The sequence below is a fragment of the Lactuca virosa genome, chromosome 7, assembly GCF_052849685.1.
Source record: "Lactuca virosa cultivar CGN04683 chromosome 7, Lactuca_virosa_CGN04683_v6, whole genome shotgun sequence".
In the NCBI taxonomy this organism is placed as follows: Eukaryota; Viridiplantae; Streptophyta; class Magnoliopsida; order Asterales; family Asteraceae; genus Lactuca; species Lactuca virosa.
The window spans coordinates 269974834-270046922 of NC_136432.1; the positions used below are offsets into that span (position 1 = coordinate 269974834).

Genomic DNA, 72089 nt, shown 5'->3' on the forward strand with positions numbered 1-72089 from the left:
TAAACAATGCTCATCAAAGCTTTGCTAAATTGCATAGAATACTTCTATTGTGGAACTTAAGAATTAAACAGTGCTTATCAACGCTTTGCTTAATTGCGTAGACTTCTATTATGGAACTCAATAATTAAACAGTGCTCATCAAAGTTTTGAGAAATTGCATAGACTTCAATTGAGGAACTCAAGAATTAAACAATGCTCATTAAAGCTTTGGTAAATTTCATAGATCACTTCTAGTGTGGAACTACAACTTCTTACAACTTACATTACATCACTAAAATCTTATGAACTCACCAGCTTAAATGCCGATCTACTCTTTCAAAATAACTTGTATTCTTAGGAGACCAGTAGATAGGTACGCGCACTGGGATTAAGAAGATGGAGCAGTATAGCTTCATGTCTTATTTTGTTATTTACTTTGTAGTCTATGCTATGTGAACCACATACTTTGTAAACACTTTCTTTCTAATGAAATGGTTGTTTATTACTTTGATTACTATGATGCATGTCTTGTGATACTAAACATGACGTCCTCCACCCCCGAACGTTTCCGCCGTTCCGGTTTTGGGGTGTGACAGACCTGCAGGTCTACGGATTTACCATTACATTCAAATTGTGATCTTCTCACATAAACGGTAATGTAAACTATATTTTTGGTAAATGATAGTCAGTCTTTGGGAAAAACACTCACTTTTACAAAAGAACAAACATACATAACACTCGTGTCTTGGTAGAAGACTACATTTCAGTTAAAGTAGAAAATATAGGATTTTCTAGGAGATACAAACACATACATCAAAAATCTACAAACATTTACAAACACTTTCATCAAACTTATACAAACATCGACACTAAATACTTATGAACTCACCAGCTTAAATGCTGATCTACTCTTTCAAAATAACTTGTATTCTCAAGTCACCAGTAGACAGGTACACCGGATCAGGTTTTGAGAAGACGGAGCGCATTCAAGACTCGTCTTATATTTGGATTCATATTTTGGTGTCTTTCAAACTATGCACAGAACACACTTGTATTAATTTTTTTTTGAAAGAGCCAAAGCTCAGCAAACTTTATTAAAAAGAATAAAAGAATACAAACAACCAACCCAACATCAAAATACAAATCCTATCAATCTCCAACCTATCCATAACCAACTACCTAACCATTTTTTAATCCCCAAAAAACCCCTAGAAAAACCCCTAAACACAAAACTAATCCTAGAGATAGTCCAAGAACTTATTATCTGTGGGAAAAAAGGTAACTTCAACCCCTTGCAACTCATAAACCCATCCAGACCACAAAACCAAGGGGCAAGGCCCTTAAAAAAACCCATTGTCCAAAGGACTACCTCTAAGAACCAATAAAACCACCAACAAGAAAAACCCGAACTGTTAAATAACCCAATATTCACACTATTACACATAAACAATCTAACAACCCAATGAATTAACATCCTGCAAAAACCTTCACTCCAACTTCTTTTCCTCTGTATCCAATCTCTATAACCCAAACAGTCTCTACTAAAACAAGTTAATTGAAACCTCCAGCAAGCACTCCAATTAGAATTCACCAGCATATACTTCAGACACCTCCATCTAACATTAAAGAGAATTCCGGACATGCATTACAAACAATTCCAGCCAAACCCAAACCAAATTGTGAACCATAAGAAATTAAAATTAAGTTGCATGCTGGACATGGCATCAATCACATGTCCAGGAATCCAACTATTCCAGCACACCAGAATCACAAACTCCCAACCCCTGTCCCAACCAAAACTCCATTTATTCCAAATATACCCTTTTATCGTCTTATTCATTTTCCTTCTGTTTACTTCCATTAATACCCCAGCAATTTTTAACTTCCTCCTTCATAGATTTGACTTCCTTCTTCATCCCTAACAATTTCAATTGTATCTCCTTCTCTATACAACTAATAACAGCAAACACAGATCTTGAAATAGCCCTAAACTGCCTCATATTTCTTTCATGCCAAATGTGACTAACACAACCAGCCAAAACCAACTTCTTAATAATATCCCCCACAGATCTACCCGAAACCTGAATCCCAAATTTCCTGATCAAATCCCACCAATCATCATACAAAATTCTAATATCAGCCTTAATACAGAAATGATCCCAAATTCGACAAGAGAAATCGCATTGGAAAAACAAATGATTATGGGAATCATTAACCTTAAGACACAAAGGGCACAACAAATTACCTTTAATTTCCTACTTTTGGATTATGTCCTGAGTTTTCAGTTTGCCATGAACCGCCAACCACAATATAAAAGCATTCCTTGGTATATTATTACTATACCACACAGTATTATACCAAGGAACTCTTGGCCCAAACCCATTCACATCATCCCATGTTTGCTTACACGAAAAGGCCTTGCATTTACCATCCTTATCCCTCCATAAAATTTTATCATTAATTCCTACCTCATTACAGAACATGGGCCCATCAATCAACCCAGGATATTTCTCTAACCACCTATCAGGCCAACAGACTTGATTATCACTAACTAAATCAGCCACCCTAGCCTTATCATCAAACCCAGCTCCTATCCATTCTCTTCTGGGAATAATCATACTTAAAATGCCTATGGGATGCCACCAATCATGCCATAAAGAAGTACTCTCACCATTGCCTATACAGGAAACAATGAAAGGTCTAAGAGTACCCCTAACATTCAAGAATCTTTTCCATGTCCAACAATAATTCTTTTTAACTTCAATATCCCAAAAATTTCTATTTTTGATATGGAAAAGATAAATCCATCTAATCCATAAAGAATTCTTCTTATTAACAATGTTCCACACATGTTTAGCTAATAACACCCCATTCCATTTCCTTAGATCTTTCAGGCCTAACCCCCCGACCTCCTTAGGAGTACAAACCACTTTCCATTTAATTTTAGCTTTAACTTTAACCACATCACCTCCACTCCAGAGATATCCCCTACAAATATTCTCGATTTCCAAAACAGTGGAGATAGGCAGCTTGAAAACCGAAGCCCAGTACACATTCATAGAAGCCAAAACAGAGGATATAAGCTGAAATCTTCCAGCAAAAGAAAGAAATCTACACTTCCGGCTTAAAATTCTCATCTTAATTCTGTCCACTAATCCTCTGCAGTCTCTTCCAAACAGCTTGGTAACAGAAAGGGGAACTCCCAAATATTTAAATTGAAAATTTCCAATTTCAAAAGGAAGGATCCCATTAATAAATGCCCTCACAGCAGGTTTAACACCACTAAAAAAATCATACTTTTATTCAGACTCACATTTAATCCAGATAAATCTTTAAATTGATCCAAGGATTCCTTAATAACTCTAGCTGAACTGCAATCTCCACGACAGAACATCAGCAAATCATCCGCAAAACAAAGATGAGTAATCTGCATCCTCTTGCATCTATTGTGATAATTAAAATTCCCACTTCTCTCTATATTATCCTTCAAAACCAGATTAAAAACCTCCATAACAAGGGTAAAAAGATAAGGAGATAATGGATCCCCCTGTCTAAGACACCTCTTCCCTTAAAAAAAAACCTTTATCCTCCCCATTTATGCACACAGTAAACCAAGGAGAAGAAACACACATCATAATCCAGTGCACCATAATAGGATGAAACCCAAACCCATATAAAGATTTTTCAAGAAACTTATACTATTAATGCAATGGATGATGTTGTTGCTTGTTTACTATTATGCATTGATATGATACTGAACATGACGTCCTCCGCCCCCGAACGTTTCCACCGTTCTGGTTTGGGGTGTGAAAGATTGGTATCAGAGCTTTGTTTATAGTGAATTGAGTATATCAACCCATAAAAGATATACAACTATAAATACATCGGGATTAAAATACTCTGACCAAGAGTTTATACTTTTAAATACTAAAATATTTAACTAAAGTATACATACATGCATTCATACTAAAATCAGTGTCATACTAGATCATAACAAAAGTATTGCGGTTGTTGGACAACACAAGTAGGCTTGGGGACATATAATCAGATCTGGGAGTGATATAGCCTGATCAAATATATCTTTCCGATAAGTGATTAGCATGTGCCTAGGAATGGTTGTGGTGTTGCAGCAAGTCTAAAAACTTACCAACACTACTACAATGAAAACTTTAGAACAGAATATAAAGTTAAAATACTATAGGAGTATTTTGTGTTACTATAATTACTTATTTGTGAACTGGAAGGTCTTTATTAGTAGGTCAATAGTTGCTGAGTGGATACCCTAAGGTTATATGTGACTAGGGTGTCATAGACTTAGAATCTGTGATCTTTGCTTTACTTCATGTTCCTTGTTTGGTTGTGGACTTAGAGTTAGGGTCACTTATTCGAAGGTCTATCTTGTTTTGGTTACATGTGAGTGGTATGCACTACGCAAGTGTTGAAGTAACTGGTAAGGACCATCCTATAATTATCCTAAGTAGTACGTCTATTAACTATCTCTTTTATCCCTACTCTCGCGTAGATAACATGGTTGGATTCAATCTCCCCGGCGACCTTTACTTTCCCAACCAAGGCAATGATGGATGGCTCGATGCAGAGCCTGAAGAGAATCTTGCAATCCCATTGAATGATGACTTCGCAGAGAACTTCCCGGAGGATTCTGACTCTGAGCCGAAAGTTAATGATATACCCTTACAGGCTCCAATCCCAAATCCTAACCCTCGTCCGGCTTTTCATGGCCTGACGCCTCAGTGGGCTGAGAACTTGGGTAGGTGGAGCCGTGAGCAGGGTCAACCCTTACCCTACAACGGAGACCGAAGCTTCTACAACATAAGCGAGGGAGGATCGGCAGACATAATTCTTCCCATCTTGGTTCGTCGTGTGGTTCGAAATGTTGAGCTTGGAACGACCGCCATTCAGCAAACCATCGAACTAGATGCTGACACAAACGCCAACACGGACAGTATCCGCAATCTGGAGGTTGCTCACAGGAGAGACAATGAGGCTTTGCAGCAAGAGCTAGTTGTAACCCGAGCTGAAGTCATAAAACTCCGAACACGCCAAACAGTGTATGAACGACACCTCCTTGAGGTAGAGTGTCAGCTTGCTGAACTAAGGGTCCATCGGAGGGGTGCCCGTCGCCAGTAGGAGATGCTCTGCTCATCCTTTCTTTTGGTTTAAGGAATAGCCTTCTTATCTATGCTCTAAGTAGCACTTTTCCCTGTAAATATTCTTGTACTTCAAGTACTGTTGCAAGGTCTCTATGCTGTCAAAATTTTCTTGTTATGGTTTGATGTAAGACCTACTTCTAGGTCATTTTCCCAAACTCGTTACATCATTAATGCCAATATTATTGATAGACATCTAGTATTGGGGGAAATCTTTATCCAAGTACTTTCATTCTTCTACTGTTATATCTCTATTTCAATCATACTCTCATCTGTTTTGTTGGACTATGGAGACTTAGTCCATGGATCACTCTCATCGTGCTCACAATTGATTCTTACTATCATCGTTATCTTTGTAAACTTTTAGTTGAAAGATGCCTCCACACCGAACACCAAGACGCAATCCTCCGATAACTCCTACTCAACCACCACCTCCTCCACAATACAACCCGACAGTTATCCAAGCTATAGTGGTTGCGGCTATTTCGGCAGCCTTAGCCTAATTTAGTGCTAGTGGTACTAGCGGAAGTGGAACGACTATTCATTCCACAAAAGGTGATGCTCCAGTGCGCTCTAGAGAGTACTCGTATAAGGACTTCACCAACTGCAAACCCAAGACCTTTAATGGGACTAGTGGAATCATTGCCCTCTCGCAATGGTTCGAGAAAACGAAATCGATCTTCGAGATATGTTCCTGTCCGGAAGGGAGCAAAGTTAAATTTGCTGCCTATACCTTCGCGGACCGAGCCCTGATGTGGTGGAATAGCCATGTCAAGTCACTAACACTTATAGTGGCTAATGTTATGGGCTGAGAAGCTCTAAAGGAGCTCATGATCGAAGAGTACTGCTCGAGGGGCGAAGTTCAGAAACTTGAACAGGAACTCTGGAGCCTAATCATGAAGGGCTCAGACATAGTGGCCTATACTGCCAGATTCAGCGATCTGGTGGCACTATGTCCAGGAATGGTCCCTACTGAGGGAAAGAAGATTAAGAGGTATATCTGGGAATGTCTTAGCTTCAAACCCCACTACCTTCGACAGTGCCAAGCGACTGGCACAGCGGCTCATTGATCATGGAGTCCGTACCCCGACCACAACAACAACCCTAGCCATCTCAGAACCATCCAAAGCCGCTGACAACAAGCGGAAGTTCTGGGATAACAATAAGAACAAGGCGGCGCGGAACTCTGCCAAAAAGCAGCAGGTTGTGGTTGTTCATGTTGCGATAACACCTACTACTACTACGCTGATGAAGCAGTATGCTAGGAGCTTGCCCAAGTGCAACAAGTGCAGCTTCCACCATACTGGACCCTGCCGGTAAATGTAGTGCGCTAACTGCAACAAGAAAGGGCACATTGCCTGTTTCTGCAAGTCTCCGGCAAGGCCAATCAACCAAGTCCCCGGCGTTGGTGTGGGCCAGGCTTGCTACGGATGTGGCGAGGTGGGTCACTACAAAAGGAACTGCCCGAAGGCAGGGAACACGGGCGGCGTAGGAAGAGTTTTGGCTATAGGCCACGAGGAAGCAGTAGCCGACCCTACTGTGGTCACTGGTACGTTTCTCCTCGATAACTCTTATGCATGCATACTGTTTGATAGTGGAGCAGAGAGGAGTTTCGTGAACCAGTAATTTGCTCACTTACTTAAAGAAAAACCACGAGCACTGAAAGAACCGTTCATTGTAGAAATGGCTAACGGAAAGACTTAGAGCACTAGCAATATATACATAGGATGAACTCTAACTCTAGATAGCCATTAATTTCCAATCGACCTCATGCCGGTCTCAATTAAAAGTTTCGAAGTCATAATCGGTATGGATTGGTTGAGTCTTCATCGTGCCGACATCATGTGTTATGAGAAGGCCGTTCGCCTTAATTTACCGTGTAATGAAACTCTAGTTATCTATGGCGACAAACCCGGCACGAACCTTCGTATCATCTCGAGTATACAAGCCCAGAAGTACTTACGAAAGACATAAAGAACATCCCAGAAGTACACGACTTTCCCGACATTTTTCCAAAAGAACTACCAGGATTACCACCACAGCGTCAAGTCGAGTTCAGAATCGACTTAGATCCAGAAGCTACCCCAGTAGCCAAATCGCCCTATCATCTAGCACCAGCTGAGATGCAGGAGCTATCAGGTCAACTTAACGAACTGCTCAGCAAGGGCTTTATTAGACCAAACTTCTCACCATGGGGAGCACCGGTCTTGTTCGTGAAGAAGAAAGACGGATCGTTCCGTATGTGCATCGACCACAGAGAACTGAACAAGCTTACCGTCAAGAATCGTTACCCTCTACCTCGCATAGACGACTTGTTCGACCAGCTGCATGGGGAGAATTACTTTTCTAAGATAGATCTGAGATCCTTGTATCACTAGTTACGAGTGTTAGAGGAGGAAGTTCCCTAGACAGCCTTCCGAACTCGTTATGGACACTACGAGTTTGTAGTGATGCCATTCGGATTGACTAATGTGCCCGCAGTATTCATGGACTTAATGACTAGGGTGTGCCGTCCTTACTTGGATCAGTTCGTCATTATGTTCATCGATGACATACTCATCTACTCTCGAAGTAAGGAGGAGCATAGTCAACATCTACGACAGGTCCTAGAAACATTACGATCAGAGAGGCTCTACGCGAAGTTCTCTAAATGCAAATTTTGGATCCGAAGAGTCGAATTCTTGGGTCACGTTGTTTGTGAAGAGGGAATTCATGTGGACCCTTCCAAAATAAAGTCCATTGAGAACTGGTCAGCACCGAAGACGCCTACAGAAATTCGTTAATTTCTAGGCCTCGCTGGCTACTACCGCATGTTCAATCAGAACTTCTCTAGGATCGCAAAACCGCTTACAACATTGACCCAGAAAGGCGTGGCCTTTGACTGGGAAGAGAAACAAGAAAAAGCGTTCCAAACGCTGAAGCGAGCCTTATGCAGCGCACCGATACTATTCCTCCCCGAAGGGATAGAAGACTTTTTGGTTTATTGCGATGCATCCAACCAAGGGCTTGGCTGTATTCTTATGCAACGAGGTAAGGTTATCGCCTATGCCTCAAGACAGCTGAAGACACACGAAGTCAACTACACCACACACGATCTTGAGTTAGGAGCAGTAGTATTTGCTCTGAAGATCTGGAGACAGTACCTGTATGGTACAAAGAGCACTATCTTTACAGACCACAAGAGCCTTCAACACATATTCAACCAGAAGGAGCTCAATATGAGGCAACGACGGTGGCTACTCAATGACTACGAATGCGAAATTCGTTATCATCCCGGTAAAGCCAACGTAGTAGCTGACGCCCTAAGTCGGAAAGAATACTCTGGTCGTAGAGTTAAATCATTGACTATGACTATCCATTCACACTTGTCCACACGAATTAAGGAGGCTCAACTTGAAGCCTTGAAACCTGAAAATGTGACGGGTGAATCCCTGAGAGGGATGGATAAAAACTTGGAAGTCAAAGGTGGCGGAGCCTTATATCTCATGGATCGGATCTGGATACCGAGGCACGATGGTTTCAGAGACTTGGTCATAACCGAGGCGTACAACACTCGATATTCCGTCCACCCAGGTTTAGATAAGATGTATCTAGATCTTAAAAAGTTATACTGGTGGACTAACATGAAAGCAGAGATTGCTACCCTCGTAAGTAGTGTCTTACTTGCGTAAAGGTTAAGGTCGAATACCAGAAACCCTCAGGTTTACTTCAGCAACCGGAGATACCGAAATGGAAGTGGGAGCGGATCACAATGGACTTTATAACCAAGTTACCCAAGACATCGGGTGGTCTCGATATCATTTGGGTGATCGTAGACAGGTTAATAAAGTCCGCACACTTCCTACCTATCAAAGAAACTGACAAGATGGAGAAACTAACAAGAACATACATTAGGGAGATCGTACGACTGCATGGTGTTCCCATATCCATTATCTCTGATAGAGATAGTAGATTCACTTCAAGGTTCTGGCAGTCGCTACAAGGTTCCCTAGGAACAGGGCTGGACATGAGTACAGCCTACCATCCGCAAACCAACGGGCAATAACAGTTATCACACGAGCTTTGGAAGATATGTTGTGAGCCTGTGTGATAGACTTTGGGAAGACATGGGATACTCATTTACCCCTTGTCGAGTTCTCCTACAATAACAGTTATCACACGAGCATAAAGGCTGCTTCATTTGAAGCCCTCTATGGCCGAAAGTACAGATCTCCTCTTGGGCTGAGGTGGGTGACACACAGTTAGCTAAAGGACGAGTTCCTGACAGCACTCTCACAGGTCCGGAGATCATACGGGGAAACGACAGAGAAGATCGTTTAGATTCGTGAACGATTGAAAGCCTCTAGAGACCGATAGAAAAGCTACGCAGACAAGAGAAGGAAACCTTTGGAATTCCAGGGTGGTGATCGTGTTTTATTGAAGGTCTCACCCTGGAAGGGCTTGATACGCTTCGGAAAGCGTGGAAAGATAAATCCAAGATACGTAGGGCCTTTCGAGATTTTCTCGCTAGAATCGGCCCTGTAGCTTACAAACTCAAACTACCTCACAAACTTCGTAACGTACACCCTACTTTCCACGTCTCGAACTTGAAAAAGTGTATGTCCAACGAGACTCTTGTAATCCCACTCGACGAGATCGAGATCAACAAGAGCCTCAACTTCGTGGAAGAACCAGTAGAGATCATGGACCGAGAGGTCAAGCAAACGAAACAAAGTCGTATCCCGATAGTGAAGGTTCGCTGGAATGCCAAGCGAGGACCTGAATTCACTTGGGAGCGCGAGGATCAAATGAAACTGAAATATCCTCATCTTTTTACTTAGTTAATTGTAATTGATTAATTGCTTAAACTCTAATTTCGGGACAAAATTCTCTCTAACGGGGGGATGATGTGGCAACCCGAAATTTCTATCTTGTAAAGCCATTCAATTCAATCACAATTCATACTTGTTTCTGCTATCTTTTAGCATTGTTAAGGGTCTGTTTGAGTGTTCCAAGCCTAGTACATTCAACGATTGAGTGTTAGGAAGTATCTACGAGAGTTCAGTGTGCAACATTCAAGCCGGAAAACTCCAACACATGGAGTTTACGGCCGTAAACTAGAGATTATGGCCATAATCTCTTGGCTGGCCGTGAACTCCTTCAATAAGTTAGATATTCTTTCATTTTTCTTCATTTCTTACACTTTCAACTCAAGAACTCTCAATTCTCTCTCAAGTATCATCAAGATCACTTCTATTTCCCGACAAATTGTAAGTGATTCTTCCTTTTATTAGTTGATACCTTTCATAATCTAGTAAAGTCCCTTGATTTCATCCGTGAAATCATCTCTTTTGGGTTAGATCTTCAAGAACACCAAGAACACACACTAGTTCTTGAGCCGTGAACACCCCCTTCAAGCTTCAAAACGTAAGTATCCTTTCCATATACTAGTTATCCGTTAGAAGCTCTTGAAATACACCCTTGAAATCAACCATTTTAGCTTGATCATCAAGAGTTTACGGCCATAGCATCTCCTTTGGCCGTAAACCCTTCTCAAGAACATCATAGGCCGTAAACTCAAAGCCATTTCATCAATGGCCATGAACATCTTTGGCCGTAAACTCCCATGGCCGTAAACACCATGGCCGTGAACACACTTGTGTGGCCGTAAACCCCCTTAGTGCAATCATATGTGATTGTAACACTTCAATTCAAGTGTTTCCTAGTCCCTAAGGTGGTTCCCTTTCATGATTAGTTGTTATATACTCTAATTATATACATATATGTGTTATTATATGCTTAATAAGATCCGTTTGTGCTCGAGGCTTCACTTGACACTTAGCATCCTTTATCGATCTTACATTCAAATCACTCACTACAGGTGAGTTCATACCCCTAACTTATCTTTTAAATGATTTTAAATGCTTTTAGGGGGGGGGGGATACAAGTAGAAACATTATAGTTATTATATCAATCACATGTGATTAATAACTATCAAACAAGTGGATTTCTTATACTTCAAAACTGTGTTATCAAACAAACTATTTCAAAACGTTTTATAAACTGACATCAAGTCATCTGTAACCATTCAAATGGTTAAAATTCCTTTATATGTTAAAACTCTTTTATATGCTAAACTCTTTATCAAACTCTTTTAAATCTATATATTGTCAAAATCATGTCTATATAGATATAGTTATATAAACATGGTTAAAAGGGCTTAGGACTGATAACTCGCTTTATTTCCTGTTCCTTGTTTGGTTATGGACTTAGGGCATCGGTTGTTTGTCCGAGTGTCGTTTGGATCTTAGTTATATATTATGTATATGTGTATAGATATAAAAGTTCGTACATCAGTACAGTACCTTTTGGTAGCAAAGGTGTACAAACATACTCAGTCATTCAAACAACATTACTAGTAAACTATAATAGGTATAGTTTATAGAATTACTACTCACTATTTCAAGTACAATGAAACATACAAGAGTCAATTCATACATGAGTCAGTTCAAACATACTATAATGAGAAACAGAAAGAACATACTATAATGAGGAACAGAAAGAACATACTATAATGAGAAACAAAGAGGAACATACTATACACTATACAAAGAGAACATACAATACACTAGAACAGAGAGAAAATACTATACAAATACAAGAACACTATAACATGAATGTGAGCCACTAGTTCATGGGATGCAATATACTGTTGTGTCACGTTTTGTAACCAGAGTCTTCTGGAGGGAGAGCGTGAATTTGTGTATAGATCTATACGGGATTGACCATCCTACACCTTGCTGCTAGCTACAGTGGGACCTGCAGGTCTATGGGTGACGAATGTCATACCATTTCGACGTCTTCGAACGTCGTGTTTTATTAGTCAATCAAGTATGGTTACAATCTTATCACATTTTACCTTAATTAAACAATTGGTTTAAGGTAGTTAGTACAAAGGTAGTTACTATATACAATACTACAGTACATCTTTATTTTCCTATTACATTCAAATTGTGATCTTCTCACATAAACGGTATTGTAAACTATATTTTGGTAATGATAGTCAAACTTGGGAAAAACAATCACTTTTACAAAAGAACAAACATACAGAACAGTCGTGTCTTGGTAGAAGACTACATTTCAGTTAAAGTAGAAAATATAGGATTTTCTAGGAGATAAAAACACTTACATCAAACATCTACAAACATTTACAGCAAACATTTACAAATACTTTCATCAAACTTATACAAACATCGACACTAAATACTTATGAACTCACCAGCTTAAATGCTGATCTACTCTTTCAAAATAACTTGTATTCTCAGGTCACCAGTAGACAGGTACACTGGACCAGGTTTTGAGAAGACGGAGCGCATTCAAGACTCGTCTTATATTTTGATTCATATTTTGGTGTCTTTCAAACTATGCACAGAACACACTTGTATTAAATTATACTATTAATGCAATGGATAATGTTATTGCTTGTTTACTATTATGCATTCATATGATACTGAACATGACGTCCTCTGCCCCCGAACGTTTCCGCCGTTCTGGTTTGGGGGTGTGACAGACTTCTATTGTCGAACTTATGAATTAAACAATGCTCATCAAACCCTTGCTTAAATTGCATAGACTTCGATTATGGAACTCATGAATTAAACAATGCTCATCAACCCTTTGCTTAAATTGCATAGACTTCTATTGTGGAACTCAAGAATTAAGCAATGCTCATCAAAGCTTTGCTAAATTGCATCGACTTCTATTGTGGAACTCAAGAATTAAAAAATACTCATCAAAGCTTTGCTAAATTGCATAGACTTCTATTGTAGAACTCAACAATTAAACAATGCTCATCAAAACTTTGCTAAATTGCATAGAATACTTCTATTATGGAACTCAAGAGTTAAACAACGCTCATCAAAGCTTTGCTAAATTGCATAGACTTCTATTGTGGAACTCAAGAATTATACAATGCTCATCAAAGCTTTGCTAAATTGCATAGAATTCTATTGTGGAACTCACGAACTAAACATTGCTCATCAAACCTTAGGTTTAATTGCATAGACTTCTATTGCGAAACTCAAGAATTAAACAATGCTCATCAAAGCTTTGCTAAATTGCAAAGAATAATTCTATTGTGGAACTCAAGAATTCTGTATGCTTATCAAAGCTTTGATAAATTGCATAGACTTCTATTGTGGAACTCAAGAATTAAACTATGCTCATAAAAGCTTTGCTAAATTGCATAGACTTCAATTGTGGAACTCAAGAATTAAACAATGCTCATCAAAGTTTTGGTAAATTTCATAGATTACTTCTATTGTGGAACTCAAGAATTAAGCAATGTTCATCAAAGCTTTGCTAAATTGCATCACTTCTATTGTGGAACTCAATAAATAAAACAATACTCATCAAAGCTTTGCCAAATTCCATAGACTTCTATTGTAGAACTCAAGAATTAGACAATACTCATTAAAGCTTTGCTAAACTGCATAGACAAATTCAATCATGGAACTTAAGAATTAAAAAATGCTCATCAATGCTTTGCTAAATTTCATAGACTTCTATTGTGGAAAGCAAGAATTAAACAATGCTCATCAAACCTTTGCCAAATTTCTAGACTTCTATTGTGGAAGTCAAGAATTAAACAATGCTCATCAAGGCTTTGCTAAATTGCGTAGACTTCTATTTTGGAAGACAAGAATTAAACAATGCTCATCAAAGTTTTGCTAAATTGCAAAGACTTCAATTGAAGAACTCAAGAATTAAACAATGCTCATTAAAGCTTTGGTAAATTTCATAGATTACTTTTATTGTGGAACTCATGAATTAAGCAATGCTCATCCAAGCTTTACTAAATTGCATCCACTTCTATTGTGGAAGTCAAGAATTAAACAATACTCGTCAAATCTTTGCTAAATTGAATAGACATCTACGATAGAACTCTAGAATTAAATAATGCTCATCAAAGCTTTGCTAAATTGCATAGACTACTTCTATTATGGAACTCATGAATTAAACAATGCTCATCAAAACTTTGCTAAATTGCATAGACTTCTATTGTGGAAATCAAGAATTAAACAACGATCATCAAAGCATTGCTAAATTACATAGACTTCTATTGTGGAACTCAATAATTAAACAACGCTCTAACAGCTTATTGAGAAGATTAAGATGAGAATTTTCAATTGGAAAAGCAAGGCTTTATCGTTTGCTGGAAGGCTGCAGCTCATTAATTCTGTTTTGACATCTATTCATGTGTATTGGGCTTCTATTTTTAAAATTCCCCTTGCTACTATTAAAGAGATTGAAAAGCTTTGTAGAAGTTTCTTGTGGGCGAATGGTGAGGTAGTCAAAGGGAAAGCTAAAGTCAAGTGGAATGATATTTGTAAGTCGAAAATTTATGGTGGTTTAGGAGTGAAGAATTTAAGGAAATGGAATGATGATTTGTTAGCTAAACATGTGTGGAATGTGATTAATAGAAAAAATTATCTGTGGGTTCAGTGGGTGAAATCCAATTACATTGGAAACATGAATTTTTGGGATATTTTGCAGAAGAAGAGTATGAGCTGGACTTGGAAGAGGTTCCTTGAGGTGAGAAAAATTGTTAGGCCCCATGTTGTTTCGTGTGTGGGAAACGGGATGAATACTTCTCTCTGGCATGATTGGTGGCACCCAATTGGTATATTATGTTCTATTATATCTAGAAGAGATTGGGTTAGCAATGGGTTTAGTGATTCTTCCTTGGTCAGTGATGTTCTAGTCTATGATTGCTATACTTGGCCGGTTGAGTGGGTTAATATATTCCCTGGATTGAAGGATGCTCCCATGTTTTGTATTGAGCCTAATATGAGGGATGTTGCAGGTTGGAGAGATAAGAAAGGAATATGTAAACAATTTTCATGCAAACAGGTGTGGTGTGATATAAATAATTTTAAAGACCAAGTTCCTTGGCATGATATTGTTTGGTATGGTAATTGTATTCCTCGAAATTCGTTTATTTTGTGGATGGCTATTTTGAATAGATTGAAGACTCAGGATCGTGTCAGAGGTTGGGAAGTTTCTGGTAACTTACTTTGTCCTTTTTGTGCTGTTACTCCTGATTCACATGTTCATCTCTTCTTTAAATGTGATTATTCTCAACTTATTTGGAGGTATTTTTGTAATAAGATGGGTCTTAATCTTTTTATGGATGATTGGAATGAATTGATTATGAAGCTGTGCAGTTTGTTTAAAAGAAATTCTGGTGAGAATCTGGTTAATAAATGTGTTTTAGCTAGTTGTGTTGCACATATTTGGAAGGAGAGAAATTCTAGACTATTTAGTAACAGGAGAAATTCGTATAAGGGGCTGATTGCTTGTATTGAAAGTGAAATACATTTAATGCTGTTGGGGTTGAGGAAAAAGGCTAAGATGGTCAATGATAAAGTTTTTAAGGCCTGGGGTATTTCTGGAATGGAAAAAGTTTAAGTAATGGATGCTATTTTTTGGTTTTTTAGTTTGTTGGTTGGTGGCTATTGGTTTTGGGGTTGGCATAGAAGGATGTTTAACTTTGGTGATCTTAATGCTGTGGATTGGTGGGGGCATTTTTGGAATAAGTTTCTTTACAAAGGAATTGACGGATTGTGTTACTGGTTTGAGAGTTTGCTCTCAAATCATTTGACTTGTACCTATGGGATTTTCTGTTTGGATATGATCTTTATTGAGATTATCCAAATGGAGAATCCTAGACATGTGATTGATGCCATGTCTAGTATGAAACTTGTTCTGATTTCTTGGAGTTTTGGTGTTAGTTTGTTGTGGTTTGGCTTGTGCTTGATATGCAGGAATTTTTTGCAAAGGTCGGGTTTGGATCATGTTTGCAAGCAGATGGAGTCTTTTCTGTTGAAGACTAAGTGGAGGATTGATGAGAGGAGAAGTGACAGAAGATGCGGGATTGATAAATTGATGGGGTTTTTTTATAGTTGCAATTATGAGTGTTATAATTGTGTTATCTTTTATTGGTTCTATGTTATGTATTGTGTAGGGAGTATTGTGGTTTTGTTGGGTTTTTTCTTAAAGTTTGGCCTTCGGACTGGTGGTTTTTTTAAGGGCCTTACCCCTTGCTTAGGTATTAATGATCTTTGGGGATTTTGGTGGTGCAAGGGGGTGAAGTTACCTTTTTTCCCACTTTCAATAAGTCTTTGGGCTAGCTTTAAGGATAATAAGGTTTTTTGGGTTTTTGGGTGGATAAGTCTGGTTATTAAAAAGTGGCTTGGTAGTTGGTTATGGATAGGTTGGTTAGATTTGTATTTTGTTTGACTATTTTATTTCCGTTTGTTTTTGTATTCTTTTATTATTTTTAATAAAGTTTGCTGAGCTTTGGCTCTTTCAAAAAAAAAAGAATTAAACAACGCTCATCAAAGCTTTGTTAAATTGCACAGACTTCTATTGTGGAACACAAGAATTAAACAATGTTCATCAAAGCTTTACTAAATTGCATAGACTTCTATTATGGAACTCATGAATTAAACAATACTCATCAAACCTGTGCTTAAATTTCATAGACTTCAATTGTGGAACTCAAGAATTAAACAATGCTCATTCAAGCTTTGGTAAGTTTCATAGATTACTTCTATTGTGGATCTCAAGAATTAAGCAATGCTCATCAAAGCTTTGCTAAATTGCATCGACTTCTATTATGGAACTCAATAATTAAACAATGCTCATCAAAGCTTTGCTAAATTGCATAGACTTCTATTGTGGAACTCAAGAATTAAACAATGCTCATCCAACCTTTGCTTAAATTGCATAGACTTCTATTGTGGAACTCAAGAATTAAACAATGCTCATCAAAGCTTTGGTAAATTGCATAGACTTCTATTGTGGAACTCACGAATTAAACATTGCTCATCAAACCTTTGCTCAAATTGCATAGACTTCTATTGTGGAACTCAAGAATTAAACGATGCTCATCGGAGCTTTGCTAAATTGCATAGAATATTGTGGAACTCAAGAATTAAACAATGCTTATCAAAGCTTTGCTAAATTGCATAGACTTCCATTGTGGAACTTAAGAATTAAACAATGTTCATCAAATCATTGCTAAATTGCATAGACTTCAAATGTAGATCTCAAGAATTTTCAATGCTCATCAAAAGCTTTGTTAAATTTCATAGATTACTTCTATTGTGGAACTCAAGAACTAAGCAACGCTCATGAAAGCTTTTCTAAATTGCGTCGACTTCTATTGCGGAACAAAAGAATTAAACAATACTCATCAACGTTTTGCTAAATTGCTTAGACATCTATTGTAGAACTCAATAATTAAAAAATGCTCATCAAATCTTTCCCAAACTGCATAGACTACTTCTATTATACAACTCAAGAATTGAACAATGCTCATCAAAGCTTTGCTAAATTGCATAGACTTCTATTGTTAAACTCAAGAATTAAACAATGCTCATCTAAGCTTTGCTAAATTGCATAGACTTCAATTGTGGAACTCACGAATTAAACAATGATCATCAAACCTTTGCTTAAATTGCATAGACTTCTATTGTGGAACTCAAGAATTAAACAATGCTCATCAAAGCTTCGCTTAATTTCATAGAATACTTCTATTGTGGAACTCAAGAATTAAACAATGCTTATCAAAGCTTTGCTAAATTACGTAGACTTCTATTGTGGAACTCAAGAATTAAACAGTGCTCATCAAAGTTTTGCTAAATTGCATAGACTTAAATTGTGGAACTTAAGAATTAAATAATGCTCATTAAAGCTTTGGTAAGTTTCATAGAGTACTTCTATTGTGGATCTCAAGAATTAAGCAATGCTCATCCAAGCTTTGCTAAATTGCATCGACTTCTATTGTGGAACTCAAGAAATAAACAATACTCATCAAAGCTTGGCTAAATTGCATAGACTTCTACTGTAGAACTCAAGAATTAAACAATGCTCATCAAGTCTTTGCTAAATTGCATAGACTACTTCTATTATGGAGCTCATCAATTAAACAATGCTCATCAAAACTTTGCTAAAGTGCATAGACTTCTATTATGGAAATCAAGAATTAAACAACGCTCATCAAAGCTTTGCTAAATTGCATAGACTTCCATTATGGAACTCAAGAATTAAACAATGCTCATCAAAGCTTTGTTATATTGCATAGACTTCTATTGTGGAACTCAAGAATTAAACAATACTCATGAAAGCTTTGTTAAATTGCATACTCTTCTATTGTGGATCTCAAGAATTAAACAATGTTGATCCAACTTTTGCTTAAATTGCATAGACTTCTATTGTGGCACACAAGAATTAAACAATGCTCATCAAAGCTTTGCGAAATTGCATTGACTTCTATTGTGGAACTCATGAATTAAACAATGCTCATCAAACCTTTGCTTAAATTGCATAGACTTCTATTGTGGAACTCATGAATTAAACAATGCTCATCAACCTTTTGCTTAAATTGCATAGACTTCTATTGTGGAACTCAAGAATTAAGCAATGCTCATCAAAGCTCTGCTAAATTGCATCGACTTCTATTGTGAAACTCAAGAATTAAACAATACTCATCAAAGCTTTGCTAAATTGCATAGACTTCTATTGTAGAACTCTAGAATCAAACAATGCTCATCAAAGCTTTGCTAAATTGCATAGAATACTTCTATTATGGAACTCAAGAGTTAAACAATGCTCATCAAAGCTTTGCTAAATTACATAGACTTCTATTCTGGAAATCAAGAACTAAACAATGCTCATAAAAGCTTTCCTAAATTGCATAGACTTCTATTAAGGAACTCATGAATTAAAGAATGCTCATCAAAGCTTTGCTAAATTGTATAAACTTCTTTCGTGGAACTCAACAATTAAACAATGCTCATCCAACCTTTGCTTCAATTGCATAGACTTCTATTGTGGAACTCAAGAATTAAACAATGCTCATCAAAGCTTTGCTAATTTGCATAGACTTCTATTGTGGAACTCACGAATTGAACATTGCTCATCAAACTTTTGCCTAAGTTACATAAACTTCTATTGTGGAACTCAGGAATTAAACCATGCTCATCAAAGCTTTGCAAAATTGCATAGAATACTTCTATTGTGGAACTCAAGAATTAAACAATGCTTATCAAAGCTTAGCTAAATTGCTTAGACTTCTATTATGGAACTCAAGAATTAAACAATGGTCATCAAAGCTTTGCTAAATTGCATAGACTTCAATTGTGGAACTCAAGAATTAAACAATGCTCATCAAAGCTTTGGTAAAGTTCATAGATTACTTCTATTGTGGAACTCAAGAATTAAGCAATGCTTGTCAAAGCTTTGCTAAATTGCATCGACTTCTATTGTGGAACTCAATGATTAAACAATACTCATCAAAGCTTTGGTAAATTGCTTAGACATCTACTGTAGAACTCAAGAATTAAACAATGCTCATCAAATCTTTTCTAAATTGCATAGACATTTTCTAATATGGAACTCAAGAATTAAACAATGCTCATCAAATCTTTGCTAAATTGCATAGACTTCTATTGTGGAACTCAAAAATTAAACAATGCTCATCCAACCTTTGCTTAAATGGCATAGACTTCTATTATGGAATTCAAGAATTAAACAATGCTCATCAAATCTTTGCTAAATTGCATTGACTTCTATTGTGGAACTCACGAATTAAACATTGCTCATAAAACCTTTGATTAAATTGCATAGACTTCTATTGTGGAGCTAAAGAATTAAACAATGCTCATCAAAGCCGTGACAACCCGAAATTTCTATCTTGTAAAGCCATTCATTTCAATCACAAGTCAGACTTGTTTCTACTATCTTTTAGCATTGTTAAGGGTTTGTTTGAGTGTTCTAAGCCTAGTACATTCAAGGATTGTGTGTTAGGATGTGTTAACTAAAGTTCATTGTGTTGCATTCAAGTCGGAAACTCCATCACAAGGAATTTACGGCCACAAACTAGAGTTTACGGCCGTAAACTCTTGGCAGCCGTGAACTCTTCCCTATATCATACACTTCCTTCATTATTTCTTCACTTCTCACATCTTCAAGTCAAGAACACTCATTTCTCTCTCAAGTATCATCATGAACACTTCCATTTCTCTTCAAAGTTGTAAGTGATTCTTTCATTATTAGTTGATATCCTTCTTGATCTAGTAAAACCCTTTGATTTCATCCATGAATTCATCTATTTCGGGTTTAGATCTTCAAATCATCAAGAACACCAAGAACACACACAAGTTTCTTGGGCCGTAAACACCCTAAGAGCTTCCAAAGTGTGAGTATCTCTTCTATCATCTTGTTATACATTAAGATCACTTGAATTCAACCTTGAAACAATCACATTTTGCATGATCTTCAAGAGTTCACGGCCGTAAACCCTTCATGTGGCCGTGAACCCTTCATAAGATCATGATATGGCCGTAAACCCTTCCTAAGACAAAGAATAGGACAGCAAACACTTCATAGATGCAAGTTAGGGCCGCAAACCCTTCTTAAGATCAAGTGCTTTGGCTGTAAACACACCTTTGGCCGTAAACACTTAAGGTGTGGCCGTGAACTCCCTTAAATTAATCATATGTGATTGATACACTCCATTTTGAGTGATTCCTAGTTTCTAGGGATGTTTCAAATACATGATTAGTTGTTATATACACTAATTATATACATATATGTGTCATTATATGCTTATTAGGATCTGTTTGTGCTCGGGATTTCACTTGGCATACTTAGCATCCTATATCGATCTTTCACTCGAATCACTCACTACTGGTGAGTTCATACCCCTGAACTTATCTTTTAAATGATTTTAAATGCTTTTTATGGGGGGGGGGGATGAATACAAGTAGAAAACATTATAGTTATAGTATCAATCACATGTGATTTATAACTATCAAAACAAGAGAGTTCTTATACTTCAAAACTGTGTTATCAAACAAACTATTTCAAAAACATTTTATAAACTGACATCAAGTCATCATTGACCATTCAAATGGTTAAAACTCTTTTATATGCTAAACTCTTTATCAAACTCTTTTAAACTTATATATTGTCAAAATCATGTCTATATTAATATAGTTATATAAATAAGGTTGAAAGGGCTTAGGACTGATAACTCGCTTTATTTCCTGTTCCTTGTTTGGTTGTTTAGGGTATCAGTTGTTTGTCTGAGTGTCGTTTGAATCTTAGTTATATATTATGTATGTGTATGTAGATATAAAAGTTCTTCCAATCAGTTCAATACCTTTAGGTAGCAAAGGTGTACAAACATGACCAGTCATTCAAACAACAGTACTAGTAAACTATAATGGGTATAGTTTAAAGGATTACTACTCACTATTTCTAGAACAATGAAACTTACAAGAGTCAGTTCATACATGGGTCAGTTCAAACATACTATAACGAGAAACAGAAAGAACATACTATAACGAGAAACAGAATGAACATACTACACACTAGAACAGAGAGAACATACTATACAAATACAAGAACAATATAACATTAATGTGAGCCACTACTTCATGGCATGACAATATACTGCTGTGTCACGTTTTGTAACCAGGGTCTCCTGGAGAGAGAGCGTGAATTTGGGTATAGATCTATACGAGATTAACCCTATAATGGTCACTGGTACACTGCCTGTTTCTGCAAATCACCGGCGAGGCCAATCAACCAAGTCCCCGGCATTGGTGTGGGCCAGGCTTGCTACGGATGTGGCGAGGTGGGTCACTACAAAAGAAACTGCCCGAAGGCAGGGAACACGGGTGGAGTGGGAAGAGTTTTGGCTATAAGCCACGAGGAAGCGGTAGCATATCCTATAGTGGTCACTGGTATGTTTCTCCTTGATAACTCTTATGCATGCATACTGTTTGATAGTGGAGCAGAAAGGAGTTTCGTGAACCAGAAATTTGCTCACTTACTTAAACAAAAATCACGTGCACTGAAAGAACCGTTCACTGTAGAAATGGCTAACGGAATAACTGAGAGCACTAGTAGTATATACATAGGATGTACTCTAACTGTAGATAGCCATTCATTTCCAATTTACCTCATGTCAGTCTCAATTAAAAGTTTCGACATCATTATCGGCATGGATTGGTTGAGACTTCATCGTGCTGACATCATGTGCTATGAAAAGGTTGTTCGTCTTAATCGACCGTGTAACGTAACTCTAGTTATCTAGGCGACAAACCCGGCAATAACCTTCGTATCATCTCGAGTATACAAGCCCAGAAGTACTTACGAAAGGAATGTCATGTATTCCTTGCTCATGTGGTTGATGTAAGCCAAGAGACGAAAGACATAAAGATCATCCAAGAAGTACGCGACTTTCCCGCCGCCATCTTTCCAGAAGAACTACCAGGATTACCACCACAACGTCAAGTCGAGTTCAGAATCGACTTAGTTCCAGGGGCTACCCCAGTAGCCAAATCGCCCTATCATCTAGCACCAGCTGAGATGCAGGAGCTATCCGGTCAACTTAACAAACTGCTCAGCAAGGGCTTTATTAGACCAAGCTTCTCACCCTGGGGAGCACCAGTCATGTTCGTGAAGAAGAAAGATGGATCTTTCCGTATGTGCATCGACTACAGAGAACTGAACAAGCTTACCGTCAAGAATCGTTACCCTCTACCTCGCATAGACGACTTGTTCGACCAACTGCAAGGGGAAAATTACTTTTTGAAGATTGATCTGAGATCCGGGTATCACCAGTTACAAGTGCTAGAGGAGGATGTTCCCAAGACAGCCTTCCGAACTCGTTATGGACACTACGAGTTTGTAGTGACGCCATTCGGATTGACCAATGCGCCCGCGGTATTCATGGACTTAATGAATAGGGTGTGCCATCCTTACTTGGATCAGTTCATCATTGTATTCATCGATGACATACTTATCTACTCTCGAAGTAAGGAGGAGCATAGTCAACATCTATGTCAGGTCTTAGAAAGACTGCGATCGGAGAAGCTCTACGCGAAGTTCCCTAAATGCGAATTTTGGATTCGAAGAGTCGAATTCTTGGGTCACGTGTTTAGCGAAGAGGGAATTCACTTGGAACTTTCCAAAATAAAGGCCATTGAGAACTGGTCAGCACCGAAGACGCCTACGAAAATTCGTCAATTTCTAGGCCTCGCTGGCTACTATCGCAGGAACATTCAGAACTTCTCTGGGATCGCGAAACCGCTTACAACATTGACCCAGAAAGTTGTGGCCTTTGACTGGGAAGAGAAACAAGAAAAAGCGTTCCAAACGTGTGACAACCTGAAACTTTCTCCGTTACTGTTAGCCAAATTTCGTTAATAAAATTTAAATTTTATTGAGTTCCGTCAAATTCCTTTGGTTTGGAAAATCATTTAGTTATATAATTAAATTCTATATATATATGAGTCAGAACCAAAATCACGCGAAAAACCCGTGTTTCTTTTGAAAAATCAAAGTTTTCGGCTGAGTGATGTTCACGGCCGTAAACTCGTTTACGGCTGTACGCTCGTTTACGGCCAATGACGGGTGGCCCCACCACTGACCATGAAAACCCCCTATAAATATGAGCCCCTACCCCTCATTTACACTTTTCTGGCCGAAAACTCTCTCCTTCTCTCTCTAAACTCTTGACCGTAAACACCAAAAACACCCTCCTTCTTCCAAAAATCATCAAGAAACACCTTTGGAGGATATTTTGGAGCATCTAAAACGTGTTTTTCGTCGAATCCAACATCAATGTTCTTGGATTTACGGTCGTACACACTTCAAATCTTCAAATCTTCAAAGACCGCAAACTGTTTACGGCCGTACACCCTTCAAATCTTCAAAGTTCCTTCAAGAACACCCGTTTACGGCCGTAAACCCTTCAAGGGGCTGTTCACGGCCGAGAACAGTTCACGGCCGGAAACTCTTCACGGCCGCAAACTCCTTCACACCGTGAATCTTGGCCGTAAACCACTTTTTCCACCTCGATCGAGTCTCGGTAACATTCTTAAGCCAATGACAAGTGTTTTTCCAACACTATAATACATGGTTTCGCTAATAAAATACAAATATGTATTAATTGTTATTAGGATTCCATTGAGTGCCGCGTACATCAACTCGAGGGTCTTCATTCCCAGTTTCGTTGTCCGACGCTTTCACACAACTAACAGTGAGTCCATACCCCTACGCTTTTACTATTTTTAATGTTTTCAGGGGGGGGGGGATACAAGCCGATTACAAATGATTTTGTGGATTTATACAAAAGGATTTCAATACCTTTAAAACTGATGTAATTAATACAGTTATACAGTTTCCACATGTTTATAAAATATTTAGATATTTTATCCCTTTTGTAACATGTTGAGCATAAGGGACGTTTTCAACATACAACCACGTTTTCATATCAATACATGGATTAAGTACACAACATACATGCAAACTATAATAGGTATAGTTTGGGATTTCAATACACAAGTTTACAAATTCAGAGTCATACATTAACAAACATATAAACTATGACAGACTTAGTTTATGATATATGATATACATTACTACTTTCGGGATCTGAGAGTACGACATTAAATAATTATTTAAGTATAATTATTGTTACACTACAAGTATACAATGGATTCAAATACAAGAGAACAATACAGAACCACACATAAACTAGTTAATACAGGATTATGAGACAACGCTTTAATTGTACCTTTCGGGGTACGGAATAAATCCTATCATTTAATATAACCAGAGTCTCCTGGAGGGAGAGAGTGAGATTCGTGAATAGATCTATTCGGGATTGACAATCCCACACCTGAACTGCTAGCTACAGTTAGGCAGGCATGTCTGGGGTGACAAATATCATATCGTCGGACGCCTGAAGAACGTCGTAGAGGTCATCAGTCATATCAAGTATGGTTATACGACTCACAATAGTATAAACTAACCTTATTGTTTACTGGATTTCATTCTTCTCAGATTTTATTTTCATTAATAAAACTAGTTCATCATACAACTGGAGGATTATAGGGATTTCAACTCATAGTTTTATTTTAAGTAATGAAACTACTATACATACTGGTGATAACCAGGGTTTTCATATAAGGGGTTTTTCATTCAAAACAACGATATACAATACATTTGGTAGTAATCAGGCATACAAACTAATACATTGTACACTACTACAGTACACAGTGTCAAACACATATGTTAGAAAATATTGGATTTTCTTGGAAAGCATACGAACATTTTACAGATTCAATGACAGGTTTTCATTACAAAAACATGCTTATGAACTCACCAGCTTTATGCTGATACTCTTTTTAAAACTGCTTGTATTCTCAGAAAATCAGTAGACAGGTACCTCGGTAGACTTTGGAGAAGAAGGAGCATATAGAGTCTCGTCTTTATTTCTACTACTTTTGATGTATATAAAAATATGGTTCAAACAGATGTAAATACCTTTTATATATATCCAATGTAATGGTTGTGATTACTTTGATTACTATGATACGATTGTTGTGATACGATATATGATGTCATCCACCCCCGAACGTTTCCGTCGTTCCGGTTTGGGGGGTTGTGACAAAACACTAAAGTGAGCCTTATGCAGCGCACCGATACTATCCCTCCCAGAAGGGATACAAGACTTCATGGTTTATTGCGACGCATCCAACCAAGGGCTTGACTGTGTTCTTATGCAACGAGGTAAGGTCATCGCCTATGCCTCAAGACAGCTAAAGATACACGAAGTCAACTACACCACACATGATCTTGAGTTAGGAGCAGTGGTATTTGCTTTGAAGATCTGGAGATACTACCTGTATGGTACAAAAAGCACTATCTTTACAGACCACAAGAGCCTTCAACATATATTCGACCAGAAGGAGCTCAATATGAGACAACGACGGTGGGTCGAGCTACTCAATGACTACGAATGCGAAATTCGTTATCATCCGGGTAAAGCCAACGTACTAGCTGACGCCCTAAGTCGGAAAGAATCCTCTGGTCATAGAGTCAAATCATTGACTATGACTATCCATTCATACTTGTCCACACAAATTAAGGAGGCTCAACTTGAAGCCTTGAAACCTGAAAATATGGTGGGTGAATCCCTGAGAGGGATGGATAAAAACTTGGAAGTCAAGGGTGGTAGAGTCTTGTATCTCATGGATCGCATCTGGACACCGAGGCACGGTGGTTTCAGAGACTTGGTCATGACCGAAGCACACAACACTCGATATTCCGTCCACCCAGGTTCAGATAAGATGTATCTTGAGCTCAAAAAGTTATACTGGTGGCCTAACATGAAAGCAGAGATTGCTACCTTCGTGAGTAAGTGTCTTACTTGCGCCAAGGTTAAGGTCGAATACCAAAAACCCTCAGGTTTACTACAGCAACCGGAGACACTGGAATGGAAGTGGAAGCGGATCACGATGGACTTCATAACCATGTTGCCCAAGACAACGGGTGGTCTTGATACCATTTGGGTGATCATAGACAGGTTAACCAAGTCCGCACACTTCCTACCTATCAAAGAAACTGACAAGATGGAGAAACTAACGAGAACCTACATTAGGCAGATCGTACGACTGCATGGTGTTCCCATATCCATTATCTCTGACAGAGATAGTAGATTCCCTTCAAGGTTCTGGCAGTAGCTACAAGGTTCCCTAGGAACTAGGTTGGACATGAGTACAGCCTACCATCCGCAAACCGACGGACAAAGTGAGAGGACTATTCAAACTTTGGAAGATATGTTGCGAGCCTGTGTGATAGACTTTGGGAAGGCATGGGATACTCTTTTACCCCTTGTCGAGTTCTCCTACAATAACAGTTATCACACGAGCATAAAGGCTGCTCCATTTAAAGCCCTCTATGGCCGAAAGTGCAGATCCCCTTTATGCTGGGCTGAGGTGGGTGACACACAGTTAGCTAAAGGATGAGTTCCTGACAGCACTCTCACAGGTCTGGAGATCATTCGGGAAACGACAGAGAAGATCATTCAGATTCGTGAACGATTGAAAGCCTCTAGAGACCGACAGAAAAGCTACGCAGACAAGATAATGAAACCCTTGGAATTCTAGGTTGGTGACCGTGTTCTATTGAAGGTCTCACCCTGGAAGTGCTTGATACGCTTCAGAAAGCGTGGAAAGCTAAATCCAAGATACGTAGGGCCCTTTGAGATTCTCACTAGAATCGGCCCTGTAGCTTACAAACTCAAACTACCTCACGAACTTAGTAACGTACACCTTACTTTCCATGTTTCGAACTTGAAAAAGTGTCTATCCGATGAGACTCTTGTGATCCCACTCGACGAAATCGAGATCAACGAGAGCCTCAACATCGTGGAAGAACCAGTAGAGATCATGGACCGTGAGGTCAAGCAAACGAAGCAAAGCCGAATCCCGATAGTGAAGGTTCGCTGGAATGCCAAGCGGGGACCTGAATTTACTTGGGAGCGCTAGGATCAAATGAAACTGAAATATCTTCATCTTTTTACTTAGTTATTTGTATTTGCTTAAACTCTAATTTCGGGACGAAATTCTCTCTAACGGGGGGATGATGTGACAACCAGAAATTTCTATCTTGTAAAGCCATTCAATTCAATCAAAAGTCAGACTTGTTTCTGCTATCTTTTAGCATTGTTAAGGGTCTGTTTGAGTGTTCTAAGCCTTGTACATTCAAGGATTGTGTGTTAGGATGTGTTAACTAAAGTTCATCGTGTTGCATTCAAGCCGGAAACTCCATCACAAGGAGTTTACGGCCGCAAACTACAGTTTACGGTCGTAAACTCTTGGCAGTCGTGAACGCTTCCCTATATCATACACTTCCTTCATTATTTCTTCACTTCTCACATCTTCAAGTCAAGAATACTCATTTCTCTTATCATCAAGAACATTTCCATTTCTCTTCAAAGTTGTAAGTGATTCTTTCATTATTAGTTGATATCCTTCTTGATCTTGTAAAACCCTTTGATTTCATCCATGAATTCATCTATTTCGGGTTTAGATCTTCAAATCATCAAGAACACCAAGAACACCAAGAACACACACTAGTTTCTTGGGCCGTAAACACCCTAAGAGCTACCAAAGTGTGAGTATCACTTCTATCATCTTGTTATACATTAAGATCACTTGAATTCAACCTTGAAACAGTCACATTTTGCATGATCTTCAAGAGTTCACGGCCGTGAACCCTTCATAAGATCATGGTATGGCCGTAAACCCTTCCTAAGAAAAAGAATAGGACCCAAACACTTCATAATTGTAACTTAGGGCCGCAAACCCTTCTTAAGATCAAGTGCTTTGGCTGTAAACACACCTTTGGCCGTAAACACTTAAGGTGTGGCCGTGAACTCCCTTGAGTCAATCATATGTGATTGAGACACTCCATTTTGAGTGATTCCTAGTTCCTAGGGATGTTTCCAATACATGATTAGTTGTTATATACACTAATTATATACATATATGTGTCATTATATGCTTATTAGGATCTGTTTGTGCTCGGGATTTCACTTGGCATACTTAGCATCCTATATCGATCTTTCACTCGAATCACTCACTACAGGTGAGTTCATACGCCTAAACTTATCTTTTAAATGATTTTAAATGCTTTTATGGGGGGGGGGGGAATACAAGTAGAAAACATTATAGTTATAGTATCAATCACATGTGATTTATAACTATCAAAACTGTGTTATCAAACAAACTATTTCAAATCATTTTATAAAATGACATCAAGTCATCAATGACCATTCAAATGGTTAAAACTCTTTTATATGCTAAACTCTTTTAAGCTTATATATTGTCAAAATCATGTCTATATAGATATAGTTATATAAATAAGGTTGAAAGGGCTTAGGACTGATAACTCGCTTTATTTCCTGTTCCTTGTTTGGTTGTGGACTTAGGGTATCGGTTGTTTGTCCGAGTGTCGTTTGAATCTTAGTTATATATTATGTATATGTATGTAGATATAAAAGTTCTTCCAATCAGTTTAATACCTTTGGGTAGCAAAGGTGTACAAACATGATCAGTCATTCAAACAACAGTACTAGTAAACTATAATAGGTATAGTTTAGAGGATTACTACTCACTGTTTCTAGAACAATGAAACTTACAAGAGTCAGTTCGTACATAAGTCAGTTCAAACATACTATAACGAGAAACAGAAAGAACATACTATAACGAGAAATAGAAAGAACATACTATAACGAGAAACATAATGAACATAGTACACACTAGAACAGAGAGAACATACTATACAAATACAAAAACAATATAACATTAATGTGAGCCACTACTTCATGGCATGGCAATATACTGTTGTGTTACGTTTTGTAACCAGAGTCTCCTGGAGGGAGAGCGTGAATTTGTGTATAGATCTATACGGGATTGACCATCCTACACCTTGCTGCTAGCTACAGTGGGACCTGCAGGTCTACGGGTGATGAATGTCATAACATTTCGACGTCTTTGATCGTCGTGTTTTACTAGTCAATCAAGTATGGTTATAATCTCATCACATTTTACCTTAATTAAACAATTGGTTTAAGGTAGTTAGTACTGCGGTAGTTACTATATACAATACTATAGTACATCTTCATTTTTCCCATTACATTCATATAGTGATCTTCTCACATAAACGATAATGTAAACTATTTTCTGGTAATGATAGTCATACTTGGGAAAAACACTCACTTTTACAAAAGAACAAACATACAGAACAGTCGGGTCTTGGTAGAAAACTACATTTCATTATAAGTAGAAGATATAGGATTTTCTAGGAGATACAAACATTTACATCAAACACTTACAAACACTTTCATCAAACTTATACAAACATTTGACACTAAAATACTTATGAACTCACCAGCTTAACTGTTGATCTACTCTTTCAAAATAACTTGTATTCTCATGTCACCAGTAGACAGGTACCGATGACCAGGTTATGAGAAGACGGAGCATGTTCAAGACTCGTCTTTTATTTTGATTCATATTTTGGTGACTTTCAAACTATACACAGAACACACTTGTATTAAATTATATTATTAATGCAATGGATGATGTTGTTGCTTGTTTACTATTGTGCATTGTTATGATATTGTACATGACGTCCTCCGCCCCCAAACGTTTCTGCCGTTCTCGTTTGGGAGTGTGACAAAAGCATTGCTAAATTGCATAAAATACTTCTATTGTGGAACTCAAGAGTTAATCAATGCTTATCAAAGCTTTGCTAAATTGCATAGACTTCTATTGTGGAACTCAAGAATTAAACAATGCTCATCAAAACTTTGCTAAACTGCGTAGACTTCAAATGTGGATCTTAAGAATTAAACAATGCTCATCAAAGCTTTGGTAAATTTCATAGATTACTTCTATTGTGGAACTCAAGAATTAAGCAACGCTCATCAAAGCTTTACTAAATTGCGTCGACTACTATTGTGGAACACAAGAATTAAACAACACTCATCAACGATTTGCTAAATTGCTTAGACATCTATTGTAGAACTCAAGAATTAAAAAATGCTCATCAAATCTTTGCTAAATTGCATAGACTACTTCTATTATGGAACTCAAGAATTAAACAATGGTCATCAAAGCTTTGCTAAATTGCATAGAAGTCTATTGTAAAACTCAAGAATTAAACAATGCTCATCAAAGCTTTGCTAAATTGCATAGACTTCTATTGAGCAACTCACAAATTAAACCATGATCATCAAAACTTTGCATAAATTGCATAGACCTCTATTGTGGAACTCAAGAATTAAACAATGCTCATCAAGGCTTTGCTAAATTGCATAGAATATTTCTATTGTGGAACTCAAGAATTAAAGAGTGCTTATCAAAGCTTTGCTAAATTGCGTAGACTTCTATTGTTGAACTCAAGAATTAAACAATGCTCATCAAAGTTTTGCTAAATTGCATAGACTTCAATTGTGGAACTCAAGAATTAAACAATGCTCATTAAAGCTTTGGTAAGTTTCATACATTACCTTTATTGTGGATCTGAAGAATTAAGCAATTATCATCCAAGATTTGCTAAATTGCATCGACTTCTATTGTGGAACTCAAGAATTAAACAATACTCATCAAAGCTTTGCTAAATTGCATAGACTTCTATTGTGGAACTCAAGAATTAAACAATTCTCATCAAAGCTTTGGTAAATTTCATAGATTACTTCTATTGTGGAACTCAAGAATTAAGCAATGCTCGTCAAAGCTTTGCTAAATTGCATCGACTTCTATTGTGGAACTCAAGAATTAAATAATACTCATCAAAGCTTTGCTAAATTGCTTAGACATCTATATTAGAACTCAAGAATTAAACAATGCTCATCAAATCTTTACTAAATTGCATAGACTAATTCTATTTTGGAACTCAAGAATTAAACAATGCTCATCGAAGCTTTGCTAAATTGCATAGACTTCTATTGTGGAACTCAAGAATTAAACAATGTTCATCAAAGCTTTGGTAAATTGCATAGACTTCTATTGTGGAACTCACGAATTAAACAATGAACATCAAACCTTTGCTTAAAATGAATAGACTTCTATTGTGGAACTCAAGACTTAAACAATGCTAAGCAAAGCTTTGCTAAATTGCATAGAATAGTTCTATTTTGGAACTCAAGAATTAAACAATGATTATCAAAACTTTGCTAAATTGGATAGACATCAATTGTGGAATTCAAGAATTAAACAGTGCTCATAAAAGTTTTGCTAAATTGCATAGACTTCAATTATGGAACTATAGAATTAAGCAATGCTCATCAAAGCTTTGCTAAATTCCATCGACTTCTATTGTGGAACTCAAGAGTTAAACAATACTCATCAAAGCTTTGCTAAATTGCCTAGACTTCTATTGTAGAACTCAAGAATTTAACAATGCTCATCAAAGCTTTGCCAAATTGCATAGACTACTTCTATTATGGAAATCAAGAGTTAAACAATGCTAATTAATGCTTTACTAAATTGCATAGACTTCTTTTGTGGAAATCAAGAATTAAACAACGCTCAGCAAAGCTTTGTTAAATTGCATAGACTTCTATTGTGGAACTCAAGAATTAAACAACGCTCATGAAAGCTTTGCTAAATTGCATAGATGTCTTTTGTGGAACTCAAGAATTAAACAATGCTCATCCAACCTTTGCTTAAATTGCATAGACTTCTATTGTGGAATTCAAGAATTAAACAATGTTCGTCAAAGTTTTGCTAAATTGCATAGACTTCAATTGTGGAACTTACGAATTAGACATTGCTCATCAAACCTTTGCTTAAATTGTATAGACTTCTATTGTGGAACTCAAGAATTAAACAATGCTCATCAAAGCTATGCTAAATTACATAGTATACATCTATTGTGGAACTCAAGAATTAAACAATGCTTCTCAAAGCTTTGCTAAATTGCACAGACTTCTATTGTGGAACTCAAGAATTAAGCAATGTTCATCAAAGCTTTGCTAAATTGCTTAGACTTCAATTGTGGAACTCAAGAATTAAACAATGCTCATCAAAGATTTGGTAAATTTCATAGATTACTTCTATAGTGGAACTCAAGAATTAAGTAATGATCATCAATGCGTTGCTAATTTGCATCGACTTCTATTGTGGAACTCAAGAATTAAACAACACTCATCAAAGTTTTGCTAAATTGCTTAGACATCTATTGTAGAACTCAAGAATTAAGCAATGCTCATCAAATTTGTGCAATATTTCATAAACTACATCTATTATGGAAGTCAAGAATTAAACAATGTTCATCGAAGCTTTGCTAAATTGCATTGACTTCTAATGTGGAACTCAAGAATTAAACAATGATCATCAAAGCTTTGCTAAATTGCATAGACTTCTATTTTGGAACTCACGAATTAAATAATAATCATCAAACCTTTGCTTAAATTGCACATACATCTATTGTGGAACTCAAGAATTAAATAATGCTCATCAAAGCTTTGCTAAATTGCATAGACTACTTCTATTGTGGAACTCAAGAATTAAACAATGCTTATCTAAGCTTTGTTAATTTTCATAGACTTCTATTGTGGAACTCAATAATTAAACAATGCTCATCAAAGCTTTGCTAAATTGCATAGACTTCAATTGTGGAACTCAAGAATTAAACAATGCTCATCAAAGCTTTGGTAAATTTCATAGATTACTTCTATGGTGGAACTCAAGAATTAAGCAATGCTCATCAATGCTTTGCTAAATTGCATCAACTTCTGTTGTGGAACTCAAGTATTAAACAATACTCATCAAAGCTTTGCTAATTTACTTAGATATCTATTGTAGAGCTCAAGAATTAAACAATGCTCATCAAAGCTTTGCTAAATTACATAGACTACTTCTATTATGGAATTTAAGTGTTTAACAATATCAATGCTTTGCTAAATTGCATAGACTTCTATTGTGGAATCAAGAATTAAACAACACTCATCAAAGCTTTGCTAAATTGCATAGACTTTTTAAGTACCTGGGTGTGCCGTTAACAGTTAATAAACTGTTTAAAAGGGATTGTAAAGTTTTGGTAGATAAAGTTAGAATGTGAATCCTAAGTTGGAAGTAAAAGAGTTTGTCTTATTGGTTCTGTTTTATCTGCTATGCATGTTTACTGGGCCTCGGTTTTTAAGCTTCCTGTTGCCACTATTTCTGAGATTGACAAGATTTGTAGGGGTTATTTGTGGAGTGGTGGTGATCTTGTGATGGGTAAAGCCAAAGTTAAGTAGAAAATGGTGTGTATTCCTAAAGAGAATGGGGGTTTAGGGTTGAAAGTCCTTAGAAGATGGAATGATGTGCTGTTATCCAAACATGTGTGGAATATTGTTAATAATAAGAAGTCTTTGTGGGTAAAGTGGGTATATAAGTTTCACTTGAAAGAAAGGAATTTTTGGGATATTCAAGTCAAAAAGAACTTCTGCTGGACTTGGAAAAGGATTTTAATCGCTAGGAACATTGTTCGTCCCCATATTGTTTCTTGTATTGGATCCGGTGAGAATACTTCCTTATGGCATGACTGGTGGCACCCGATTGGGATTTTGAGTATGATAATTTCGAGGAGTGAGTGGATTAGGGCTGGTTTCAATGATATGTCAAAAGTGAAGGATATTTTTGTGAATGGCCAATTGTGGTGGCTGACTGATTGGCTGGATAATTACCCTGGTTTGATGGATTGGCCTTTGTTTGTTAATAATGAAGGAACTGAAGATAAGATAATTTGGAGAGATAATAATGGAAAGTGTAAAAGATTTTCTTGCAAGCAGGTGTGGTCGGATGTCAATTTTTTTGGCCCAAAGGTCCCTTGGTTTCACACAATTTGGTTCAGTAATAACATTCCAAGGAATGCGTTTATTCTTTGGATGGTAGTTCTTGGTAAATTAAAGACTCGGGACAAGCTGCTAAGCTGGGAAATTAAAGGTAATCGGTTGTGCCCTTTATGTTTGAAGATTAATGATTCCCATGATCATTTATTTTTTAAGTGTGATTTCTCTAAGCTTATTTGGGAGTATTTCTCTAATAAGGCTGATATCAGGGTGTGTTATGGTAATTGGAAGGAGTTTATTTCTAAGTTTTGTGAGCAGGTGAAGGGCAAATCTATTGGGGTTTTTATAAAGAAACTGGTTTTGGGCATGTTGTGTGTCGCATATTTGGCATGAAAGAAATATGAGATTCTTTAGAAATAATTTTAGATCCCCATTTTCTGTTACTTGTTGTATTGAGAAAGAAATTCAATTGAGATTATTGGGGTTGAAGTATGATTCAAAAGTTATTAAGGAGAAAGTGTGGAGATGTTGGGGTATAGATGGAAATAATAATGATGATAATGGGAATGAGGACAATGAATTCTAGAAATAGGGTGGGGCTGGTTGATTGGTTGAAAGCTAGGAAGAATGGGAATTGGTTGTGTTGGGTGATATGGCTTCATATTTGGAGTAACAGATTGGAGATTTCCTGTGTTACTACTAGAATTGACGGTTTATGTTACTGGTTTGGGAGTTTGCTCCTGAATTTAGTAACTTGTACCTTTGGGAATTATTATTTGGATATGATCTTTGTTGAGAATATTCAAGTAATGATTCCTGGACATGTGATTGATGTCGTGTCCAATATGCAACTGTTTGTGAATCTTGACTGGTTTTTTTGGTGGATTATTCCCTTTTGGTCTAGTGTGTTGTACAGGTTTTTGTTGCTGACTGTGCAGACCTGGGAAGGGTGGTCGATTCGTGTGGAGTGCAGATGCACAAAAGTGTTTGGAAGAGCTAGGGAAATTGACAATTTTAATTTGAATTATGATTTCTGGTGTGGTGGGAGCAGGTTTGGGGATAAGGGCAATTTGGGAATTCTTGATTTTTGGATTGCTTTTGGCTGTAATTTCTTGACTTACAGGAACAAAATTGGTGCTATATTGATATGGGCTGGGTGGATATGGACCTACAATTCGATGGATGGAGTGGCCATAATCAATTCTATTGGAGGGTTATTGTTTGTTGATCTGTTTGATTTCTAGAGCTAGACAGTTGGATGGAGTCTTGGTTGGTGGTTTTCTTGCGTTCGGTTGATGAGGCTTATGGAGTTAGGAGGATTTATCAGGCTTGCTCGTTGTGTTTGCATGACTTGGGAGTGGCAGTTTAGGATTTATAGAGTCTTGGTCAAGATTTGGTTGATGTGTATTTTTCTATTTTGTATCTCTATGTTAGCCTATTGGACTGTGGGTTTTTTTAAGGGCCTTACCCCAAACTGGTTGTGGTTTTGTTTGGGGGTAAAGTTACCTTTTTTCCCACATTTAATAAGTCCTTGGACTAATGTTTGGATTTATAAGGGTGTTTGGGGTAAAATTGGGGATTTTAAGAGAATCAGGAAATGGTTTGGGAGTTGGCTTTGGATAGGTTGGAACTTGTAGGTGGTTTGTTTTCCCTGTTTTGTTTTTTCTTTGTATTCTTTGATTCTTTTTTAATATAGTTTGCTGAGCTTTGGCTCTTTCAAAAAAAAATGCATAGACTTCTATTGTGAAACTCAAGAATTAAACAATGCTCATCAAAGCTTTGCTAAATTGCATACACTTCTATTATGGAACACAAGAATTAAATAATACTCATCCAACCTTTGCTTAAATTGCATAGACTTCTATTGTGAAACCTAAGAATTACACAATGCTCATCAAAGCTTTGCTAAATTGCATAGACTTTTATTGTGGAACTCACGAATTAAACATTGCTCATCAAACCTTCGATTAAATTGCATAGACTTCTATTGTGGAACTGAAGAATTAAACAATACTCATCAAAGCTATGCTAAATTGCATATAATACTTCTATTGTGGAACTCAAGAATTAAACAATGCTTATCAAATGTGACAACCCGAAATTTCAATCTTGTACAACACTTAAACTCAATCAAAGCCAGACTTGTTTCTGCTAACTTTTAGCACTGTTTAGAGTTTGTTTGAGCATTCTGAGCCTAGTACACCAAAGGAATAAGTGAAAGGAAGTGACAATCGATGTTGTAACCTAACAAGCAAGCGCTAAACTTTATCATGGGGAGTTTACGGCCACACCATGTGAGTTTACGGTCGTAAACACATGGTGGTCGTAAACTCATGTTATATACATGATATTCTTCCATTACTTCATCATTCTTCACCTTTTCAAGCCTTAAAAACGATTTCTCTCTCAACTATCATCAAGAACTTTCATCTCAATCTTCAATCTAGTAAGTAATCTTTCCATTTTCAAGTTGATATCCTTCAATATCTATTGAATACACATGATTTCATCCATGAAATCTCTTCTTTTTGTTAGATCTTCAAGTGTTCTTCATTTCTTCAAGAACACTCTTGTTCTTTAGGCCGAAAACTACTCTTTCAAGCTTCTACATTGTAAGTATCCCCTTATATACTTACTACCTTGTAAAGACCCTTGAATTACTCCTTGAAATCAAGCTTTTCCCAAGAACATGAGGTGTTTACAGCCAAGAGCATCTCCCTTTGCCGTAAACCCTAGTTAGAGGTGCATTTGAGCCATAAATCCACCCTAAAGGCTTCTAAACTCTTGAGTACCTTCCTATGTGTAGTACTTACTAGTTATGCTACTTGAAATCATCCAAAATCCAAGATCAAAGAGATTACGGCGAAGAGCATCTCCCTTGGCCGTAAATCCTAATTAGTGGTGCATATGGACCATAACTTCTTCCTAAGGCTAGGTTAAGAGTCTAGAACACTTCCTTATGATTGTAAGACCTTTAAAACACCTTTGGTACAAAATACCATGAGTTTACGGCCGTAAACTCATAGGTCCGTAAACCCATGGGCTGTGAACTCATGGGAGTCTTACCATTTGTGCCGTAAACTCCAATGTGAGGCCCTACACCCCTTATATGCAACCCTATGTGGTTTAACACTTCATTACAAGTGTTTCCTAGTCCCTAAGGTTGTTCCATTGTATGATTAGTTGTTATAAACACTAATTGTGTTCATATATGTGTCATTATATGCTAAATAGGATCCGTGTGTGCTCAAGCTTTCACTTGACACTTAGCATCCTTTATCGATCTTACATTCGAGTTACTCACTACAGGTGAGTTCATACCCCTTAACTTACCTTTTAAATGATTTTAAATGCTTTTATGGGGGGGGGGGAATACAAGTTGAACTATTATAGTTATTATATCAATCACATGTGATTAATGACTACTAAACAAGTGGATTTCTTACTTTTCAAACTGTGTTATCAAACAAACTACTTCAAATCGTTTTATAAACTCTTTTACATGTTAAATACTTTCTATTAAACTCTTTTAAACTTATATTTTGTCAAAAGCATATCTATATAGATATAGTTATATATAAGTAGGATTGAAAGGACTTAGGACTGATAGCTCGCCTTACTTCCTGTTCCTTGTTTGGTTGTGGACTTAGGGTATGGGTTGGTTGTCCGAAGGTCGTTTGAATCTTAATTATATATTATGTATATGTGTATAGATATAAAAGTCCTTCATTCAGTTCAATACCTTTGGGTAGCAAGGGTATACAAACATGTTCATTCATACAAACAACATTGCTAGTAAACTATAATAGGTATACTTTAGGAAGTTACTAATACTATTACTAGAACAACGAAACATACAAAGAGTCAGTTCATACATGAGTCAATACATACTATAACGAGAAACAATACTTACTATAAAGAGAAACAGATAGAGAATACTATAACGAGAAACAATACTCACTATAAAGAGAAACAGACAGAGAATACTATAACGAGAAACAATACTCACTATAAAGAGAAACAGATAGAGCATACAATAACGAGAATCAATATATACTACACACTATACACTAGAGAACATACTACATACTAGACAGAGAGAACATACACTACACTAGTATATACTATACAAATACAAGAATACTATAACATTAATGTAAGATACTACTTCATGGCTCGGCATATACTGTTGTATCACGTTTTGTACACAGAGTCTCCTGGAGGAAGAACGTGAATTTGTGTATAGATCTATACGGGACTGACCCTCCTACACCTTGCTGCTAGCTATAGTGGGACCTGCAGGTCTGCGGGTGACGAATGTCATATCATTTTGACGTCTCGAACGTCGTGTTTTACTGGTCAATCGAGTATGGTTACAATCATATCACATTTTACCTTAATTAACTAACAAGTTAAAGGTAGTTAGTACATTAGTAGTTACCTAGATAAAACTACAGTACATCTTTATTTTTTCCCAATTCATTCACATTGTGATCTTCTCACATAAACGGTAATGAGAAACTATATTTTGGTAATGATAGTCATACTTTGGGAAAACTCACACTTTTTCAAAAGAACAAACATAGAGATCAGTTGAGTCTTGGTAGAAGACTACCTTAGTAGAAAATATAGGATTTTCTAGGAAGTTTCAAACATTTACAACAAATACTTACAAACTTTTACATCAAACATTTACAAGTACATTCTTCAAACTTATACAAACAATGACACTAAAATACTTATGAACTCACCAGCTTTAATGCTAATCTACGCTTTCAAAATAACTTGTATTCTCAGGTCGCCAATAGACAGGTACCGATGACCAGGTTTTGAGAAGAAGGAGCTAATTCAAGACTCATCTTTTATTTTGATTATTCGTTTTGGTGTCTTATAAACTTCAGAACACACTTGTATTAAAATTATTACTATTAATGCAATGGATGGTATTGTTGTTTGTTTACTATTATGCATCGTTGTGATACTGTACATGACGTCCTCCGCCCCCGAACGTTTCTGCCGTTCCGGTTTTGGGGTGCGACAGATTGGTATCAGAGCATTGTTTATAGTGAATTGAGTATATCAACCCATAAAAGATATACAACTATAAACACAACGGGATTAAAATACTCTCACCAAGAGTTTATACTTTTAAATAATAAAATATTTAACCAAAGTATACATACCTGCATTCATACTAAAACCAGTGTCACTAGGACAGAACAAAAGTATTACGATTGTTGGACAAAGCGAGTAGTCTTGGGGACATATAATCAGATCTGGGAGTAATATAGCCTGATTAACTATATCTTTTCGAGAAGTGATTAACATGTGTCCAGGATTGTTTGTGATGTTGCAGCAAGTCTAAAAACTTACCAACACTACTACAATGAAAACATTAGAACAGAACATAAACTTAAAATACTATAGGAGTATTTTGTGTTACTATAAATTACTTATGTGCAAACTAAAAAGGTCTTTATTAGTATGTCAATAGTTGCGGAGTGGATACGCTAAGGTTACATGTAACTAAGGTGTTATAGACTTAGAATCTGTGACCTTTGCTTTACTTCCTGTTCCTTGTTTGGTTGTGGGCTTAGAGCTAGGGTCACTTATTCGAAGGTCTATCCTGTTTTGGTTACATATGACTGGTATGCACTACACAAATGTTGGAGTAACTAGTAAGGATCATCTTATAATTACCTTAATTAGTTCGTCTATTAATTATTTCTCTTACCCCTATTCTCGCGTAGATAACATGGTTGGATTCCATATCCCCGGAGACCCGTACTTTCCCAACCAAGGCGACGGAGGATGGCTCGATGACAAGCCAGAAGAGAATCATCCAATCCCTTTGGATGATGACTTCGTGGAGAACTTCCCGGAGGATTCTGACTCTGAGGCCGAAGTCAACAACCTACCCCTAGTGGCTCAAATCCCAAATCCTAACCCTCGTCCAGCATTTCAAGGTCCCACACCTCTGTGGGCAGCAAACTTGAACAGATGGAGCCACGAGCAGGGTCAGCCTTTACCTTACAACGGAGATCGAAGCAGGGTTGGAGGGAGGCTCAGTGGACAGAATCTTGCCTATTCTAGTCTGCAGGGTTGCTCGTACTGATGAGCAGGGTAGAGCGGCTATCAACCAAATCATGGAGGTTGATGCTAATGCGGGAGTCAATACCGTACGCATTCGTCATCTGGAGTCTGCTCAGGTGAGAACTCAGAGTCAGAATGCGGCTCTATAGAGAGAACTTACTGAAATCCAAGCCGAAGTCAGGGAACTTCGAGCTCGGCAGGCTATGTCTGAAAGGCGCATGAGGGACATGGAGCGTCGTCTGTCAGAATCAAGAACTCACTCTAGTAGTTCTCGTCGCAGATAGAGCCTACTCAACTTTCTCTTTTGGATATAAATTAGGACTATGTAAAAGCTCTAGTTTTAGTTTTCCTGTCTATGTTAAGACCTTGAACTTTCGATAGTTAGGTCTTAATTCTGTCAAATTTTCTCATCTTGGTTTGATGTAAGACCTACTTTTAGGTCGTTTTTCTCGAACTAGTTACATCTGTAATACCAGTATTATTGACAAATATCTAATCTATTAGAAATTAAGTATTCAATCATGCTTTCATCTGTGTTGTTGGTCTATGGAGAGTTAGTCCATGAGTCACTCTCATCATTCTCTCTAGTAAATTCTTATCAATATCTTCATCTTTGTGATATTATAGCTACGAGATGCCTCCATGCCGAGTAACGAGGCGCACTACTCGTAATCAAACTCCACCTCCTCCTCCTCAATACAACCCAACAGCCATCCAAGTTGCTGTGAATGCGGCTGTTACTGCAGCTCTAGCACAATTCACCACCACCGGTACTAGCGGGAGTGGGACTAATGTGCCTCCCACCCCAGTTGAAACTCCTGTGCGCTCTAGGGAGTGCTCATACAAGGATTTCACCAGCTGCAAACCCAGGTCCTTCAATGGAACTGGCGGAATCATTGCCCTCTCGCAATGGTTCGAGAAGACGGAGTCGATCTTTGAGATCTGCTCCTATCCGGAAGGGAGCAAGGTAAAATTTGCCGCTTGCACCTTCGCGGACCGAGCTCTGACATGGTGGAACAGCCATGTCAAGTCACTATCCCTTATAGTGGCAAATGTCATCGGCTGGGAAGCTCTTAAGGAGCTGATGATCGAGGAATACTACCCGAGGGGCGAGGTGCAGAAGTTAGAGCAGGAGCTCTGGAGCCTAACCATGAAGGGCTCCGACATAGTCTCCTACACTGTCAGATTCAGCGATCTGGTAGCGCTATGTCCAGGAATGGTCCCTTCTGAGGCCAAGAAGGTGGAGAGGTACATATGGGGGCTGGTACCTCCATTTCAGGGGAACGTCCTAGCTTCCAACCCCACTACCTTCGATAGTGCCAAGCGACTGGCACAAAGGCTCATCGACCATGGGGTCCGAACCCCGTCAGCAACAACAACCCTAGCCATCTCAGAATCCTCCAAAGCTGTCGACAGCAAGTGGAAATTCTGGGATGACAAGAAGAAGCAGAAAGCTGCCAAAAAGCAGCAGGTCGTAGCTGTTCATGCTGCGATAGCACCTGCCGCTGCTGCACCGGTAAAGCAGTACGCGGGAAACTTGTCGAAGTGCAACAAATGCAGCTTCCACCATAACGGACCCTGCCGTAAAATGCAGTGCTCTAACTGCAACAGGAAGGGACACACTGTCCGTTTCTGCAAGGCCCCGAAAAAGCCAATTACCTAGGTCCCCGGCGCTGGTGTGGGCCAAGCTTGCTACGGTTGTGGCGAGGTGGGCCACTACAATATGAACTGCCCAAAGGCAGGGAATGTCGGCGGCGTGGGAAGAGTTTTGGCTATAGGCCACAAGGAAGCAGTTGCCGACCCCACATTGGTCACTGGTACGTTTCTCCTCGATAACTCATATGCATGCATTCTGTTTGATAGTGGAGCGGAGAGAAGTTTCGTGAATTAGAAATTTGCTCACCTGCTTAAACATAAATCGCATGCACTTAAAGAACCGTTTACAGTAGAAATGGCTAACGGAAAGACAGAGAGTATTAGCTGCATATACATAGGATGTTCACTAACACTAGATAGCCATTCATTTCCAATCGACCTCATGCCGGTCTCAATTAAAAGTTTCGACGTCATAATCGGCATGGATTGGTTGAGTTCTCATCGTGCCGACATCATGTGTTACGAGAAGGTTGTTTGCCTTAATCTGCCGTCAAATGAAACTCTAGTTATCTACGGCGACAAACACGACACCAACCTTCGCCTCATCTCGAGCATTCAAGCCCGGAAATTCTTGCGAAAGGAATGTCGTGCATTCCTTGCTCATGTTGTCGATGTGAGCCAAGAAACGAAAGACATTAAGAACATTCCAGTAGTACGCGATTTTCCCGACATCTTTCCAGAAGAACTCCTAGGATTTCCTCCACAACGCCAAGTCGAGTTCATAATCGACTTAGTTCCAGGAGCTACCCCTGTAGCCAAATCGCCCTATCGTCTAGCACCAGCTGAGATGCAGGAGCTATCCGGTCAACTTAACGAATTGCTCAGCAAGGGCTTCATTAGGCCAAGCTTCTCACCCTGGGGAGCACCGGTCTTGTTCGTCAAGAAGAAAGACGGATCGTTCCGTATGTGCATCGACTACAGAGAACTTAACAAACTAACCGTCAAAAATCGTTACCCTCTGCCTCGCATTGACGATTTGTTTGACCAACTTCAAGGGGCGAACTTCTTTTCAAAGATAGATATGAGATCCGGATATCACCAATTACAAGTGCTTGGGGAGGATGTTCCAAAGACAGCCTTCCGAACTCGTTATGGACACTATGAGTTTGTAGTGATGCCGTTCGGATTGACCAATGCGCCCGCAGTATTCATGGACTTAATGAATAGGGTGTGCCGTCCTTATTGGGATCAGTTTGTTATCGTCTTCATCGATGACATAATTATCTACTCTCGTAGTAAGGAGGAGCATAGTCAACATCTACGTCAGGTCTTAGAAACACTGCGATCAAAGAAACTCTATGCGAAGTTCTTGAAATGCGAATTTTGGATCCGAAGGGTCGAATTCTTAGGGCATGTGGTTAGCGAAGAGGGAATACACGTGGACCCTTCCAAAATTAAAGCCACTGAGAACTGGTCATCACCGAAGACGCCTACAAAAATTCGTCAATTTCTAGGCCTCGCTGGCTACTATCGCAGGTTCATTCAGAACTTCTCTCGGATTGCGAAACCGCTTGCAACATTGACCCAAAAGGGCGTGGCCTTTGACTGGGAAGAGAAACAAGAGAAAGCGTTCCAAACGCTAAAGCGAGCCTTATGCACCGCACCGATACTGTCCCTCCCCGAAGGGATAGAAGACTTCGTGGTCTATTGCGATGCGTCCAATCAAGGGCTCGGCTGTGTTCTGATGCAATGAGGTAAGGTCATCGCCTATGCCTCAAGGCAGCTGAAGACACACGAGGTCAACTACACCACACACGATCTTGAGTTAGGAGCAGTGGTGCTTGCTCTGAAGATCTGGAGACACTACATGTATGGTACAAAGAGCACTATCTTTACAGACCACAAAAGCCTACAACACATATTCGACCAGAAGGAGCTCAACATGAGACAACGACGGTGGGTCGAGCTACTTAGTGATTACGAATGCGAAATTCGTTATCATCCCGGCAAGGCCAATATAGTAGTTGACGCCCTGAGTCGGAAAGAATACTCTGGTCGTAGAGTCAAATCATTGACTATGACTATCCATTCACACTTGTCCACACAGATTAAGGAAGCTCAGCTTCAAGCTTTGAAACCTGAAAATGTGGCGGGTGAATCCCTGAGAGGGATGGATAAGAACTTAGTGATAAAGGGTGGCGGAGCTTTATATCTCATGGATCGGATCTGGACACCGAAACACGGTGGTTTCAGAGACTTGATCATGACCGAAGCTCACAACACTCGATATTCCGTCCACCCAGGTTCAGATAAGATGTATCTGGATCTTAAAAAGTTATACTGGTGGCCTAACATGAAAGCAGAGATTGCTACCTTCGTGAGTAAATGCCTTACTTGCGCCAAGGTTAAGGTCGAATACCAGAAACCATCAGGTTTACTTTAATAACCGGAGATACCTGAATAGAAGTGGGAGCGGATCACAATGGACTTCATAACCAAATTGCCCAAGACGACGGGTGGTCTTGATACCATTTGGGTGATCGTAGACAGGTTAACAAAGTCTGCACACTTCCTACCAATCAAAGAAACTGACAAGATGGAGAAGCTAACAAGAACATACATCAGAGAGATCGTACGACTGCATGGTGTTCCCATATCCATTATCTCTGATAGGGATAGTAGATTCACTTCGAGGTTCTGGCAGTCGCTACAAAGTTCACTAGGAACTAGGCTGGATATGAGTATAGCCTACCATCCGCAAACCGAAGGACAAAGTGAGAGGACTATTCAGACTTTGGAAGATATGTTGCGAGCCTGCGTGATAGACTTTGGGAAGGCATGGGATACTCACTTACCCCTTGTCGAGTTTTCCTACAATAATAGTTATCACACAAGCATTAAGGTTGCTCCATTTGAAGCCCTCTATGGCCGTAAGTGCAGATCCCTTCTGTGCTGGGCTGAGGTGGGCGACACGCAGTTAGCTAAAGGACGAGTTCCAGACAGCACTCTCACAGGTCCGAAAATCATTCGGGAAACGACAGAGAAGATCGTTCAGATTCGTGAACGATTGAAAGCCTCTAGAGACCGACAGAAAAGCTACGCAGACAAACGAAGGAAACCGTTGGAATTCCAGGTGGGCGACCGTGTTCTATTGAAGGTCTTACCCTGGAAGGGATTAATATGCTTCGGAAAGCGTGGAAAGCTAAGTCCAAAATATGTAGGGCCTTTCGAGTTCTCGCTAGAATCGGCGCTGTAGCTTACAAACTCAAACTACCTCGCGAACTCAGTAACGTACATTCTACTTTCCACGTCTCGAACTTGAAAAAGTGTCTGTCCAACGAGACTCTTGTAATCCCACTTGACGAGATCGAGATCAATGAGAGCCTCAACTTCGTGGAAGAACCTGTAGAGATCAGGGACTGAGAGGTCAAGCAAACGAAACAAAGCCGTATCCCGATAGTGAAGATTCGTTGGAACGCCAAGCGAGGACCTGAATTCACTTGGGAGCGCGAGGATCAAATGAAACTAAAATATCCTCATCTTTTCGTTTAGTTATTTGTAATAGCTTATTTGTTAAACTCTAATTTCGGGACGAAATTCTCTCTAACGGGGGGATGATGTGACAACCCGAAATTTCTATCTTGTACAACACTTAAACTCAATCAAACTCAGACTTGTTTTTGCTAACTTTTAGCACTGTTTAGAGTCTGTTTGAGCATTCTGAGCCTAGTACACTAAAGGAATGAGTGAAAGGAAGTGTCAATTGAAGTTGTAACCTAACAAGCAAGCCCTAAACTTTATCATGGGGAGTTTACGGACACACCATGTGAGTTTACGGCCGTAAACACATGGTGGCCGTAAACTCATGTTATATACATGATATTCTTCCATTACTTCATCATTCTTCACCTTTTCAAGCCTAGAAAACGATTTCTCTCTCAACTATCATCAAGAACTTTCATCTCAATCTTCAATCTAGTAAGTAATCTTTCCATTTTCAAGTTGATATCCTTCAATATCTATTGAATACACATGATTTCATCCATGAAATCTCTTCTTTTGGTTAGATCTTCAAGTGTTCTTCATTTCTTCAAGAACACTCTTGTTCTTTGGGCCGAAAACTACCCTTTCAAGCTTCTACATTGTAAGTATCCTCTTATATACTTACTACCTTGTAAAGACCCTTGAATTACTCCTTGAAATCAAGCTTTTCCCAAGAACATGAGGTGTTTACGGCCAAGAGCATCTCCCTTGGCCGTAAACCCTAGTTAGAGGTGCATTTGAGCCATAAATCCACCCTAAAGGCTTCTAAACTCTTGAGTACCTTCCTATGTGTAGTACTTACTAGTTATGCTACTTGAAATCATCCAAAATCCAAGATCAAAGAGAGTTTACGGCCAAGAGCATCTCCCTTGGCCGTAAACCCTAATTAGTGGTGCATATGGACCATAACTTCTTCCTAAGGCTAGGTTAAGAGTCTAGAACACTTCCTTATGATTGTAAGACCTTTACAACACCTTTGGTACAAAATACCATGAGTTTACGGCCGTAAACTCATAGGGCCGTAAACCCATGGGCCGTGAACTCATGGGAGTCTTACCATTTGGGCCGTAAACTCCAATGTGAGGCCCTACACCCCTTATATGCAACCCTATGTGGTTTAACACTTCATTACAAGTGTTTCCTAGTCCCTAAGGTTGTTCTATTGCATGATTAGTTGTTATAAACACTAATTGTGTTCACATATGTGTCATTATATGCTAAATAGGATCCGTGTGTGCTCAAGCTTTCACTTGACACTTAGCATCCTTTATCGATCTTACGTTCGAGTTACTCACTACAGGTGAGTTCATACCCCTTAACTTACCTTTTAAATGATTTTAAATGCTTTTATGGGGGGGGGGGGGAATACAAGTTGAACTATTATAGTTATTATATCAATCACATGTGATTAATAACTACTAAACAAGTGGATTTCTTACTTTTCAAACTGTGTTATCAAACAAACTACTTCAAATCGTTTTATAAACTCTTTTACATGTTAAATACTTTCTATTAAACTCTTTTAAACTTATATTTTTTCAAAAGCATATCTATATAGATATAGTTATATAAGTAGGATTGAAAGGACTTAGGACTGATAGCTCGCCTTACTTCCTGTTCCTTGTTTGGTTGTGGACTTAGGGTATGGGTTGTTTGTCCGAAGGTCGTTTGAATCTTAATTATATATTATGTATATGTGTATAGATATAAAAGTCCTTCATTCAGTTCAATACCTTTGGGTAGCAAGGGTATACAAACATGTTCATTCATACAAACAACATTGCTAGTAAACTATAATAGGTATAGTTTAGGAAGTTACTAATACTATTACTAGAACAACGAAACATACAAAGAGTCAGTTCATACATGAGTCAATACATACTATAACGAGAAACAATACTCACTATAAAGAGAAACAGATAGAGAATAAAATAACAAGAAACAATACTCACTATAAAGAGAAACAGATAGAGAATACTATAACGAGAAACAATACTCACTATAAAGAGAAACAGATAGAGCATACTATAACGAGAATCAATATATACTACACACTATACACTAGAGAACATACTACATACTAGACAGAGAGAACGTACACTACACTAGTACATACTATACAAATACAAGAATACTATAACATTAATGTGAGATACTACTTCATGGCTCGGCATATACTGCTGTGTCACGTTTTGTACCCAGAGTCTCCTGGAGGGAGAGCGTGAATTTGTGTATAGATCTATACGGGACTGACCCTCCTACACCTTGCTGCTAGCTACAGTGGGACCTGCAGGTCTGTGGGTGACGAATGTCATATCATTTCGATGTCTCGAACGTCGTGTTTTACTGGTCAATCGAGTTTGGTTACAATCATATCACATTTTACCTTAATTAACTAACAAGTTAAAGGTAGTTAGTACATTAGTAGTTACCTAGATAAAACTACATTACATCTTTATTTTTTCCCAATTCATTCACATTGTGATCTTCTCACACAAACGGTAATGAGAAACTATATTTTGGTAATGATAGTCATACTTTGGGAAAACTCACACTTTTTAGAAAGAACAAACATAGAGATCAGTTGAGTCTTGGTGGAAGACTACCTTAGTAGAAAATATAGGATTTTCTAGGAAGTTTCAAACATTTACAACAAATACTTACAAACTTTTACATCAAACATGTACAAGTACATTCTTCAAACTTATACAAATAATGACACTAAAATACTTATGAACTCACCAGCTTTAATGCTGATCTACGCTTTCAAAATAACTTGTATTCTCAGGTCGCCAATAGACAGGTACCGATGACCAGGTTTTGAGAAGATGGAGCTCATTCAAGACTCATCTTTTATTTTGATTATTCATTTTGGTGTCTTATAAACTTCAGAACACACTTGTATTAAAATTATTACTATTAATGCAATGGATGGTGTTGTTGCTTGTTTACTATTATGCATCGTTGTGATATTGTACATGACGTCCTCCGCCCCCGAACGTTTCCGTCGTTCCGGTTTTGGGGTGAGACATCAAAGCTTTGCTAAGTTGCATAAACTACTATTATGGAACTCAAGAATTAAAAAATACTCATCAAAGCTTTGCTAAATTGCCTAGACAATGTTTATCAAAGCTTTGGTAAATTTCATAGAGTACTTCTATTGTGGAACTCAAGAATTAAGCAATGGTTATCAAAGCTTTGCTAAATTGCATTGACTTCTATTGTGGAACTCAAGAATTAAACAATGCTTATCAAAGCTTTGGTAAATTTCATAGATTACTTCTATTGTGGAACTCAAGAATTAAGCAATGCTCATCAGAGCTTTGCTAAATTGCATCGACTTCTATTGTGGAACTCAAAAATTAAACAATACTCATCAAAGCTTTGCTAAATTGCTTAGACATATATTGTAGAACTCAAGAATCAATCAATGCTCATCAAATCTTTGCTAAATTGCATAGACTACTTCTATTATGGAACTTAAGAATTGAACAATGCTCATAAAAGCTTCGCTAAATTGCATAGACTTCTATTGTGGAACTCAAGATTTAAACAATGCTCATCAAAGCTTTGCTAAATTACATAGACTTCAATTGTGGAACTCAAGAATTAAACAATGCTCACCAAAGCTTTGGTAAATTTCACAAATTACTTCTATTGTGGAACTCAAGAATTAAGCAATGCTCATCAATGCTTTGCTAAATTGCATCGACTTCTATTGTGGAACTCAAGAATTAAACAATACTCATCAAAGCTTGGCTAAGTTGTTTAGACATCTATTGTAGAACTCAAGAATTAAGCAATGTTCATCAAAGCTTTGCTACATTACATAGACTACTTCTATTATGGAACTCAAGAGTTAAACAATATCAATGCTTTGCCAAATTGCATAGACTTCTATTGTGGAAATGAAGAATTAAACAACGCTCAACAAAGCTTTGCTAAATTACATAGACTTCTATTGTGAAACTCAAGAATTAAACAATACTCATCAAAGCTTTGCTAAATTGCTTAGACAATGCTCATCAAAATTTTGCTAAATTTCATAGATTACTTCTATTGTGGAACTCAAGAATTAAGCAATGCTTATCAAAGCTATGCTAAATTGCATCGACTTCTATTGTGTAACTCAAGAATTAAACAATGCTCATCAAAGCTTTGGTAAATTTCATAGATTACTAATATTGTGGAACTCAAGAATTAAGCAACGCTCATCAAAGCTTTGCTAAATTGCATCGACTTCAATGGTGGAACTCAAAAAATAAACAATACTCATCAAAGCTTTGCTAAATTGCTTAGACATCTATTGTTGAACTCAAGAATTAAACAATTCTCATTAAATCTTTGCTAAATTGCAAAGACTACTTCTATTATGGAACTCAAGAATTAAACAATGCTCATCAAAGCTTTGCTAAATTGCATAGACTTCTATTATGGAACTCAAGATTTAAACAATGCTCATCAAAGCTTTGCTAAATTGCATAGACTTAAGTTGTGGAACTCAAGAATTAAATAATGCTCATAAAAGCTTTGGTAAACTTCATAAATTACTTCTATTGTGGTACTCAAGAATTAAGCAATGCTCATCAATGCTTTGCTAAGTTGCATCGACTTCTATTGTGGAACTAAAGAATTAAACAATACTCATCAAAGCTTTGCTAATTTGCTTAGACATCTATTGTAGAACTCAAGAATTAAACAATGCTCATCAAAGCTTTGCTAAATTGCATACACTTCTATTGTGGAACTCAAGAATTAAAGAATGCTCGTCAAACCTTTGCTTAAATTGCATAGACTTCTATTGTGGAACTCAAGAATTCAATAATGCTCATCAAAGTTTTGCTAGATTGCATAGACTTCAAGTGTGGAACTCAAGAATTAAACAATGCTCATCAAAGCTTTGGTAAATTTCATAGATTACTTCTATTGTGGAACTCCAGAATTAATAAATGCTCATCAAAGCTTTGCTAAATTGCATTGACTTCTATTGTGGAACTCAAAAATTAAACAATACTCATCAAAGCTTTGCTAAATTGCTTAGACATCTATTGTAGAACTCAAGAGTTAAACAGTGCTCATCAAATCTTTGCTAAATTGCATACACTACTTCTATTATGGAACTCAAGAATTAAACAATGCTCATCAAAGCTTTGCAAATTGCATAGACTTCTATTGTGGAACTCAAGAATTAAACAATGCTCATCAAAGCTTTGCTAAATTGCAGACTTTAATTGTGGAACTCAAGAATTAAACAATGCTCATCAAAGCTTTGGTAAATTCCATAGATTACTTCTATTGTGGAACTCAAGAATTAGGCAATTATCATCAATGCTTTGCTAAATTGCATCGACTTCTATTGTGGAACTCAAGAACTAAACAATACTCATAAAAGCTTTGCAAATTTACTTAGACATCTATTATAGAACTGAAGAATTAAACAATGCTCATCAAAGCTTTGATAAATTACATAGACTACTTCTATTATGGAACTCAAGAGTTAAACAATATCAATGCTTTGCGAAATTGCATAGACTTCTATTGTGTAAATCAAGAATTAAACAACGCTCATCAAAGCTTTGCTAAATCGCATAGACTTCTATTGTGGAACACAAGAATTAAACAAATCTCATAAAAGCATTGCTAAATTGCATACACTTGTATTGTGGAACTCAAAAATTAAACAATACTCATCCAACCTTTGCTTAAATTGCATAGACTTGTATTGTGGAAATCAAGAATTAAACAATGCTCATCAAAGCTTTGCTAAATTACATAGACTTTTATTGTGGAACTCAAGAATTAAACAATGCTCATCAAAGCTTTGGTAAATTTCATAGATTACTTCTATTGTGGAACTCCGGAATTAATAAATGCTCATTAACGCTTTCCTAAATTGCATAGAATACTTCTATTGTGGAACTCAAGAATTATACAATGCTTATCAAAGATTTGCTAAATTGCATAGACTTCTATTGTGAAACTCAAGAATTAAACAATTCTCATCAAAGCTTTGCTAAATTGCATAGACTTCAATTGTGGAACTCAAGAATTAAACAATTCTCATCAAAGCTTTGGTAAATTTCATAGATTACTTCTATTGTGGAACTCAAGAATTAAGTAATGCTCGTCGAAGCTTTGCTAATTCTTGAGTTCCACAATAGAAGTCTATGCAATTTAGCAAAGCTTTGATAAGCATTGTTTAATTCTTGAGTTCCACAATAGAAGTATTCTATGCAATTTAGCAAAGCTTTGATGAGCATTGTTTAATTCTTAAGTTCCACAATAGAAGTCTATTGTCACACCCCCAAACCAGAACGGCAGAAACGTTCGAGGGCGGAGGACGTCATTTAAAGTATCATATCAGTGAATAATAGTAAACAAGCAACAACATCATCCATTGCATTAATAGTATAATTTAATACAAGTGTGTTCTGTGTATAGTTTGAAAGACACCAAAATATGAATCAAAATAAAAGATGAGTCTTGAATGAGCTCCGTCTTCTCAAAACCTGGTCCAGTGTACCTGTCTACTGGCGACCTGAGAATACAAGTTATTTTGAAAGGGTAGATCAGCATTTAAGCTGGTGAGTTCATAAGTATTTAGTGTCATTTGTTTGTATATGTTTGATGAAAGTGTTTGTAAATGTTTGTTGTAAATGTTTTGTAAGTGTTTGTTGTAAATGTTGTATCTCCTAGAAAATCCTATATTTTCTACTAAAGTATGAAATGTAGTCTTCTACCAAGACGTGACTGTTCTGTATGTTTGTTCTTTTGTAAAAGTGAGTGTTTTTCCCAAAGACTGACTATCATTTACCAAAAATATAGTTTACATTACCGTTTATGTGAGAAGATCACAATTTGAATGTAATGGGAAAATAAAGATGTACTGTACTATTGTATATAGCAACTACCGTTGTACTAACTACCTTAAACCAATTGTTTAATTAAGGTAAAATGTGATATGATTGTAACCATACTTGATTGACTAGTAAAACACGACGTTCGAAGACATCGAAATGGTATGACATTCGTCACCCGTAGACCTGCAGGTCCCACTGTAGCTAGCAGCAAGGTGTAGGATGGTCAATCCCGTATAGATCTATACACAAATTCATGCTCTCCCTCCTTTAGACTCTGGTTACAAAACGTGACACAGCAGTATATTGCCATGCCATGAAGTAGTAATGTTAAAGTCTTCATGTATTTGTATAGTATGTTATCTCTGTTCTAGTGTATTGTATGCTCTCTTTGTATAGTGTATTATAGTATGTTCCCCATTGTTTCTCATTATAGTATGTTCTTTCTGTTTCTCATCATAGTATGTTCTTTTTGTTTCTCATTATAGTAAGTTTGAACTGACTCATGTATGAATTGACTCTTGTATGTTTCATTATACTAGAAATAGTGAGTAGTAATCCTCTAAACTATACCTATTATAGTTTACTAGTAATGTTGTTTGAATGGCAGAGTATTTTTGTACACCTTTGCTACCCAAAGGTGTTGAACTGATGTAAGAACTTTTATAGCTATACACATATACATAATATATAACTAAGATCCAAACGACACTCGGACAAACAACCGATACCCTAAGTCCACAACCAAACAAGGAACAAGAAATAAAGTGAGTTATCAGTCCTAAGCCCTTTCAACCTTATTTAAATAACTAAATCTATATAGAGATGATTTTGACAATATATAAGTTTAAAAGAGTTTGATAAAGAGTTTAGCATATAAAAGAGTTTTAACATATAAGGAAATTTTAACCATTGGAATGGTTATAGATGACTTGATGTCAGTTTATAAAATGTTTAGAATTAGTTTGTTTGATAATACAGTTTTGAAGTATAAGAAATCCACTTGTTTGATAGTTATTAATCACATGTGATTGATATAATAACTATAATGTTTCTACTTGTATTCCCCCCCCCCCCCATAAAAGCATTTAAAATCATTTAAAAGATAAGTTAAGGGGTATGAACTCACCTGATTGTGAGTGATTCGAATGTAAGATCGATAAAGGATGCAAAGTGTCAAGTGAAGTCTTGAGCACAAACGGATCCTATTAAGCATATAATGACACATATATGTATATAATTAGTGTATATAACAACTAATCATGTAAGGGAACTACCTAAGATTGTAGGAAATACCCTAAATGAAGTGTTAGGCTCACAAATGGAGCTTGGAAGGGGTTTCACAGCCACCCTAGGATGGGTTTGCGGCCTTATAGAGTTCACGAGACCTCATGAGGTGTTCACGACCCAATGAACCTATGAAGGGTTCACGGCCCTTATGAAGCTATGAAGGGTTTACGGCCCTTATGAAGGGTTCACAGCCGTGATCCCTTCAAGTTCATGAAGGTGGTGATGAATCATGAAGAATCAAGGCTAGGATCTAGCTCAGTAGCTCAGTGGTAGAGCGGTCGGCTGTTAACCGATTGGTCGTAGGTTCGAATCCTACTTGAGGAGATTTGAAAATCACCGTCAACACCTCAGTGTAGGCGCGGGATACTCCTTTGTTCCATAGCCCTGGGGCTATTTACAACTATCCAATTAATAATTCTCAGATGTACTAGTACTAGCAGTGCATCAAAGATGCAGTCATCGATTCTCCCGAGAGGCTACAATTGTCGCGAGCAAACATATTAATGACGAGGAATACTTTTTTGTTATGCTACTAATACTTGTACTTGCTCTGCTATTCTGCCCCATCCTGGCTGAGGAAGAGTTACGGGCGCGTAAAAAAAATACGCTGATGGGGGGCGGGCATACTATGTGTAATGCTTCACTCATTTACGATAAATAATAAATAAAAAGGCCATTCCATTTCGACAAAAGACCCACACCCAAATTAACCTTTCAAGTATAACAAGTTTAAGGTTGAAACACTAGTTTTTGGAGTTTTGGAGGGTTCATGGTCGAAGCTTTTTGAGAGAGAATGAGGATGTTCACGGTTGAGAGGAGGAGAAGTGAGGAGAAAAAGAGGTCACTCTTTTATATATAAGAGGTGGTTCACGGCCGTGAACCTAGATTGTGGCCTTGAACACCTTGTGAGTGGTTTTCTGGTTCGAATTAATCCTCCTGATCTCAAGCTAACTCATCCTAGCATCCATTCTTACATTACACTAGGCTCAGAAACTCTCAAATAGACTCTTAATAGTGCTAAAAGATAGCAGAAACTATTCTGACTTTTGATTAAATTGAATGGCTGTATAACATAGAAATTTCGGGTTGTCACATCATCCCCCCGTCAGAGAGAATTTCGTCCCGAAATTAGAGTTTAAGCAATTAAGCAATTACAAATAACTAAGCAAAAAGATGAGGATATTTCAGTTTCATCTGATCCTTGCGCTCCCAAGTGAATTCAGGTCCTCGCTTGGCATTCCAGCGAACCTTCACTATCGGGATACGGGATTGCTTCGTTTGCTTGACCTCTCGGTCCATGATCTCTACTGGTTCTTCCATGAAGTTGAGGCTCTCGTTGATCTCGATCTCGTCGAGTGGGATTACAAGAGTCTCATCGGACAGACACTTTTTCAAGTTCGAGACGTGGAAAGTAGGGTGTACGTTACTAAGTTCGTGAGGTAGTCTGAGTTTGTAAGCTACAAGGCCAATTCTAGCGATAATCTCGAAAGGCCCTACGTATCTTGGATTTAGCTTTCCACGCTTTCCGAAACGTATCAAGCCCTTCCAGAGTGAGACCTTCAAAAGAACACGTTCACCAACCTGGAATTCCAAAGGTTTCCTTCTCTTGTCACCATAACTTTTCTGTCGGTCTCTAAAGGCTTTCAATCGTTCACGAATCTGAACGATCTTCTCTGTTGTTTCCCGAATGATTTCCGGACCTGTGAGAGTGTTGTCAAGAACTCGTCCTTTAGCTAACTGAGTGTCACCCACCTCAGCCCATCACAGAGGGGATCTGCACTTTCGGCCATAGAGGGCTTCAAATGGAGCAGCCTTTATGCTTGTTTGATAACTATTATTGTAGGAAAACTCGACAAGGGGTAAATGAGTATCCCATGCCTTTCCAAAGTCTATCACACAGGCTCGCAACATATCCTCCAAGGTTTGAATAGTCCTCTCACTTTGTCTGTGACTACCCGGAACTTCTTCCTTATACATCTAGTCGATTCAATCAATGTTAAACTTGTTCTGTTAGCTTCTAGCACGGTTTAAGGGTTCATTTAAGTGTTCTAAGCTTGGGTACAGTCAAAGTCGAGGTTAGGAATGAGTCAACAAGTCGTATAGTGACAAAACCGGGCCATACACTCCTTTAGGAGGAGTGTACGGCCGTACACATGGGTGTGCGGCCGTACACCCACCTCTTGGCAGCACACCCACTCTTATATAAAGGGTAGACCCCTTTCCTTTCATTCCTTTCACTCCTTGGCCGCACACTACACCATTCTCTCAAGCTTCTTCAACCGTGAACCCTCCAAAGCTTCAAGAAATGTGAGTAATTCATCCTCTAACTTGCAAACCATGAAAGACCACTCTATCTAAGCCATGGGATTGCAATTTTGGTCATGTTCTTCATGTCTAGAAGAGAGTGCGGCCGCACACCCCCATAAGATGGCTGCACACTCCTAAAAGACCCTCCAAAGTGAGAGTTTGATCCCTATCTTCGAGTTAGACATGACCCTAGCCTTGTTGCACCTTAAACTAGGCATTTTGGGCATAAACATGAAGGGTGTACGGCCGCACACCCCTAGGTACGGTCGCACACACCTATGTTTGGCAGCACACTCCTTTATGTGACCACACACACGCACCTTAAGGCCGCAAACCCATTTCTATGACCTTTATTGACCTCAAACTTGCATTACAACTAAGCATGGACCTAGAACACTTCATGGATGCAAGTATGAACCTTGAAAACACCTCAAAGACACCTTCCATCATGAGTGTACGGCCGCACACCTCATGGGCCGCACACCCATGACCGCACACACCTTTAACGTGGCCGTACACCTTCTTTACTCAACCCTACAAGGTTCTAACACTTAGTGCAAATGGTTCCAAGTCCCTAGGGTGGTTCTCTATCGTATATAGTAGTGAAATACCTTCATTTGACTCCTATATGTGTTATTACATGATAATTAGGATCCAATTGTGTTCGAGGCTTCACTTGACACTCGACATCTCATATCGGTCTTTCGTGCAAACCACTCACTCAAGGTGAGTTCATACTGTAGGGTTTTGAGCATTCTAACACTCGTAAGGTGTTCATGCAACCCTAGAAACCTTGGATCTATGTTTGACTAAGATACATGCAAAATACTTTTTCCAAGGTTCATAATCCTATCTAGCATACATGGGAACTTTTAAACATAAAAGATAGCTAGAGTTACATACCTTGTAATTGATTTGATTCTTTGAAAACCTTGAGAGCCTAGCACCCCAAGTGTGATGCCTCAAATGTTTCACACAACACCAAATGTGTCACACCCCGGGACCGAAGGCGGAAACGTTCCGGGGCGGAGGATGTCATGCGTAGTATCACAACGATCGTATCATAGTAATCAAAGTAAACACAACCATTACATTGCATTATGAATATTTTACATCTGTTTTGGAAACATAATTTGTACATATCAATATATTCAAAAGAAACAAAAGATAAAGACTGGACTTCAAGATGCTCCGTCTTCTCTAAAAGTGATCGAAAGTACCTGTCTATCGATGTCTTTAGAATACAAGCGATTTTGAAAACGGGTCAGCATAAAGGTGGTGAGTTCATAAGCGTATTTTTGTATGAAAACTAGTCACTGAATTTGTAAAATTTATTCCTTTTTACTATAAGTAAATATCGTTTCGTATCGATAACATTCGTTATTGAGTTCAGAAATATGTGTGCATGCTTCCCAAGAAAATCCAATATTTTCTAACATGTTCGCTGAATACTTGAATAAAAGTAAGTTCCATTCGAAAATCCTGGTTACCACCAGTAGATAAGTAGTTTTATTACTCAAATAAAACTAAGAATTAGATCGCTGGAATACCCTCCAGTAAGTAGATAGGTAGTTTTATAAAATAAAACCATGGAAGAAGTAATCCCGTAAACAAAGGTTAGTTTTACATATTGTGAGTCGGATAACCATGCTAATACGACCCGTGACCTCCTTGACGTTTCTTCAGATGTCGTATGATTACAAAATTTGTCACCCCGGGCGTGCCCGCCCCACTGTAGCTAACAGTGCAGGTGTGGGATTGTCAGTCCTGAATAGATCTATTCACAAATTTCACGCTCTCCCTCCAGGAGACTCTGGTTATACTTCCGGAGAGGATTTATTAGTACCCCGAAGGGCATAACGAAGATTAGTCTCACAATCCTGTTTTAACTAGATTACGTGTAATTCAGTTTTTCTTGAGTTCGAAATCTTTGGTAAACACTGTGGAGTATAATAATTATACAAAATAATTATCTGATAAGATACTCTCGTTATTCGTATAGATAAACTAAATCGTTCATAGTTTATATATTTGACTTGCATGGAGTTTGCTTCTGAAAACTGGAAATGAAAATATCCAAACTATACCCATTATAGTTTGATTGATTAGTTATGTTTAAGAACCATTCGGAAAACTATGCAATTATGTTTAGAAAACATCCCTTATGCTCCGCATACTACAGAAGGGATAAAGTATCTAAATGTTTAACGTAAAACCATTGTAATTGCATTAGTTTTTGTGATATGAAACCCTTTATGTTTGGCTTGTATTCCCCCTGAAAACGTTTTAAAAACTTATAAAGGCGTAGGGGTATGAACTCACAGTTTGACGTAGGATTCGGATGTACGATCGGTTTCGAGCACTGAGTGTCAACTGATGTTTTGTACACTAGTGGATCCTATTAACATATAACAATGATTATACGTATTAGATTAAGGCATTTCATGATAAAACATGGTGGGAAACCATCCTAGGGACTTGGAAAATGCTAGGAACTAAGTGTCGGAGCCATAAATGATCGAATAAAGGAAGTGTACGGCCATCAGTGTGTGTGTGCGTGCGGCCAGGGTGTGCGGCCAGACTGTGTGTGCGGTTGCACACAAGAGTGTGCGGCCGTACAGAGGGTGTGTGCGGCCGTACACAGGGGTGTGTGGCCGTACACTCCTCATTTGTGCCCGAAATGTCGATTTTGAGGTGTTCTTGTGCTAATACCATGTCCAACTAGTAAATGGAGGCCAAACTCTTCACTTTGGAGAGTCTTTAAGGTGTGTGCGGCCACCTTATGAAGGTGTGCGGCCGTACACCTTCAAAGGATGAAGAACACGAAGAACACTATGAGTTTTAGGCTTAGATTCAAGTGTCTTACCAATATAACAAGCTAAAAGATGAACTAGTTCACGTTTTTGAGGCCTTTAGAGTGTTCTTGGATGAAGTTTTTAGAGAGAGAAAGTAGTGAGAGAAAGTAGAGTGCAACCAAAGGAAAGAAATGAGTGAAGGGGGTCTCCTTATATATATAAGGGGGAGGGTGTATGGCCCGATTTTGATTCTAAACGACATGCTGACTCATTCCTAATCTCAATCCTAACTGTACTCAAGCTTAGAACGCTTAAACGGACCCTTAAATGACGTTAAACGGTAACGGAATCGAGTTTAATATTGATATAAAGATCGATTGTACAGGATAAAAGTTTCAGGTTGTCACAAAATGCTCTTGGAATAAACTTTGAGAGAGAATGTCACACTTAGAAATCGGCTTGCCCTCTATATTTTCACTAGTGTCCCCGATTTTGGTGGATGTTAAGTTCTTTATATAGCGTGTTACACTTAGGGTTACACCATGTAAACCCTAATGTAACATGGCTCTTCATTTCCATGACCCATGGGTTTGTAACTCCCATGGAACATCCTATGGACCTTAGCCCAACTTGATAATCCATGGAGCATCTAGCCCACTATACAAGTATGGATGATTTACACAATCAAACCATATATTCAATTAGTCTCCTTTTGATCACTTAATTAATTCTAGATTAATTCTTGATCAAAACTAAATAAATAATATTATTATTAATATATTAGAACTTATAATATATTAATAAACTACAAGTGTTATTTCTCTCATTTTAGTTTATCCAAATGCATGATGCCATGCAACCCAAGTGGACCATGCTAATCGGGTCAAGTACATTCCAGAAATAGTTATGAACTTAGACACCTAATCCAACAGTCTCCCACTTGGATAAGTCTAATAACTATATCTGCAAGAATAACTTCAGGAACCGATCAGCAATTGTACCTCTTTCAAGGTCTCGCGGAACTGAGATGATGCTGATACGCCATTTAAGATAAGTGATCATATAATCCTCTGTTCTAGATATCAGTCGGACAAATACATGGAACAATGTCTTACTTATTGTCCAACAGTTTGTTTCTCAATTTCCGACTTGTTTAATCTCCTTAATCTTGTAACATCCTTTAATTTCATCCATATGAAATCATGTTTTGGCTAGATCTTCAAATCTTCATCCATTTCACCAAGAACACCAAGAACACACACTTGTTCTTGGCGATTTTGAGCCTTCTCGAGCCTCCGGATCGTAAGTGCTCCTTCCCTACACTTGAATCTTGTTTAGAACACTAGATTAAGTCTTTAGAAATGCCCAGAACTTAAGAACATATGGTGTGTGCGGCCGCACACACTCATGTGGCCGTACACCCCTCAAACACCCTCATAACACCCTCAAAAGACTTCCATATTGTAAGTACCATTCCCCAAGCTTGTTACTTACTAGATATGAGCCTTAGAAAACGTCCAAACCATGTTTATCAAGGAGTGTGCGGCCGCACACACTCCATGTGGCCGTACACCCCTTTGTTTGGTGCTTAAGGGCCTCCAAAGTGCCTTTCTAGCTTCAACACTTGATGAGCATTAGTCCTACAACCCTCCCTACCTTTGGAAAACGTTTTTGTGCACTCATTACCATGAGTGTGCGGCCGCACACTCCCTGGCCGCACACCCATGGCCGCACACTCCTACAACCCTCCCTACCTTTGGAAAACGTTTTTGTGCACTCATTACCATGAGTGTGCGGCCGCACACTCCCTGGCCGCACACCCATGGCCGCACACTCCTCAAAGTGGCCGTACACTCCCTTAATTTGAATCACATCTGATTCCAACATGTCACACCCCCAAACCAGAATGACGGAAACATTCGGGGGTGGGTGACTTCACGTAGCATTATAACAGTTGAATATTTGTAAAGAAAGTAAACCCAACCATCATAAATATAATAAAAAGTTACATGGTTGCATGTAGTACATGTTTCAAAAGAATATTACAAATATGATGATTTAAAATGTTTTGATAACTGACGCCTTAGCGTTCCTTCTCCAAAAGCTGATGTTTACCTGTATTACTGATTCCCTGAGAAATACAAGTAGTTTTGAAAAAGTGTCAATAATTAATTTGGTGAGTCCATAAGCGTTTTTGTACTAAAATTTGTATGTCTTTCGGTAAAAATAACTAAACGTGTTTTCCAGAAAATCCAATATTTTCTATGTATGTGTGATAGTTTGAAAAAAATTCCAAAGGCTGGAATGCAATAGTATCTTTCATGCTAAAATGGTGAAAGTGGATTTATACATAAATAATGTAATTACTGAATGCATTTAAGCGTCTCGTAAACCAAAATATTTCGATACTCTATTTGAGTTTTGTAACCATGCTATTGACCCAGACTGCCCGTAACAACGTTCTTCAAACATTGCAGTGTCATGACGTTTGTCACCCCAGACATGTCGGTCTAACTGTAGCTAACAGTTTAGGTGCGGGATTGTCAATCCCGTATAGATCTATACACAAGTATCACGCTCTCCCTACAAGAGATTATGGTTTATAATACAGCACTTGAAATGCGTACTTGAGAGTACGGTGAAGCCGGATGTCTCACAAAACTTAGTATCAATAGATTTACGAAATGAAAAGTCCACGTTTCTTGTAAACGAAAGTGTTTCCTTTTTACAGTGTTTATGTAAAGATGTCATGAATAATTCGTAAACTCTACCCATTATAGTTTTTCAAAAGTGTGTTCTATTTGGTGATAAAAACTCGATGTAATACCAACTTTGCATGTAAAGTGTAATGTTGGTATTAATGTTGTTTAACATTTATAAACAAAATGTAGGTAAAGTATTTGAAACCAACGAGGCATAAGTTTTTCTCGTGTTTCACTTGTATTTCCCCCCCCCCCCCCCTAAAACATGAAAAAGACGTGAAAATGTAGGGGTATGAACTCACTTGGAAAGTGTGGTGTTTTGAAGAAAACGAGATTTTCTCGAGCAGCACCTCGACCGGGAAGTGGTATATTCCTCGGGAATCTCGGAGCTTCGGACCTTCGTCGGGACTCGGGTACGTAACTGGGGCGTCGGGATAGTTTCGGGAGGCTCGAGAGGGAGAGAATATGGGAGAAAAGGTGTGAAATGGCAAAAGAAACTGGAACCCTCGCATCCTATTTATAGGGGTGGAAGTTGGCCTCGTACGCTAGGCGTACTCCGAAGTACGTGGGGCGTACGTCAGCGATGATGTCACTGATCGCTGGTCTTCGGATGGGATGGAAGTAGAGGGTATAGGGGCGACGTGGCCGATCCGAGGCCGTGCACTGGGTACGCTGGGCGTACTCCAAAGTACGCAGGGCGTAACCCTTCGGATAAGCCTCGAAGTGTGTGCCCAAAACTTTGAAAATTCGTAACTTTCGCATACGAGCTTCGTTTTCGACGTTCTTTATATCCACGTGTAGGTGAGAATATACTCTACAACTTTCGTTTAGACTCCGTTGGCTAATTTTGAATTAAATTTTTAATATTATATTTTAAATAGGCCGGGACAGGATAAATTCGTTAAAAATTCATAACTTCTTCATCCGATGTCCGTTTTTGTCTGTCTTTTTACCGTTGTACTACTATTGTCGAGATCTTCAATTCTCGTCTAGGTTGCGTCGGCTAAAAATCGCTCGATCTCTATTTCGAGTTTTTAGCTGTCTACTGCTATATCCGAAACTTAGAAAAATCGTAACTTCTTCATACGAAGTCAGATTTGGGCGTTCTTTTTATACACGCTCACGGTTTAACATAATCTACGACTTTCGTTTAGATACCTAAGGCTAAAAAGCATTTTATTGAAATTTAACTTTTTACGCTTAACAGTGTTTTACCGGTTGTGTCGCGGATTTTCGATTGGTCATAACTTCTTCGTTATAATTCGGATTTGAGTGTTCTTTATATTTCTGAAAATCTTGACACAATATCTAACATTTTATGTATCCCAATTGAGACTTTAGAACACTTTATTTTTGACGCTAATTTATAATATCAAAAATAGGTTACAATGCTTGATTTTAGAACATTACATTGACTTGGAATATCGGGTTGTTACATCATCCCCCCGTTAGAGGGAATTTCGTCCCGAAATTAATCCTAAATTAAGTATTTTATGGACTAGGGAAAAGATGCGGGTATTTTTGTTGCATTTGATCTTCGCGCTCCCAGGTGTATTCAGGTCCTCGCTTGGCATTCCAACGGACCTTCACAATGGGTATGCGACTTTGTTTAGTTCTTTTAATTTCCCGATCCATGATTTCTACAGGCTCTTCTACGAAGTGGAGACTCTCGTTGATTTTAATTTCGTCCAGAGGGAAGACGAGGGTCTCATCGGACAGGCATTTCTTTAGGTTCGACATGTGAAAGGTAGGGTGTACGTTACTGAGTTCCTGCGGTAATCGAAGTTTGTATGCTACTGGGCCAATCCTTGCAAGGATCTCGAAGGGTCCGATATACCTTGGGTTTAGTTTCCCACGCTTTCCGAAACGTATTAATCCCTTCCAGGGTGAGACTTTCAATAGTACTCGGTCCCCAACCTGGAATTCCAAGGGTTTCTGTCTTTTATCAGCATAACTCTTTTGTCTGTCCCTTGAAGCCTTTAGTCGTTCTCGGATTTGGAATATCTTCTCGGTAGTTTCCCTTATGATTTCCGGGCCAGTGAGAGTGTTATCGGGTACTTGACCTCTAGCTAATTACGTGTCACCCACTTCAGCCCAGCACAGAGGTGATCTGCACTTACGACCGTAGAGGGCTTCGAATGGAGCAACCTTGATGCTAGTATGATAGCTATTGTTGTATGAAAACTCAACCAATGGTAAATGGGTATCCCAAGATTTACCAAAATCGATGACACAAGCTCTTAGCATATCTTCCAAGGTTTGAATGGTTCTCTCACTCTGACCGTCGGTCTGTGGGTGGTAGGCGGTACTCATGTCTAGCCTCGTTCCTAGAGATTTTTGTAGTGACTGCTAGAACCTCGAGGTGAATCTACTATCTCGGTCCTAGATAATAGATATTGGTACACCAAGCAGTCGTACAATCTCCCTGATGTATGTTCTAGTTAGTTTCTCCAGCTTATCTGTTTCCTTTATTGGTAGGAAGTGCGCGGATTTGGTTAACCTGTCGACGATTACCCAGATAGTGTCAAGTCCACTCGTTGTCTTGGGTAACTTGGTTATGAAATCCATGGTTATTCGCTCCCACTTCCACTCGGGTATTTCAGGTTGTTGGAATAATCCCGAGGGCTTTTGGTACTCTACCTTGACTTTGGCGCAAGTCAGACATTTGCCTACATAGATAGCAATTTCGGCTTTCATGTTTGGCCACCAATACAGTTTCTTGAGATCCAGATACATTTTGTCTGAACTGGGATGTACAGAGTATCGAGTCTTATGAGCTTCATTCATGACGACATCTCTGAATCCGCCAAACTTCGGCGTCCAGATCCGATTCATGAAGTAACGAACTCCGTCATCCTTGACTTCAAGATTCTTATTCATTCCTCTTAAGGCCTCCCCCGCCATATTTTCGGATTTCAAGGCTTCTATTTGAGCTTCCTTGATTTGTGTGGATATGTGTGAATGGATCGTCATGGTTAAGGATTTCACTCGGCGGCCCGAGTATTCCTTTCGGCTGAGGGCATCAGCTACTAGGTTAGCTTTTCCGGGATGATAACGAATTTCGCATTTGTAATCGTTTAGTAGTTCTACCCATCGTCTTTGCCTCATGTTGAGTTCTTTTTTAATTGAGGATGTGCTGGAGGATCTTATGGTCGTTGAAGATTATACATTTCGTGCCGTAGAGATAGTGTCTCCAGATCTTCAGAGCGAAAACGACTGCTCCTAGTTCGAGATCGTGCGTGGTATAGTTGACCTCGTGCGTCTTGAGCTGTCTCGAGGCGTATGCGATGAATTTTCCTCGTTGCATTAGGACACATCCAAGGCCCTGTTTTGACGCATCACAGTAGACCACAAAGTCTTCTGTTTCTTCTGGCAAAGATAATATAGGTGCGCTGCATAGGGCTCGCTTTAGTGTTTGGAACACAGTGTCTTGCTTTTCTCCCCAGCTGAAGGTTACACCCTTCTGAGTCAGGGTGGTAAGTGGCTTAGCAATCTTCGAGAAGTTTTGTATGAACCTCCGGTAATACCCAGCAAGGCCCAAGAACTGTCGGATTTCCGTGGGAGTCCTTGGAGTTGACCAGTTCTCGATTGCCTTGATTTTGGAAGGGTCCACTTGTATCCCCTCCTTGCTGACCACGTGACCTAGGAAATCTACTTTCTGAATCCAAAATTCGCATTTTGAGAATTTTGCGTATAGCTTCTCTGTCCTTAATGTTTCCAAGACCTGTCGGAGGTGCTGGCTATGTTCCTCCTTGCTCCTTGAATAGATGAGTATATCATCTTTGAACACGATCACAAATTTGTCCAGGAAAGGACGACATACTCGGTTCATCAAGTCCATGAACACCGCTGGTGCATTTGCAAATCCGAAGGGCATTACTACAAACTCGTAGTGACCATAGCGAGTTCGGAATGCCGTTTTGGGAACGTCTCCTTCCAGGACTCGCAGTTGGTGATACCCAGATCTTAAATCGATCTTGGAGAAGTAGCTTGCTCCTTGTAGTTGGTCGAACAGATCATCTATGCGTGGTAAGGGGTATCGGTTCTTGATCGTGAGTTTGTTCAGTTCCCGGTAATCGATGCACATGCGAAAAGATCCGTCCTTCTTCTTTACGAACAGAACCAGTGCTCCCCAAGGTGAGAAGCTCAGTCTGATGAATCATTTGCTTAGAAGTTCGTTCAGCTGGCTGGATAATTCCTGCATTTCTGCCGGTGCTAGACGGTACGGCGATTTTGCTACTGGGGTAGCTCCGGGAATCAAGTCGATTCTGAACTCGACTTGATGTTCGGGTGGGATTCCTGGAAGATCTTCAGGAAAAATGTCGGGGAAATTGCAGACTTCCGGAATGTCTTTAATGTCTTTCACTTCTCGTTTCTTGTCTACCACGTGGGCTAGGAAGGCATGATATTCTTTGCGCAGGTATTTTCGGGCTTTGACACAAGAGATGATTTGTAAATTGGTACTGGGTTTGTCACCATAAATGACAAGAGTTTCGCCACTTGGCAGATTTAGGCGAACAACCCTTTCGTGACACAGAATATCGGCATGGTGAAGGCGTAACCAGTCCATACCGATGATGACATCAAAGCTTCTTATGGTGATCGATATTAGATTGATTTGGAAAAAGTGTTCATTTAGTGCTAGTGTGCAGCCTACATACAAATCGTTTGTGTTTTCCGTTTTACCGTTTGCCATTTCTACTGTAAATATCTTATTGAGTGCTTGGGGTTTTTGATTAAGTAAGTGTTTGAATTTCTGACTCACGAAACTTCTCTCCGCACCACAGTCAAAGAGTATGCATGCATAAATGTCATTGAGGAGAAACGTACCCGTAACCACTGTGGGATCGGCTATTGCCTCGTTCTGCCCTATTGCCAGTACTCTTCCTACGCCGCCAGTATTCTTTGCCTTATGGCAATCCCTCTTGTAATGCCCAGTTTCCACACACCCATAACATGCCTGGCTCACTCCAGCACCAGGAACTTGGGTGATTGTTCGCGCCGGTGCCTTACAGAAACGGGCAGTATGCCCTTTCCTGTCGCAGTTTTTACAGTGCATCTCCCCGCAATTCCCATTGTGATGGTAATTGCATTTGTTGCACTTTAGTAGGTTCCCAGCATATTGTTTTGCTGGCGTAGGGGTAACAGGGACAGCAGTAGGGGCAGTAGCGGCATGGACCGCCACTATCTGTTGTTTCTTTGAAGGTTCTTGCGAAGATTGACCTTTCCTCTTGTTCCAAAACTTCTTCTTGTTGTTGTTGTTGTTGGCATTGCTGTTATTGTTGTTGCTTCCTCTGGTTGGTTCCGAGACGATGGTCGTGACATCTTGGCAGACCCCATGATCAACGAGGGACTGTGCCAGTTGTTTGGCACTGTCAAACGTCGTGGGTTTGGAAGCTAGTACACTTCCTCGAAGCTGGGGCGACAACCCCCAGATATACCTTTCCACCTTCTTGCTTTCTAGGGCCATCATCCACGGGCAAAGTATTGTCAAGTCACTAAACCTATTTGTATAGGTTGTGCTGTCCGAGCCCACTATAGAAAGGCCCCAAAGCTCCTGCTCAAGCTTCTGAATCTCGCCCCTTGGGCAGTACACTCGCAGTAGCATTTGCTTCAGGTTCTCCCAACCCATGGAGTTTGCTACCACCAGAGTTAGTGACTTAACGTGGCTATTCCACCACGTTAGGGCTCGTTCGGAGAAAGTACAGGCGGCAAATTTTACATTGCTCTCTTCGGGGCATGAGCATATCTCGAACACGGCTTCCGTTTTCTCTATCCATTGGGATAGAGCCATTACTCCCCCAGTTCCATTAAAGGGGATGGGTTTGCTGTTGGAGAAGTCCTTGTAAGTACATTCCCCGGAACGACCCTAGTTTTGGCCATTAGTAGAGCTATTTATTCCTCCTCCTGATCCGTTGTTACTCATTTGTGCCATTGTTGCGGTTACGGCAGCCGTTACAGCAGCCTGAAAGGTAGCAACATCCATTGATGGAGGCGGTGGTGGAGGTGGTGTTGGTGCTCCTGTACTATTGAAGCGTCGAGGATTCCTTCTTGGTGGCATGATTCTGCCATAAGTTAAGATACGAATTCTTGATAAGTCTTCAGAAATGATTATGGAAGGTCTTAGTATTATATGTTTTGTGTTCTGAACATTACCGAATTTTGTAAGTTAATGGAAACTTTCAAAAATAAGTGTATGATTTCCTTAGTATTTTAAGGACTTAATGGAAAACTCAAAGAAATAATAAATGTGTGTCAATTTCATTGATATTAATATTTGATACAACGATCAGGAAAATTTGACGTTACATGGGTCTATGGTACATCAATGAAAATGGGAAAATTTGACAGCATTCCGACCCCCGAACTGTGCACTCACAATCCGTCGGGTTTACATTCGTAAAGGAAAAAGTAGCACTAACGCTTAGTCGATAAGTATATATATAGTGCCAGAAGTACGCGCTCTACTCCGAGCGGGTAGCACGCTGCGGACCATGGTATGTGGTTGTGGAAGTCTGAGTTCGGGCTACTTGACGTTCAGCCTCGATGATGCGCCTCTCCATTGCGGCTTGGCTTTTACGGAACTCCCTTACTTCGGCTCTAGCAGCAGTAATGTCCTTCTGAAGGGAAAAGGTGTGATCTATTGTTCGCTCATGTTCTTCATCCAGACGACGAAGACGTACCGCAGTGACAGCAGCGGTGGCCCCAATGTCCAAGAGTTGGCTGGCATTCACTCTTGCTTGCTCGCCTTGGTTGGCAATGCGACGAACCATGACAGGGAGTGCCCTGTCAGCTGGACCCCTGTTGCTGAGGTTATGAAAGCCTCGCTCCATGCCATAAGGTGGTCGTTGTCCTTGTTCCTTGCTCCATCGTTTTAGGTCCACAGCCCAGCAGGGCGCCAGGCCCTGAAAGTTCCTTCGGGGAATTGCTGCTTCTCGGGGAGGATTGTAGATCTCCGGTTCCGAGTCAGTGCTCCCACCCATCTCCTTCCTCTTCTAAATCTTTGTCTGGGTCTTCCTCGGGATCCTCTTCGGAATCCTCCTCTGGCTCTTCCTCGGGAATCTCTTCGGGATCTTCCTCTGGGTCTTCCTCAATCCAGCCTCCATTACCCTGGTTGGGGTAGTAGGGATCCCCGGGAATGTGAAATCCTGCCATTTTGTCTGGTCAAGAATAGAGGTAAGAGAATTATATATAAAACTTGGGAGTAAAAAATAGTAATTTTTGATAAAGATATTCCTATTTATTTGACGATTCCTATTTCTAACTAAATATCGAGGTTCGTACGATTATTACAGTTCTTATAGTTTTGCAAAATACTCCTATAGTATTTCAAATTTGTAAGTTCGATTCTAGAATTTTATTTGGTAAGTTTTTGACTTGTTGCTCACTACGACCATTTCTCGACATACGTTGGTCACATCTAGGATAAATATAGCTGATCAGGCTATATTTATTCTCGATCTGATTACATACCCCGAGGCCTAATCGTAACTTCGCAACTTGCCTTAATACTTTTGTAAAACTTTGGCTATGATACTAGACCGATGCATGCATGTACTTATACTTTTATAAAAAAATATATATATCATTTTAATTTATTAAAAGTATAGTTTGTGAAAACGTTTTGTCAGAGGGTTCTTTTAGTCCCTTTGCATTTATAGTTTGCATGTAAAGTGTAATGTTGGTATTAATGTTGTTTAACATTTATAAACAAAATGTAGGTAAGGTATTTGAAACCATATATAACGATGCATAAGTTTTTATCGTGTTTCACTTGTATTCCCCGCCTAAAACATGAAAAAGACGTGAAAATGTAGGGGTATGAACTCACCTGGAAAGTGTGGTGTTTTGAAGAAAACGAGATTTTCTCGGGCAGCACCTCGACCGGGAAGTGGTATATTCCTCGGGAATCTCGGAGCTTCGGACCTTCGTCGGGACTCGGGTACGTAACCGGGGCGTCGGGATAGTTTCGGGAGGCTCGAGAGGGAGAGAATATGGGAGAAAAGGTGTGAAATGGCAAAAGAAACTGGAACCCACGCATCCTATTTATAGGGGTGGAAGCTGGCCACGTACGCTGGGCGTACTCCGAAGTACACGGGGCGTACCTCGTATGCTGGGCGTACCCTCGTACGCGAGGCGTACGTCAGAGATGATGTCACTGGTCGCTGGTCTTCGGATGGGACGGAAGTAGAGGGTATAGGGGCGACGTGGCCGATCCGAGGCCGTGCACTGGGTGCGCTGGGCGTACTCCGAAGTACGCGAGGCGTAACCCTTCGGATAAGCCATGAAGTGTGTGCCCAAAACTTTGAAAATTCGTACTTTCGCATACGAGCTTCGTTTTCGACGTTCTTTATATCCACGCGTAGGTCAGAATATACTCTACAACTTTCGTTTAGACTCCGTCGGCTAATTTTGAATTAAATTTTTAATATTATATTTTAAATAAGCCGGGACAAGATAAATCCGTTAAAAATTCATAACTTCTTCATCTGATGTCCGTTTTCGTCTGTCTTTTTACCGTTGTACTACTATTGTCGAGATCTTCAATTCTCGTTTAGGTTGTGTCTGCTAAAAATCGCTCGATCTCTATTTCGAGTTTTTAGCTGTCTACTGTTATATCCGAAACTTAGAAAAATCATAACTTCTTCATACGAAGTCAGATTTGGACGTTCTTTTTATACACGCTCACTGTTTAACATAATCTACGACTTTCGTTTAGATAGCTAAGGCTAAAAAGCATTTTATTGAAATTGCACTTTTGACGCTTAACAGTGTTTTACCGGTTGTGTCGCGGATTTTCGATTGGTCATAACTTCTTCGTTATAATTCGGATTTGAGTGTTCTTTATATTTCTGAAAACCTTGACACAATATCTAACACTTTATGTATCCCAATTGAGACTTTAGAACACTTCATTTTTGATGCTAATTTATAATATCAAAAATAGGTTACAATGCTTGATTTTAGAACATTACATTGACTTGGAATATCGGGTTGTTACACAATACTTGGTCAAAGTGTTTCCTAGTCCCGTAAGGTGTTTCCTTGCATTTGGTTGCTTCTAAACACTATATTTATGTCAATATATACCATTATATGTCATTTAGGACTCGTTAAGTCTCGGGACTTCATTCGTGGAACTTCTCATCCTTACACGCATATTCGCTTGAATCACCCACATAAGGTGAGTTCATACCCCGTAATCAATCTTTTAAACTGTTTTAAATGCTTTTAAGGTGTGACAACCCGAAATTTTCATTTGTATAAACTCTACAGTCAAGCACTACAAATAATAGTCAAATTCATTTCAGTACATTTTTGGCCAGTTTTAAGTCCGTTTGGGTGGTTTTATTTTAAATTCGTCAAACGAGCAAATAAAAAGGGAGTATTTTCTACGATAAATGGGGAACAAATAAAACAACTAACACCTTAATGAGGTGTTTACGGCCAAACATGAGGAGTTTGGGCCGTAAACTCCTCTTCACCTTGAACTCATGCATAAGGCATGAGTTTACTCCCCACTTCCTCACTTTACACCTTCAAGCTCAAGAACACTCCCTTTTCTCTCTCAAGTATCATAACACATTTCTTCAAATCCTCCAAATATGTAAGTGTTTCTTCCTTTGATTTGTTGATACAACACTTTATCTAGTGTTTATACACGATTTCATCCATGGAAATCTCCTTTTTTCTTAGATCTTCAAGTGTTCTTCAAGAACACCAAGAACACACACTAGTGTTTTTGGTCCTTAAACACTCTTACAAGCTTCATATAAGTAAGTATACTCCTCCTAACTAGTTATTTGCTTAGAATACTTGCTAAACCATTGAAGAACATCAAAAACCCCCAAGAACACATGGGTTTACGGTCAAGGGATATCCTTGAACCGTAAACACCATCAAGTGGTGTTTAAGTGCCACTAACACCTTCTAGGGCTTGGATATTGGACTAGAACCTTGCATGCATGAGCTAAAGACCCCAAATCACGAAATGGTAGGAGTGACCATGAGTTTACGGCCGTAAACTCATAGGTTTACGACCGTAAACTCCAAGGGAGTGGTCCAAGGACCGTAAACTCCAATGAAGGGCCATTTTGAGCCCTAGTCCCTTCCTAAGCTTTGGATACAAGCCTAGAACACTTCCTTGAGGGGTATAAGACCTTAAAACACACAATGGTACAAATTACCATGAGTTTACGGCCGTAAACTCATGGGGGAAATGACCAAAAACCATAAACTCACTTGTTGTTACCAAATGGGAAGTAAACTCCAATGTGAGGCCATACTCTCTTTAGATACAACCCTTCAGTACTCCTAACACTTGAAACAAAGTGGTATCCTTGTATTAGGGTGTCTTTACTTAATAAATTGGTTGTTAAATGATTAATTGGATACATATATGTATCATTACATGTTAACTAGGATCCGTGTGTGTGTTCAAGTCCTCACTTGACACTTAGCGTCCTAGCCGACACTTCCATCCAAACCACTCACTACAGGTGAGTTCATACCCCTAAATCAACCTTTGAAATGATTTTAAATGCTTTTATGGGAGGAATACAAGTTGA

At 38.7% G+C, this 72089-nt stretch overlaps 1 protein-coding gene and 1 non-coding gene across 2 annotated transcripts; one reads left to right on the forward strand and one right to left on the reverse strand.

Moving 5' to 3' along the window:
- Window positions 1-1811: 1811 nt before the first annotated feature.
- On the reverse strand, window positions 1812-3116 carry LOC145127762 (uncharacterized). The gene is made up of 2 exons (XM_079062896.1): window positions 2338-3116; window positions 1812-2076 (listed from the first exon to the last, which is right to left on the reverse strand). Exons 1-2 carry the CDS (start codon window positions 3114-3116, stop codon window positions 1812-1814), a joined length of 1044 nt encoding a protein of 347 aa, XP_078919022.1.
- Window positions 3117-53969: 50853 nt separating this feature from the next.
- Window positions 53970-54041, forward strand: TRNAN-GUU (transfer RNA asparagine (anticodon GUU)). The gene has a single exon. It is a non-coding gene; the product is annotated as a tRNA-Asn (tRNA).
- The last annotated feature ends 18048 nt before the right edge of the window (window positions 54042-72089 follow it).

Excerpts from the sequence above, each read along its gene's own strand:
- LOC145127762 (XM_079062896.1), bottom strand. The coding sequence starts at position 3,116 with ATGAGAATTTTAAGCCGGAAGTGTAGATTTCTTTCTTTTGCTGGAAGA. Across the intron at positions 2,077-2,337 it reads TTTGGGCCAAGAGTTCCTTG|GAAATTTGGGATTCAGGTTT; the intron begins GTATAATACTGT and ends GGATTTGATCAG.